The sequence below is a fragment of the Lynx rufus genome, unplaced genomic scaffold, assembly GCF_022079265.1.
Source record: "Lynx rufus isolate CCGP_SWC_20201006 ecotype Redwood Valley unplaced genomic scaffold, mLynRuf1.p SCAF_2, whole genome shotgun sequence".
NCBI lineage: Eukaryota > Metazoa > Chordata > Mammalia > Carnivora > Felidae > Lynx > Lynx rufus.
Window position 1 is genome coordinate 60,002,878 of NW_025814834.1, and position 72,089 is coordinate 60,074,966.

Below are 72,089 nucleotides of genomic sequence, written 5' to 3' on the forward strand. Positions count from 1 at the left end.
CAGGGGCGCCTGGGTGGCGCAGTCGGTTAAGCGTCCGACTTCAGCCAGGTCACGATCTCGCGGTCCGTGAGTTCGAGCCCCGCGTCAGGCTCTGGGCTGATGGCTCGGAGCCTGGAGCCTGTTTCCGATTCTGTGTCTCCCTCTCTCTCTGCCCCTCCCCCGTTCATGCTCTGTCTCTCTCTGTCCCAAAAATAAATAAACGTTGAAAAAAAAAAATTAAAAAAAAAAAAATGCTATGCAAAGGTTACTGGGAAAGACCAGTCAAGTCAGGCTTGGTGAAGGACTTTTGGATGTCCGAGATCCCTTTTTCAGGCAAGCGCACACTTGGGAAGAGTCCACTGTGAGCACTTATCAGTCCCCACCTTACTTAGGCAGTGACCTTGAAGTAGGGAACACCTAAGTTTTAAGGCTCCAGTATAGGCAGAGGAAGAGGCTCCAGGAGACACGAGGATGCCAGGAAGAGAGGTGTGAGGGGGAAAGAGACACACAACCACAACCACATCACTAATTTCCCTGCAGGTCTCTCTGAAGGAGCCCAGATGCCATGGCCCCACAAATCCTCTTTTGGGCCACCTGGGGTGTTGGTGCCATCTGTGGCTACATTGATCTGACTGAAACCCTCATAATTAGCCATAAACTAGTAAAACAGAAAGCTAGGGGAAAGACCACATCAGTGGAAGTTGCCTTTGGAGATGAATTCAGACCACCCAGAAAGGCACTTACTTCTGTGAAGTTTAACAAATCCTAGTGCACAACATTATCAATAACAAATAGATGTAAACTCCAAATCAGACCCTCTAATTCTGAAACCAACAACTGAAACAGACAGCAGACATGACAGACAGTTATGAGCACGTGCTGCACAACAGACACCATTGGCTTAAAAACAGATTTTACTACTCTGAGGTGCAGAGAACTGTCATCAGAAGGATTCTCCAGATTCTGTTGTGATTCGCTATTATTTGGTGAACTGCATTTACGGCAGCTCCCTGGGCAAGGAAAAGAGTGTTAGGATGTAGCCCCTGCTCTCATGAAGCTTACTTCCTAGTTAGGGATTCATAGGAAACCAGAGCAACAAGGCAGGATATAATGAGTGCTCAATTGTGTGACCCCAACCGTAACAGTTTGGCATTTGGCAGGTATCAGTGAAAGCTGGAAATATCAGAAAAATCTCCAGAGAGGTGCCAGAATTTGGGCCAGAGCTCAGAAGGGAAGACTTTTCACTTAATGGGAATAAGCACCTGGCACATAGAAGGTGCTTAACCAGTATTTGCTGGATTTGTTCAACGCTGTTGAACAAGCACATGCAGACGGGCATGAGCAAGGTGGATGTCCAGTAATGTCATACTGCAAAACTTCACTTCCCTTCTTCCTTCTGATGCACCTGGATCAATATCCCCCAGGGAAGGTATTCAAGGTCATATGATACCATTTCCACTCCCAAGTAAAGGAGAGGCAAGGGTTTAGGGAATGAGCAGAAAGGTCCTTTTAGCACAGAGGACCCAAACATTCCAATCACCGCCTCTTACAGCTCCTTAGAAATAAACCTTCAGGTGTACGCTTTCCAACTTGAACCACTTCATTAATGTCGGTCCCTAACTCCCACGGGCAGGTGCTCTGGTTCATGCTGCTGTTCAGAGAACCCAAAAATCCTTGCACTTCCTGGAATCCCTGTTAAAATTCTGGATAAATGTCCTGGAAAATTAAAATCCACTCATAACATGAGTGAAAACAAAACAAGACCCTTGCAGTCTTATACAGGTGAAACAAAAAGAATGATGCATACAGCAATTCCACAGGTTCAACAACGTGGACAGATAAAGACACAGAAGTAGCGATAGCACTGGCATGGTTCAGAAGCCAAATACAAAGAAAGAGGAATATTGCCTTTTCTTGTCATATGATTTTGTCTGTAGACAAAAGTCTACAACTTGCTTTCAGCATAAATGTGCGATCCATTTCCATGTTCAGAAGCACAAGTTTTAGGAACTCTGAATGCATTGGAATATCTGGCATTCCCCTTCCAGCAGAGAGCCACATAGATTTGTAGAACTGGAGGAACTGTCACTCTACAGAAGAGAAAACTGAGGACCAGAGAGGCTAGGTGACTTGTCAAAAATCATAGCAATAGAAGCGCCCGGGTGGTGCAGTTGGTTAAATGTCTGACTTCGGCTCAGGTCATGATCTCACAGCCTGTGAGTTCGAGCCCCACGTTGGGCTCTGTGCTGACAGCTCAGAGCCTGGAGCCTGCTTCAGATTCTGTGTGTGTGTGTGTGTGTGTGTGTGTGTGTGTGTGTGTGTCTCCCTCTCTGCCCCTCCCCTGCTCGTGCTCTTTCTCTCTCCCTCAAAAATAAACAAAAAAAAGTTTTTAATTAAAAAAAATTATAGCAACAGTTAGACTCAGCCAATCTGCAGAATGTACATGTTTTTTCACCCCTAGAATTTTGCTTCTAATCTATACTCAGCATTTCTCAAAGTGTGCTCCACAGAACACAAGTGCCTAGAGTATAGGCACTCTCTGGAGAGAAAAAGATATTTCATGGTCAGATGAATCATGGAAAGGCTGGATTAAAGAAAATTAAGTGGGTTTTTTCATTTATTCATTTGAACTGTAGAAGTCCTAGGACTTCTAAAAGTTTCTGTGGGGGAGGGGGAACGGCTGTTCTGAACCAGGCAGCTTCTCAGATATTTCATGGGCTGGAATGGTTTTTAATAATCTGTGTCTGAGTTTTGTAAGGCTTTCTTCCTCTCTCTGCAGAACCTTCTGCACCAAGCACAGAAGACATAAGAGGTAGAATCTCTTGGCCCTGATACAGTTACAGCTTAAGGGTTTTGTTTCTCCTTCCTAAAAACCCAAAGTGAGAGCGGAGGAAACCCAGCAGTGACCCAGAGCTGATTGATGGCATGGAGAAATCTGGTTCACTCCAACCACAGGCAGCTTATACAAGCTGGGGTGACCCCCCTCCTGTTAAATGGATCATCTAAGTATCAGATCCAACCGAAGTCCCTGGCAGAGAGAGAGTTGTGCCTGGGGGCGGAGGAAGGGAAAAATGCAGAAAGAAGGGGCTTTTTCTCAGCTGTCTTTGGAAGACTCTGGTCAGCAGCTCCTAAAATGCCTCTCTCACCCTGCCAAGGAGTCAGCTCTGTTTCTATAAAGGTGTTAACTATTTTCCTCCTCCAGAGACCATGGGAAGGGAGATCTGTTTCTGGTTCAGTGACATTGCCTGTGGGTCTTGTTCCTGACTTCTATGACCGGAGTCACAGGAATGGTGAACAAACAGTATGTGGAAAGGTCTAGACCTGGTAAGTAGCTTTCGTGACCACTGACAGGTTTCCAGAGTTAGAGCTCCCCCTGCTGGCATCCAAAGCACTTGGTAAACCCTGCCCGGAATTCTTTTATTCCTGCAAGAGTGTGTGAAACCCTGATTAAGCTTTCAGTCAACCACTTTATTCTCATATTGTGGCTTTTTCCAAGGACTTGAGCTGACAGAAATGTTCAGCCTTTGTGATTCTTACTTTCTCTTGGCTATGTCTCCTTCACTGAAAGACAGTCCAGTTTGTCCAGTTCATATAGCACTGGACTCCTCTAGGCTGGGATTTAGGTTTGGGACATTTCCCAAATTTAAAACCTGGATGTCCTCGTAGGACAGGTTTCTCATTAATAAAGTTACATTTCTCAAATATCAGATGCTTTTTCTTCTCCATCCAGATGGATAAAAGAAGAAAGAAAGAAAGAAAGAAAGAAAGAAAGAAAGAAAGAAAGAAAGAAAGAAAGAAAGAAAGAACCCTGTTTTTCTATCACGGGAAAAAGACATGTCTTAAAAACAGTTTCCTTTAATTGGGATCCAGTAGATGCAGGGTAGAAAAATACCTCAAGAAAGTTTCCCTTTGGAGTAAGGTCTATAACACAAATGTTGGGAATCTGGTCTCACCCTGCTCTGATTGCTAAGCCTTTCCTTGCTATAGGACCCTGTGGCTTCTGCCGAGTTGAATGAACAATAAACCTTCCCTCATTTCTAACTTCATCTTCAGAGACCAGACTCTCCAGAATCCCTGGTGGTTGCATAATTTCATGACCCTCGATTTGGGGAATTCCTGCTAGATAAAGCTTTAACAGACACCATCTTATTTTAAATTGAGAAAGAACGCTGTGAATCTTTTTATTTTCTAAAAGGGAACATGAAGGGAAAGAAGGAAGGAATAGAACCAAGACAGTCTGAAATGGATATCTGGCTTTATGGAGCAAGATAGAAGCAAGGTTTTCTGCAGGTTTATTTTTTCGATCAGACAATGACTCATCATGATCCACTGGCACAGAATTTGGAGGCTCCTTAAGACCTCAGAATCAGAGAGTATGTTTGCTATGTTTCCTTTTCTCTAAAAAGTAGAATGTGTGCCCATTTGGGAGCTCATGGAAAATAAGAAATGGAAAGGCACCAAATGCAAAAACTTAAATAAAGGCATACCTCCTTCAACCCAATGAATAATTATTCAGATTTACAAAAATGAATAATAAGGGAGCAAATCTTCATTTTACAGAAGGATGCACCATGGGATTCCTTTACATTCCAAGTTCCCCTGATGCATAAAACATATGATTAGATTTAGAAAAACTTGATTTACACTTTTTTTTTTTTTTTAAGGAAAACATCTTTGCAGAAAGATTAGGTATGATTAGATGCAAGAGCTCTTCTCTCTGGAGGGAAAACAAATGAGCTTAGCTAACAGGAGACGGTAGAGTTAATAACCAAAAACTCTTCATGACATTTGGGAGAGTTGATTTCAGTTTTGTAAGAGTTCTTAGAAGATTTCTTAGGCAACTCCAAATGAATGCTTACAGGGATGGAAACAGAACTCCTCTAATAGATTGCCTCACACACTGGGTGGAGGTCAACCTTTCCTGAACTTGTGAGTTCTAGAAAAGTGCAAACACGGCAGCTGGGAAATGGTGGAACATGGCCCCATGTGAGGCAAAGGGAATCTGCATATTATCCCTGACAACTAACACACTCCCTTCTCCTTCTGAACTGTTTGTTGTCCCTCCATTGCTCTGAGGCAAACACTGTCAGATGAGAGACAGACAGACAGACCTGTGTGGCATTGAGACAGCATGGCTGAGGCTAAAGGAAGAAATCTGTTATTCCAAATTAATCCGTTTGTTCCAGGGAGGTCTAAGAAGACCTCAGAGCTTCCAGAACAGAGCTGGTTTTTCTAGTTGTAATTTCCAGTATTTCCACAGATACGTCTTCCCACAAAGTCCTGCCACAGAAGGGGCAAACAATACAGTCAAAGAGACGATACGTAAGCTGATCTCTCATCTAGCTGCCTGAATGGTCACAATCCACTTCATTTTTAAATTTAGATTCAAATGGTAATTTGAATATGTAATTTGGTAATGGTAATCATTCTAATCATAAAGGAAAAAAACAAAACCTCAGTTTACACACTATCTTTTCTAATAAAGAAACACTACCCTGATCCATTCTGAAATGTCTAAAAATCTCTGTCACATTATGGCCCAATCCCTGATCTAGTTGTAGCTTTTTGATTTGAAAAGCAGCTATGAAAATCTCTACCCAGGTTCTGTTCTCACCCTTTTTTTCTCCCCACAGCAGCACTCACTCCTCTCTTTCTTACACTTAAAGTCACAATAACGTTAAAAACCAATGCAGATGTCCACTTCTGTTAGCTTCCATCCCTCTTCACGCTACAGTATTTGTTTATGATTTTGCACCCGTTTTGGTGATGCAGCACATTCAGAGCTCATGAATATTTGATACTGAATTAAACCGTTTGACATTCTGTTCCATAAAGAACACCATTTAGTTCAGAGCAAACCATTTGAATGAGAACTCATTATTATGATACCACGATTTTATTTTATTTTATTGGAGTGTTTTGATTGTCAAATAGACAATACATGTCTTTCTTATTCTCTGTTTTAATTTTTTTTTGTCTCAAAGATGAAACCCTGCCTTTTACTTTGCAAACTACATTGATTGTTTTCATTTAAATAAGGGAAAGTATTTTTCTAAAATATTAAATTGTTTAATTTGGGACAAATGGAATAATAATGTTTTGCAATGAGATAGCGCTTCAAAAATGAGAGAAAATGTGTCCCCTCTGAAAAAAAGGGGGCCATGTTTGTATTTAATAACAAGTCAGCTAAAAGACGGTTCAGAGAACTAGCAGCAGCCCAAGTGGGAATGTGTGTCAATGAAAAGTCCATAATTGTGTTCTGTGCATGTCGTTTTAATGATATAGACTCACTTAGGCTTGCACAGACACATTATAAATGTTGGATCATTATCAACATGATTGCTCCAACAGAATCACTGGCTTATGCATCTATCTGATCAGGGCAGTGTTGAACATAACTGGGGTTTCACTGGGCAAACTGGATAAGGCAGTGGTTTCTCGCCCTCCCCACCCTATTGTGTGGTGGCTTCTTCAAGGGATTTCCAGAGCTCATGTGTAGGAATGAAAGAGTGCCCCATGAGGGCATGACCCTGTGTGTCCTGTACCCTAAGGTAGAGACTGACCTCCCGACAGGGATGTTTGGTAGCCTGATCGACAGCCTCATCACTGGTGAGGGGACATCACTGGCAGTTGCTAAATACACAGAGATGCTCAGAGAGAAAGACTTGCAAACACACAGGGATAGGAAATAGTTCACAAAAGTGATAAAGCATGTGTGTTCTTCAGTACGGTCATCGATTTCATTTAACATAGCTATTTTCTTGTTTGATTTTTCTTTTCCCTTTAATTTGACAAAAGCAAAGCAGGAATTGGCTTTACAGCTTAAAAAAAAATAGCCAATAAAACAAATCAAACTACATAAACCACTCTTTGAAATCATAAAGATTTTTCCTTTATTTTCAATAACGTATAAGACTTGGGCATGTAAGAAATTTTGTTTAAGTTAGAGAACCAGTTCTCAATATGCCATTATCAGTTGTAACTTGCTTAAATATTTTCATTTCTTCCTTTTCCTTCCTATAAGAAGTTTTTTCTTCCAAGAGTCAAATTGCTTTATAAAAGTCCGGGGTGATATTCTGCGTGCTTAGTACTTGCTGATTCATATTCTAATACTGAACATGGCTTTTTTTTTTTTTTTTTTTTTTGCCATCCAAATGCTTCATTTGGTGCATAATTTAAATGAAATCATATTCATACATAACTAGGACAAACAGACCCCTGTATTCTAATTCACTATATAAAACACCAAAAATATTTAGAATTTCTCCATTTTCTCTTACATTTGATGATTCTCCTGCATAACATTATTTAAAAACTACCAGAAGCACATGGTTTATATCTGACATTACTCCCAGAATAACAGATAGCTCTCTGTAACTTACCAGAATATAAACCAATGCTGGACAAATTTTTCTCTCTCCAATAATCTATTATACTTCAACAGGTACTGCATATATGTTTGTGATGATTAACGTTATACAGTAATCTCCTGTGTGCATCTAAATTGATCAAATATAATACCCAGATCATTACAATTTACATTTTTGTTATTAGTTGCCCCTTATTTACCAAAAGGTAGCTTTTATATTTTAAAGTTAATAGCCACAAAAGCTGTAGTCATTGAGTTGGTTAAAAGGAAGTGCTATGTCTGCAGTCCTGGATTGTATTTGTTTTTTGGCTGGTCGGTTGGTCGGTTTTGCTAATTTGAGGACCCAGTGTCCTCAAGCTGTAAAATGAGCACGTCAAATCCAATTACATGATTTCTAGGTTTCTTACAATTCTGTTTTAATCTGAGGGCTGGTTTATAAAACAAAGTTTGGTTTACTATCATAAAATAATTTAGGCTAATTCCTCTGTGTGGCCTCATCAGCCACCTGGTGTCACTGTCCGATCACCTGGTGGGTGTTCCTAATCTGAGGAAATTTGGGGAAGACTCTGGGAGTTGATGTTATTGTTGTTTGAGTTTAGTTTTTGCCAATTTTGTTTTGTTTTATTTTTCACTCAAGTAATTTGATTTCTCTTTGGCCTTCTTATTGTCCTCTCTCTCTCTCTCTCTCCGCCCTCTTCCTCCCCCCTCCAGTATCCCTGATTCCTCTTTGAAGCTTGTTTGTTTGCCTCCTTTCTTCTCCCCATCCTTGCAAGAGTTTCCTTCTTGGACTTTCTGCTTATTCACCATTTCCTTCAATTACTTGTTTTTAAATCACTTTAAATTTAGACCCTCATGAAAACTTGCCGGTTTGCCTCAGTACTCTAGGGATTAGAGGGTCTCACAACCTGTAATGGAATCAGGAGGCTACCCGGGGTAGAAAAGGTAGAGTTGGGTTTTATTTGCAGAATGTGGTTTTTCATGGTCATGAAGACAAAGATCAAGAGAAGACAAGAAGGTATAATTGTGATGTGGCTTCTCTAGGGGCTCAGACAGGTCCAAGAAGGCTTCAGTATATAAAGACTGGCCCCAGGGAAAAGGAGTCCATTTCTCTCCCAGAGGTCACCTAAATGTGGAAAGACCTAGATCTGTGTTTGGCCTCCTCTGTGAGCAGGGTGAGGGCTTCCCAGGGACTTTGAAGTCACCAAATTAGTGGCTGGCACAACCTGATCATGTCATTCCCACTGACCAGCAAAAACACACTAATGGAGCTTGACTTATTGTTCACTGTAGCCCTCCCAGCACCATGAGTAAAAGGCTCACCACAACCTCCCATCCAGTCGTCTTTAACAGAACAGCTTTAAGTGAAATGTAAGCTTTAAGTGAAATGTGGCTTACACACACCAAGATTAATCACACCAAGATTAAACCAATTTAAGTCTCAGGAGAAAGTATGGCATTTAAGAAATATAGTGAAGTAGGTCATCGAATAGGATGTAATAGTAGAGGCCAGCACCCACAGAGCAGGAAGAAACAGTTTCTCAGAAATCAGAAAACCACTTTCCCCCATTGCTATCATTGGCATTTGATGCTGACCATATTTTCTACCAAGAAATTGTGAGCATAAAGTTATTCCCCACCTAGTCGGTGCTTACATTACTGACATTACACAAAGGTCACAAGACTCTTCTCCACTCTGAGAGTTGCATATATAAGAACTGTCTTGATTCACTAGGTAGTCTCCACCTTAAACTCCAAAAGCCAAAGTTAGTTTGTGCATATGGGAAGGAGTGGCAGAGATCCTTGGATCTCTGGGGCAGAGAATGAGACACAGCTCAGTCAGAAGCCTATCTTGAGATCCATGCTAAATAAAGCACTCCAGAGCCCTCAGCTCCTCTGAATCAGCCAAGTTCAGCAAGCATTTCTTGGGGACCCACTTCAAGCCTAGACCCCAAGGACACTGAGTGGAAACAGCCTGACCCACGGCTGAGCTCCTGCAGCAGGTGGTTGAGATCCAGAACCACCTCTGCCCAGGCTGGAGGAGCCCTACCACCTGCTAGACATGGTCTAATTTGCCATGGGCAAGAGAACCTCCAGCAGCACTGTGGGAGCTGGGAATGCAGGCTCAGCAAGGAGAAAAACAGCTGCTCCAGGTGCTATGTGGACTTGAGCCATCTGTCAAAGCATTCTCACCTCCAAACGCAACCTCCGCACATCAACTCCCACATGTTCTGGAAGCGAGCCTTCCAAGATGACCTGAAAATGCTTGAGATTGGTGCCATCTCTATAATCTTCGAGGGGACAATTTCTTACATGGATACACTCAAGTTCATCCAGTTTGTTTCAGAATCACAATAAACACGCTCTTTGAATCCAATATACAAACTCCTGCTGCTGGGGCTGGGCCAGACCCAGACCCCAGTGGTTTTGCCCAATTCCTTCTTGCTCCATGGTACACAGTGTCTTCTTGCGCAAGCTATCAGTGGTCATACTAAAGCAATTGGGGGAAGAGATACGAAGAGGGGAAGGCACGTAGTATTTAAGATTTCTCTTGAAGCTGTGGGCAACACTGGTATGAGAACTTAGGCTATCATCTGAGATATCTGCAGGCTCTTTCACGGTTCAGATCAGCTCGGCTTCTTAAAATAAACAAGCCTCATCAATTGTGCGAGCTGAGGTTTCTTTGCACTTCGCGACTTAGCTACCTTATGTGTTTTTATGGCAACCTCCCTCCCACCCCACCCCACCATTTATCACGTCATCTTATCACAGTCTCTTTTGGAGACGCAAATAGCACACTAATGTTTCCTTTTGTTAGGGTGAGTTGTCAATCTCTTCAGAAATGGAACAACTACAGACAGCTCTTTCTTTTGATCATCTTTCTGACACTTGCCTGAGCCTGGCTGATCCATCACAGAGAGCCTGGCTCAGGGGAGAGGCACATGCCGACAGTCAATCAGTATGGATGTCACTTTGTGTCCATCAAGAAAATATGGGATGTGAACTATCGTGTATTTTGTTCTCATAAATAGCCTTCCTATTTCCTAAATCTTGTCTGTTTTTCATGGGCTGACAGTATAACTACAACACACAGAACTCTGCCATTTTAACATGCAAGTGTGAAGACTGACCTCTTTGTACCATTTTCCTCTAGCTTACTGACCACGAAGGAAGGGGAACACAAACACAGGATTCGAAATGCCATACCTTTGGCTTAAGAACACCTTGTTAGAATTAGAAATGCTTAGTTCAATTAGTTCAAGCTCCAAACTTTCTCTTGGAACCTTTTCTTCCCATCTGATGGGTGGGGGGAAAGGGAAAGGCAAGTGTGAGGAAGAAACTGGGGAGGCTGGGATGGAAGAAGGAAGGAGATTTTGTATTTACAATTTTGTACTGGGTAGGCGGGCCAAGAATTGGTTGTAGATTGCCTCATTCCTTTCTTTCTGGGAACAGAAATGGATAAAAACAAACAAACAACAACAACAAAAACCCAAAAACAAAAACAAAAAAATATAAACTGCCAATTGTGACTATCCCTGAGCCTGCCTATGACCTGTGGCTAGAACTGTAATTGGCCCTGTGAGACATTTAGAATCATTACCTAGGCTTTTAAATAGAAAAATCAGTAGAAAATCTAAACGCCCACTAATAGAAAATGATTAATTATAGGGGTTCATACTATGGAATTCTCTGATACCATTCAAGAACAAGGTAGATCTTGCTGCTCTGATACAGGAGTGGAATTTTTTTTGCCCCTTCTTCCCTTCTAGGTTCTTTGGTTGGTCCAGTACTTAAGTTGACATAAGACAGATTAATAGGAGAAAAGCTTAATTTTGTACATACAGGAGCCCCAAAGATGTGAGACTTACGGGCAAGTCAGGAAACTGAGGCTAATATATGCCGTCCTCAGCTAAGGAATGAGCCAGGGGCCTGGGGCTTCAAAGAGGGGAAGGCAATTCACAGGAAGATAACAAGAGCAGATGTTTGGTAGTTAGAAGCCTGCCCTGCCACGCAGATAGGTCTTTCAGATAAAAAGTTATCTCTGGTAATAGCTCTCTTTCTGCACCAGCCCTCCTATCTAAATTCTTTTAGGCAGTTATGGGAAGGGTAAAAGTTGTTCCTGAGTCTACTGGGTCTTGATGATGTTTAGCTGAATATAATCCACATGTCAAAGTGGCATATTTTGGGGTGACATATTCTATTCCCCTTCACTGCCACAGAACAGTATCCAACATAGTGTGGAATGAAAACTGCTTTTTGTGTCATGATATGAATAGTGCAATCTCCTATTTTATTTCTAATGCAGGATACAAACACTGGCTCTTAGTAATGATTAACCCTGAGTGAGGTAACAGGACCATGGGAGACCAAATTTTATTTTTTTACTTTTCAGCTGTTTGTTTGAATTGTTTAAAACAAGTATTTATTTGCTTGGCTGTTTCCTTTAAGCCAACAAGAAAATTTTACTTTCCTTCTTTCATTCATACATAATCTCCTGGGACAAGAAGGGTTTTAGGAGAGAAAATTCGTATGCTTTCGTTGCTTTGGAGAAGAGGGTCGGTCAGTGGATCTATCTATCTATATCTCTGGGCCAAAAGAAAAAAAAAAAATAGGATAAAAAAAAAATCCATGTTTAAAAAACTCCCAGGCAGACTTTGCTCTCCTTGGCTGAGAAAATTAAGATTTTCCTGTGCTCTGCCAATGCAAGTGAATTGAATTGGATTTGTTTAAATGGAAGAGAAACTGGTTCTTCTAGGCCTCCCACAAAGATCTAGGGATTCCGAGACAAAGAAATAATAATCCCTGTGGCTTCTACACTAAAAAGAATTCTGTAGAGTCAATATAAACAAACATCCTAATAAAAACCCTTTTACTTTAAACACATATCTCTGAGAATTATTTTTACTTGTCTTTTTGACTGAAAATAAAAGATGTCTTTAAAAAATAAAAAAAAACTTAAATGAACCCCTCATTTTAAAATTCAGCAAATGTGCCAAGCCACAGCACTGGAGTTTTGTATGAGAGACTCTAACTCCCAACAAAAAACAAGAAGTATTGTACCAAAAGCCTGGGGGCTGGGGTTGAGAAACAGGGCAGTGATATTCAAGGATTAAAGTAGGAAAAAAAAAAAAAAATGTACCGTGTGTATTCATGGAGGTGCTTTCCAGTCAAGTGGAAGGGGTGACATTACAACAACTTGACTGCACAGAGGACTTGAACCAGATACTTTTTTTTTGCTCCTGTGAATTGAAAGACCCAGAATGATCTGTGAAAAAACGAAATGCAACCTGATGAGAATTTGTAAATGAATTTTAAAGCCTCCTGACATGGATGGCGTGTGGACCCAAACATACTTCCCGTCTCCTGCTCCAAGACTGGCCTGGATTGGGACTGCGGAATAACAGCGAAACAGAACACGCGCGCGCGCACAAGCACACGCTGTCCTTTAGCCGCGCTATGAGGTGACTGCTTGCTAGGGAGAGAACAAAAGAGATGCACAACACAGAAATGTAGAAGTATTTCAGAATCGTCCTACTTAGTAACAGGAAAATAGGATTACAAAGCTTTTGGAATAAGTTTGCTCACAGATGTTGCCCGAATGGCAATTTTTAAATATAATCACAAGAGAATGGTGCCAAATGTCTAACCGTGGGGAAGTAGTTTACAAATGACGGCATACCTAAGAATGGGATGCAGCCTTTACAAATGATGTTTTATGTTTACTGACATAGAAAGACACCACAGAAAGCAATAATTATATAAATCATATATTTGCACATAATGCATATGGGAGAGTTCATTGATATTATATATGGTAATATTATATATTTTATCATATAAATACTACATAATTTAAAATTCACATTATACTAAGGTAAGATCTGATTGCAATATTCCATAAAGAACTTGATCCGTTTTTGTAACAATGTCTGATATACATAAAACAAGGTGCAAATGGTATAATCTAGAGAGAACCAAGTATAAAGATGTGATTTGTATATTATACATGTTGGAAGAGAGACCACGGGGATGGTATTAACTAGGAGAGGGCACCATAGGGTTTGTTATGGTACAAGATATGTTTCGATCTAGATGTTGGTGATGTGGTGCACTATTTTTAAAGATCTTTTAAATGTTCAGAGGTGCACTTAGGATTTGTGCACTTTTCTACGTATATTTTATATCTCAACGTTAAAAAAAAGAAAAGCGTAGGACCAAGATAGTAATGATAACATTTTCGGAAAATATGGCTGATTTTTACCTTTCACAGTCTCTTTCTCTATTAAATTTTTTTACAAGAACCACATGTTTCTTTTACAATCTGAAAAAGTAAGAAGAAAGCAGCTACTTTAGAAAACAAACACGGTCCTAAAGACCAGGATTGCGGCGATGTTTCAGAATCAAGACAGAACGTCCCACTGCCAGACCCGTTTCTCAACTTGTGGTAGATGCATATTATTTACCCACAGCATTTTTTCTAGACATTGTGAAAATTTTCCCCAATCCCAACTAAATCAACAGTTTTCACTTCGTGGCTAAAAGGTGTAAGTAACATGGAGACCTAATCCTCCTGCCTCATTAGGAAAATATCCAACCAAAAGAGGTCATAAACCAGAGCAGTGTCCAGCCCGGGAGGGAAGTGAATGAGAGAGGAGATGAAGGAAACCCTGTCTCGGATTCCTGCAGCTCTGGCCTACAAGTTGAAGGGCTCCGTTGAGGTGTGTTGCTGTGTACGTGCCAGGTTATGTTTATTTCATGTTCTGAATGATTCCTTTTTAACCTACCAAGTATTTATAGCCCATAGAAACTCAGAGATGAAAGTTTTTTCCAATGTGCAAAAGCCACAAATGACAAAATCTTGTTAGAGTGGCCGAAGCCAGGAGGGCTCTCAAGCCTGTGTGTGCGTCTGTCCGTCTGAAGCCCCGTTCATTACGACTGAGCTTTTCTGGGCTGGTCCTCAGCAGAGAATGGGTGACCCTAGGAATCCAGTGCGACCACTGTGTTATGAGCTGAAGGAGAGCCATTGAACACAACAAAAAGAATGCTTCAAGGACGCATTGCAACACAATCAGAACCATGCCACGGGCTCTGATGGCTAGGAGGTGACAGCAGGAGTGACACAATTAGGGACAGGAGTGGTTCAATTTAGGGGGAAAAAACCAACAGAAGTATGCTGTTTGTGGGACAAAGAGGCCGAGTTCTAAAGTACCCCCAATAAGCAGCTTCCACAAAAAGCTGACCATGTGCACGTGGCAGGCTCTGCAGACGGCTCTTTCAGCCACACTCGGACCTGGCACTCTAAAAAGAGTCAGGGGCAGCGGGCTTGCAGGCAAGGGAGAGTGGAGCCGCGTGAGAATACGCGTGTGCCCTCGCCTACCACAGACAGTCCGGGCCAAACAAAGCCGTGCCTGGCAGGACTGGTGAGTCTCCAGCCTGTTTCTGCTCTCCTCCTGCTTCTTCCCCATTCTCCCCTCCCCAGAACTCCCCGCTTTATGCATTCCGAAGTGATAAGCCGGCATAGAATCCCCACATCTCATTTGTTCAGCCATTTTGGTTACAAAGCTCAGTCAACCCATCAGTGAATGCTTTTCCTCTAGACAAAAATTCACAGCAAATAAGAGCTTTATAATCTTCTGGAAGTACAGGCTGGAAAAAGCTACGTCTCACCTAGAGGCATACTAATGAAGTGCATTTTACCCTCATTGGGTACCCTTTGTTTACCCTCAACAAAGACTAGTATCAAGAATAACGAGGGGGAGATACCAATAAAGGAAACAAGTGGAATAAAATACGCATTTAGCCAAATCGTTTTCCTGGAATACCAGGCCCAGGTTAGTCCTTTACAAATATGTTCACACCTCTCCCATGCAAAATTATCTCAACCATGCTTTAACATGCTGGATCGACGACGATGTTCTTTGGCACTTCATCTTAGCATGCCCCTCTTGAGTATGGGGAAATGGGGCCCAGGGTGTCAAAGAACCAAGTGTGCATACTCTGAACACTGGTATCTTTGACTTCTAGAAGGGTTCTGGGTACACATTTTTAACTTTTCTAGCAGTCCTTATGGGAAATGTTTCTTCTGCAAGTCTGAATGCAGTTTGCTGTAACATTAGTGAGAGGAAGCTACTCGCATCTTTTGGAAACGATAATCCCTCTAAATCCTATCAGTTTTAGGAAACATTCAACAGCAGTAGGCGCAAGAGTAGTCTGCCTTGGAAAAAAAGAACAGACTTCAAATTTACCACTTTGTAGGCACGCCAAGAACAGTGTATTGGATTCAGGGATTTTGAGTATGGTTGTGCAGTTTGTATCCTGAACAAATCTAGGAGGTACCACTCAAATAAACTATAAGGTACAAGCTAACGTACCACACGTGAAGACGTTGCTTACCACTAACAAAGCTGATGAATGTTTAGTTTAGGTTACTGTTATCCCGAATCAATGTTAAGCACTTACTCTTCTGTTCTCTTCTGCATCCGAATTCAGGTATACCTGTGGTATCATGCTTGCACACGCCTTTCCCTTTGTCTATCCAACCCCTGCCCACAAGGTCCATCTACCACAGAAGAGGTAGTTGGGTGCCTTCACCCTGCCACATAGCAGTACATAACAATACTGGTTGTTTCCATGCACTGAATTTCTACTCTGTGCCAGGGCCTGTGCTGAGGGCTTTACGGACTGTTATTAAGTCCTTTACAACTAAGAGAGGTCAAGTGATCCCCCCATCCAACTCGTGTCTGTCTGACCCCAGAGGCCAGTGCTTCTCTCCAGTCCCTCTGACCTTCCATCAGTCCCCACGGGCGCTAAGCACTCTCCATTCCAGGAATGAAGCTTCCTGTACCTCCGAAGCTCCTCCCCAACCTCTCCCATCCTAACCCCCCCCCCTCCTCCTCCTCCTCCGAGTTCCCAGCTTCACCATTACTTCCTCCAAATACATTAGGCGTCTCCAGTGCTTACCTCACTTGGACAGCAGGTGTTAGTTTATACTTGCACTCGGTCAACACCTGTACTCCTGCACTTCAAGCCTGCCAGGCAGGCCTGTGCCTATTACCCATACCAGTGGGTGCCTAATGCCTGGCACATGGTAGGGCTTATTAACACCTAATGGATAATGGATGAATGGATGCATGGATGGATGGATGAACAAATGGGTGAATAAATAGCCAAGGAGGGCAAGGCAGATACTAAAATAACACTCCTTCTGGGGCACCTGGGTGGCTCAAGTCGGTTGACCGTCCAACTTTGCTCAGGTCGTGATCTCATGGTTCATGGGTTCAAGCCCCACGTTGGACTCTGTGCTGACAGTGCACAGTCTGTCTGGGATTCTCTCTCTCTCTCCCCTGCTCTCTGCCCCTCTTTCTCTCAAAATAAATAAATGTAAAATAACACTCCTCTCCAAACTGCTTCTAGTATAGCTGCATGTGATTTTAATTGGGAAGAAAACTCACAATGGACATTCACTCCTTCCTTTGAAAACCACTGCTGAGTACCTATCAGGTGCTTCAATCAGCCTCCCCAAGGAGCACCCCCACTCCGTGTTGCCCTGGTCTCCCCAGCGCAGCCCTCGGCTTGTCACCACTACCACACCTGCCTCTCTTTAAAGACGGCTTCCTGACCTTCTCTGGATAATGAAATCCCGGCCTCACCTCCCACAAGCTAGCATCTTTCCTAGATTCTGGTAAAATACAAGGCTTTCACCGTTTTTAATGTTAATGTGACTCAGTCCCACCACTAAGTACAATATTACTCATTAGTTCCGTGTACAATGATCATATTATAGTGATATAATACACTGTGACAATCTTGATACTTTAGTCTGACAAGCCAACAAACCTGACAATCTCATTTTAAGGCATCTGCAATTTAAAGAAAAAAAATGTACACTCTAATGTCATTGCGTCCTCCCCATGAGAGGAGGGATTGAACCCGCTTGGAGTACGACATTCTGAAATGCTGTCAGAATCCTTAAAGTGAAACAAAATTCCTCTTGGTGCTCCAAGGGAGAAGACAATAGCAGCCACTACCTGAATAGATACCTGTCACTCCAGACGACAGCCTGCCTGCTATTCAGAGACGGATGCTTTTGAGGGGGACGCTGTGCGGAGGCCTCAGTGGGCGTTTCTGCTGGTTACCACACTCCAGCTGCTGGAGGCCGGAAGGCCCTCACCTGGTGTGGCTGGTCCCTCACCCGCAGGCTGCAGTTCTGCATCTAGGGAACAAAGGCTACTGTTGTGAATGGACACAGTAGTCTCGTTAGGCTAGTAGACTATAGTGCAAAGATATGTTGAACCATCCCTTGTGAAGATATAATGTTCCCGTTCAACTCTGTTAAAGTTTTTTTTTTTTTTTAACTGTGCCTGCCCTCAGATCAATTTTTTTTTTTTTTTGGCTTTTTTACATATAGGCTCTCAAATTAATTACTCATGTCCTTTCAAAACACACACACACACACACACACACACACACACACAATTTAGCTCCATGCTATAAATAGAAAAGCAAAAATTCTAGCTAGCTCTGAGCCTTCAGAAGAGGAAGAAGCCCCCAGGAGCTTGTAAAATCCATCAACTGTGGTTGCATTAGAGCAGGCGCCACGCTTAGCGGCTGTTTTTGAAAACGCTGAGCAGGACCTGGACCTTGGCGGTCAGAGTCAAGCCCTCAGACTTGAAGGGCGGCGTGTGTCTGGAATCATTCCCCAGCCTTAATAAGAAGCTCCGGCCTTCCCAGGCATCAGATTAGTGCTCCTCTGTGACCCCAGCACGCTGGCAACTCCAAGTTGCTGAGAGGATGCTCACCTTTGGGGAAAAGAACGCTCTAATCTTGATCCCGTTCGAAGCTGCAAGAACCCCTCCCCCCCCCCTTCCAGTTGTGTGTCCTTGGTCTTTTTTTCTTGTTTGCTTTTGTGGTCTGGGTACACTGATCCTTTCTTGCCTGGGTGAGAGAGCAGCGCCGGGCCTGTGGGGGCTCCCTCCCTCACATCATCATCTGGGTAGCAGGCTTTTTCAACCCCCAGTCCTTCTTCACAGGTAGGAAGCACATCACAACTCATTAGTAATTTACTGCTACAGTAATTTTTATAATTACTGCCAGGAGGCCTCATTAAATTTGATCTAATGAATAAATATTGTATTTTTCAACGTGATTACCAGAACAGCTTAAGCTGAGTGCCATAAACAATTATTTTCCTCACTACTCAGGATGTCGGTGACTATTGATTTTTATTTCATAAAGAATTTACTGTAGTAATACCAATAAAAATGACTTCAGGAATAGGCAGCATCCCCCGTGTCGATTTGCAAGCAACATACAGCCCCAGAAAACAGCTGAAGGGAAAGGCTGGGAGTCAGGAGGAAAGAAAAATCTGTCCGGAATAGAGGTCTGCTGAATGTCTGTAGCCGAGACAAGGCTAGGTAGGGACTGGCTGGGGCTGCTCTGACTTCCGATTGTGAGCGGAGATCAAACTCGCGATTCCTGGCGTGTGGGTAATGAGCTCCCACGCTGAACGATAACGCCAGCGGTTGATTTTTGCATTTTATAAAATAGAGTCAATAAATTCTGCTCAGTGACAAATTTCCAAAGTAAATCATGAAGACCAGGCTTTAAGAGAGGAGACTCATTACTAAACCCTGGTTATTCATTTGCGTTTCATTTCCATTATCAATTATCTTGTGCTTTCTTGCCTTCCCTTTTTTTTTGGTTTCTAATGTCCTGTAATAAAATTTCACATCTTAACTAGTGGGCTGGATACTTCCTCACATCTTCTGTTTTTTATTCCACTTACTGCCCCATCTTCCTCATACTTAAGCTACTATGAAACATGAAAGGATCTTCTGTGATTTTTATTTCTCCTCCTCTAACCAAAGCAGCAATTTTGCTGCCCCAAGTGACCCTCAGTTTTGCTGGCTGGCTCACTTACTGCTCTCATCAGACCTCTTCTCCACTCTGGAGAGGTCATCCTCAACCCTGGTTGCACATTAGAATCCCGGAGGAACTTTTAAAACAGGCCTGCCCCAAAGATTGTGATTTAATTGGTCTGGGGTAGGGCCTAGCTGTAACTCTTCTTTTTGGAACTCACCGGATTATACCAATGGGTGGCCAGGGTCTAAAACCACTGCCCTGGGAGGCAGATAAATGAGACAGACACAAGCCAGAGAGCTCCAGGCCCAAGACCACCAGAATGCCCTGTGGGTGGTTTTTATGGGCTGAATTCTGTGCTTCCCAAATCCATATGTTAAAGTTTTAAACTCTGGGGGCGCCTGGGTGGCGCAGTCGGTTAAGCGTCCGACTTCAGCCAGGTCACGATCTCGCGGTCCGTGAGTTTGAGCCCCGCGTCGGGCTCTGGGCTGATGGCTCAGAGCCTGGAGCCTGTTTCCGATTCTGTGTCTCCCTCTCTCTCTGTCCCTCCCCCGTTCATGCTCTGTCTCTCTCTGTCCCAAAAATAAATAAACGTTGAAAAAAAAAAAATTAAAAAAAAAAAAAGTTTTAAACTCCGGTACCTTAGAAATGTGACCGTATTTGGAAATAGGGCCTTTCAAGAGGTAATCAAGGTAAAATGAGGTCATGTGAGTGAGTTGTAATCCAATATAACTGGTGTCCTGATAAGAGGAGGAGATAGGACACAGACAAGCACAAAGGGAAGATCAAGTGAAGGTACAGGGAGGAGACGGCTATCTGCAAGTCAAGAAGACAGGCTTTAGAAGAAACCAACCCTGCCCACATCTTGATCTCAGACTTCTAGTCTCCAGAATCGTGAGGAAATACACTTAAACCACCTAGTGTGTGGTAATTTGTTCTGGCAGCCATAGCAAACTAAAATAGTAGTCTGCACATTTATGGAGCCTACTGGCTAAGAGAGTTGATTCTGGAGATAGACAGAGCCAGGTGCAAACCCCAGGGCTGTCACTTACCAGATTTATGTGCCTTGATTTTCTGGTTACCTATTTCTGTGTGTCAAATTACTTCAAAACTCAGTGGCATAAAGCACCCTTGTCACACTCATAGATTCTGTGGGTCAGGAATTTGGACAGGGCATAATGGGGGCAATTTGTTTTTTGTTCTACAATGTTTGGGGTCTCAGCTGGGAGACTGGGAAGATGAGAATGACCCCACAGCTGGAGTCTAGCATCATCTCAAGACCTGTTTTCTCACATGTCTGGTGGCTGATGCCAGCTGTTGGCTGGGACCACGTTGCCACGGTTAGCCAGAAAACCTACATGTGCCTCTTCGTGGAACCTCACAACATGGTGATTGGATTCCACGGTTGAGAATCCTCTCTGGGAGACAGAAGCTATTCCACTGTTGTAAACCCAGCCTCGTAAGTCATGAAGCAGCAGTATTTCCAGAGTGTTCTATTCATCAGCTCAATTACAAAGGCTTGCTCAGGTTCAAAAAGAGAGAAAGTAGATTCCAAGGCAAGAGAAAATGGCAGTGTTTGGGAAAAGCAGGTGGGACAAGAAATATTGTTGTGGCCATTTTTCGGAAAACATGATCTGCCACCCTCAGACTAGTTTCTTTGCTTCCTTGAATCTCTCTTTCCTCATCTTTAAACTAGCATAATGTAGATGGACTCATCTGGTTGTTATAAGGATTAAAACGGCAACTTTAGAGCAGGGTGCCTGACACATAAAAGTGCTTAGGAACTTCTAGTTGCTCGTAAGATCTAGGGCCAGTGTCCCTTAATATCTGGTCAGGCCTTAAAGGTTGATGAGGAAGTAGGGAAAAGAGGTCAGGAAGTCAATGGATAATGTTTAAAGTTGATAAAGAAATATCTGGAGAGAAACATTATTTGAGATATGGCGGTTATCCCTCAAAAATTACAAAGTTGGAATTAAAAGTGGTTGCCTCCTGGAGAGTAGGAGTGGGTTCTGGAAAAGTGAGGAAATGCATTATTGCTTTTTCTTTTCTTTAAGTTTATTTATTTATTTTGAGAGAGAAAGAGAATGTGTGAGTGGAGGAGGTGCGGGGGCGGGGAGAGACAGACAACAGACAGACAGAGAGAGAGAGAGAGAGAGAGAGAGAGAGAGAGAGAGAGAGAGAGAGAGAATCTGAAGCAGGCTGCACGCTGTCAGTACAGAGCCCGACACAGGGCTCCAATTCATGAATTGTGAGCTCATGACCTGAGCTGAAGTCAAGAGACAGATGCTTAACTGACTGAGCCACCCAGGTGCCCCCAATTATTGCTTTTCATTTTGAATCCTTCAGAACTATTTCATTGTTTTAACCAAATGCATGCATTGCTTTAAGAAAAAGGACCTGTGAAAAAGACACACCAAAAATGCTGTCCCAAATAAATATCAAAAAAATCACTATTACTTCTTGTTTTTATAGTGTATTTAAATTAACGTTTCCTAACAGTGAGGCATTATTACACAATTTGATGTTAAAAAAAAAAAAAGGAAGGCTAAAAATTATATGCAGAGTATAATCTTAGCAATGTTAACAATACTCAATGTTCAGCATTCAATCCATGAGTAACCCAAATATTAACTGTAGTTATCTGTGAGTGGTAAAATTATGGGTGATTTTAATCATGAAACTCCAATTTTATATAATAGTTAAGCAAAAGATATTTTTATAACCATCCAAATATACTGAAAAAAAAAAATAAGAATGCAGTTGAAAATAAGAATATAAAGGGTACCTGGGTGGCTCCATCGGGTGTCTGACTTCGGCTCAGGTCACGATCTCATGGTCGTGAGTTCGAGCCCCGCGTCGGGCTCTGTGCTGTCAGTTCGGAGCCTGGAGCCTGCTTCGGATTCTGTGTCTCCCTCTCTCTCTGCCACTCCCCCACTCACGCTCTGTCTCTATCAAAAAATGAATAAACATTAAAAAAAATTAAAAAAAAAAGAAGAATATAAGCTTATTTCTCAGATCTCTCTCTTTTCTCCTCCCCAACATTTCAGTCGTCATTTTCAAATAAAGTATTACCTATGGTTAATTTAAAAGCGTTAATTTCTTGTTAACAAAGCAGTGTTGAAATGCTCAGATCAAGATGAGTGAGACTAAGGAGGGTGGCAATATCCTTTAGCATTTAGAAAGACTGAAGGTCAGAGAGTGACTATTAAACCAAAAGAAGCAGCAAAAATTCTCAAGGATGCACTCACTGGTGGGAAAACAGTTCCCTTAATAATAATAGTAACTTCAACATACAAAAATGAGTTGTATTTTTATATACAAGCAATAAATGATCTAAAAATGAAATTGAGAAAGTAATTTCAGCTATAATAGCATCACAAAGAATAAAATCCTTGGGAATAAATTCCAGGGAGATGCAGGACTCGTACACTGGAAACTACAAAATACTATTGAAAGAAACTATAGAAAAACCTAATAAATGGAAAGATATCCTCTGTTCATGGACCGGAAGACTTCATATTGTTAATATGGCAATACTCCCTAAATTGAACTACAGATTGAATATAATTCTTATCAAAATTCCAACTTCTATTTTTGAAGAAACAGATAAGCTGATCTTAAAATTAATATAAAAGTTGCAAAGCATCTTGAATAATCAAAACATCTTGAGGGGCATCTGGGTGGCTCAGTCGGTTGAGCATCTGACTTCAGCTCAGGTCATGATCTCACGGTTCATGAACTTGAGCCCCGTTCAGGCTCTGTGCTGACAGCTCGGAGCCTGGAGCCTGCTTTGGATTCTGTGTGTGTCTCTCTCTCTGCCCCTCCCTTGCTTGCACTTGGTCTCTATCTCTTTCAAAAATAAACATTAAAAAAATAAAAAAATACAAATCTTGAAAAAGAAGACAGGTGTAGGGCTCACAGTTCCCAATTTAACAACCTACATAAAACTACAGATCAATGGGATAAGATTGAGAGTCCAGAAATAAATCCATATATCTATGGCTTACTGATTTTCAATAAGGGTACCAAGCATTCAATGGGGAAAAAAAAAAAAGTCTTTTCACAAATGGTGCTAGGACAACAGGTAAGTTGAACCCTTGCCTCACACCATATACAAAATGAACTCAAAAGACCTAAATGTAGAAGAAAAAATAGGCACATATCTTCATGGTGTTGGATGTGGCAATGGATTCTTAGATACAATACCAAAAGCACAAACAACAAAAGAAAAACTAGATAAATTGGATTCTATTACAATGAAAACTGTGCATAAAAGAGCATAATCAAACTGAAAAAGACAGTCTGGCAGTTACTCAAACAATTAAAAATAGTTCTTATATGACCCAACAATTCCACTATTAGGTATATACCCAAGAGAATTGAAATCAGGTGTTCAAACAAAATGTTGTGAACAAATGTTCATAACATGGGGCACCTGGGTGGCTCAGCTGGTTAAGTATCCAACTTCGGCTCAGGTCACAATCTCACAGTTCATGGGTTTGATCCCCTCATAGGGCTCTCTGCCATCAGCACAGAGCCTGCTTCAGATCCTCTGTCCCTTCCCTCTCTGCCTCTCCCCAGCTTGAGCTCTGTCTTTCAAAATAAATAAACTTAACACACACACACACACACAAATGTTCATAACAGCATTGCTCACAATAGCCAAAAGGTGAAAACAGCCAAAATATCCATCAACTGATGAATGAATAGATTGTGATACGTCTATACAATGTAATATTACTTGGTCATAAAAAGGAATTAAGTACCGATGCCTACTACAAGGATGAATGTTGCAAACATAATGCTAAGTGAAAGAAGCCAGTTGCAAAAAGCCACATATTGTATGTTCCCAGATATCTAGAACAGGCAAATCCATAAAGACAGAAAGCAGATGGGTTGCCATGGGCTGAAGAGGAGAGGGAAAAGGGGGAGTGACTACTTAATGAGTACCCAGCTTCCTATGGGAATGATGAAAATGTTCTGGAGTTACACAGTGGCAGTGGTTGCACGACATTGTGAATGTACTGGAAGCTACCAAATTGCACATTTTTTTGAATGGTGAATTTTATGTTAAGTAAATTTTACTTCAGTTTTCTTAAGAACAAAAGTAACAAGAATTTAAACAGTAGGCAAAGACCCAGCAAGCTGGATACTGAATTGTTTCAAACCCAGTTCTCTGATAAAGCAAACTAAGTTGCAGTAGAACCTCTCCCTTACCCAGGGCAGCTCTCCAATTTTTAAGAGTCCCACATCTCGCCTTGCTGAACTCAATTAATAGAGTTCTTGGTGTCTGCCCTAATCATCATGCAGACAGATAAAATTTAGTTAATATCCTTCTCTCCCTCCCCAACACTGAAAAATAAGATAAATAGAATCTATCTCCATAATTTTACTTAGTCATTTAGTTCAGTAGCATCTGTTTATCATGATTTACAAGAATTTGGATGGCAATGAGAATTGCAGGAAACATTTGCATAAAGGAATTTTATTTACATATTTTTCCTCCTCAAGCACTAGGATACTCAAAATGGTCACGTCTTGGAGATTCAGGCAAGCTCCTGCGGTGATTATTACCTTTTTAAAAGCCATACTGTATGGTCTTCAAGAAGTATCCAGAAACATTTACAGCTATTCAATTTAGAAGACAAATTTGAGGATAAGTCTATTAAAGAACATGTAATCAAATAAAAATAAGGCAAAATACTAGTTCCTGCTGAAATGGTTCGCCTACTAAGTATGCAAGAAGACTTCCCTAGCATAAGCTCACAGAACAGTTTGTCCTTGGGTGTTTGAATAGGACAGAAAACTACTCTCCACCATATTTTTGTCTCTAAAACTTTAAAGCTTAGTTCAGTGTTCGTATATGTAAGTATATTTCAGAATTCTTTGTACAATATTCTATGTATAATAAAATCAGTTATGTTTCCTCCTCATATATATATATATGCATGTACGTGTATATATATATATACATGCATATATATATACACATACATATATATATAGTTAAATAAAAGAGGCAAGATAGAAAAAAGTATGTAGTGAGTAATATCCTGCCATTTATCTGAGATGGCAAGAGGAGGGTACAAATATTTATACATATTTGCTTACATTTTTGAAAATCAAAGTATAAGTGACAAATTTTTTTAAATGTTTACCTATATGTAGAGAGAGGATCTGGGTGAGAGAACAGAAATATCACCTAGATTCTCTAAAAACACCTTATTTTTGTAAGCTTGACTTTGAAAATATGTAACTGTTTAACATTATAAAACTGAATTAAATCCTAATTTTTTAAAAAGCAGTCTTTAAAATAAAAATAAAACAAAACAAATACACCTCACAATGCATCGAGTTGGTGACTTAACCACATAAAGAGGAACTGTTCGAAATGATTTCAAAAACAGTAATGTGTACCAAAAGACTCACTCTAAGGACCAAACCAAAAAAATATTAAACTGTTTTCAGTAATAGTATTTATATTTTAGTAATAATATTGGTACTATTCTGAAATCATATATATGTGTGTATATAGTGATATTACTAATACAACAAATATAAAAATAATAAAGCATATAGTTGCTTATATAGAAGCACGTTTATATAATTGTGTACATATGCATACATATACAGATAAATAGTAGATATACGTGAAAGAAATGTGTTTTGAAAACAAAACACTTTGGAGAAATGGCTGATTCTAGGTTAGGGGCAGAAAACGTGTAAGGTAAGCCTGGAACATTTTGTTTTATTAGAAAACAAAAGAAACTATCAAAAACCATTGGGGTCATATTAGAAGGATTCAGGGGTCTATGTGAAGAGGCTCCCTCCCACTGGGTCAAAATTGGGCATCAATAATAAGAAGTGCAATGGACTGAACACATGAAATATCTGAAAAATTTAGGAGGTCATATGATACTTAAACAAAAACAAACAAACAACAAACAACAATAAAAATCCCAAAAAAACCTTGTTAGGCACCACTGGAGGAAACTAAAAACCTAATTTTTGATTCTAATAATGGGTATAAAAAAAAATCAAGTCCTTTATATACCTTTTCTGTACAAACGCTACCTGGGATAATTAAATCCCCCACAAGGGAATGTTTCCAGTTGATTAATGAAGAAGGAAAGAGAGAATTTACAGGAAATGTTCATCAGTTGCCATGAACAATATAAAAAGGGATACAACAGGATAGTAAGAGTCCTCTGATGTCAGTACACAACATTAGCTATAAAGTATTGTTGCAGCTGAATCAGATCAACTTTCTGGATCTAACAGAGAAGACAGAGGAACATGTTAAAGGACACCCTGGGTTCAATTAGTAAAATGTGGAAATTAGTAAACTGGAAAATTCTACAGGAAAACTGTTTCTTTTTTTTAACAAATAAACTGCAAGGGGGGGAAGGGAAAGGAAACCTATTAATTAAAAGAGACTTTAAAGAAATAAATAAGAGTTAAGACTCCTGAATTCAAATGAAAACAACTATATAAAAAGAGTGAGGGGGTATTTGATATATTTGATATTTAGAAACCCTTGCTAATTTTATGCAGGTATGTCATTTTTATTATTTTTTCTTAAAAAGAGTCATTACCTTTTAAAAATATTGAAGCCTTTATGAATGACATATAATGTCTGGTGTTTTCTTTTTTTTTTTTTTAGAGAGAGAGAGAGCAGACAAGTGGGGGGGAGGGAGAGACAGAGAGAGCAAGAGAGAGAGCCAGCAGGCTTTATGTTCAGTGAGGAGCCCAAAAGCGGAGCTCAATCCCAGGACCCTGGGATCATGATCTGAGCCGAAATCAAGAAGAGTCAGACAATCAACCGAGACACCCAGGCACCCTTTTCTGTTTTACTTTTTAATTTTCTTTTCATTTACCTAATTTCTACATCCAAATGTGGGGTTCAAACTCACAACCCTGAGATCAAGAGTCTCTTGCTCTTCCAACTGAGCCAGCCAGTCACCCCAATGTCTCGTATCTTCTTGAAAATAATTCAGTGGGTTGGGGGGGAGTAAAGAAATACAGATGAAGCAGGATGCACTATCAGTTTATCATTGGTGAAGTTAGTGATGGAAGTGGGGAGAGGCTCTCTTTTCTCTTAAAAAAAAAAAAAGTTCTATGCACTCAATTTTTGCCACCGAAAGTTCTCCCCTCAACACATGGTAACACTCGGAATATCTTTGTAGGGGTGTCTGTTTGTCTCAGTTGGTAGAACATGTGACTCTTGATCTTAGGGTTATAAATCTGAGCCCTGAAGTTGGGTGTAGAGATTACTTAAAAAGAAAAATATCTTTTTGTAGCTCAATTTGTAGCTTATTTGTAGCTCAATAATACAAATATTTTATCCAGTAGAAGTATTTCTTCAAAGTTAGTATGATGAAGTAAATTATATTTCCCACAGAAAAATACATAATTAGAAATGCATAAATTCAAATGAATTGACTATGGCAGTTTCACGGCAAGCTAAGTATTATATCATAAAGAAAGGTTATGCCTCATAGGAGTTAATGCTTTCAATGTTGGGATCTACTCATTATTTCTCCTTCACCATAATTTTAGTTCTTTCTACCCAAATCTAAGGAAATATCCTGCCTGGGACACTCAATGAATCCTTTGATAAACATTTACTGAGTACCTACTACATGATAAGGGTATTTGGATCAAAGATGGTCTTGCTCTCAAGAACTTCACCGTCCTGTAAAGGGAAAAACTAAAATAAACATGTAACTATGAGTGGCAGGTATTATCTGTTATGATCAAGGTATATAACCATGTTTATCAGAAGTCTTCACAAGGGTGTTTAGTCTAATATCTCCTTTTTCAGGCTAGGGGAACAAGCATGGGCTCTTCAGTCTTCTGAAGTTACTTAACCTTGTCGAGTCTCCTAAACTCTAAAATACCTGCTATGAAAAGCTAACACAGATACTGCATTGAGCACTGTGCGTTGCGCCTAGGAGGTGCATAACTATAGTTTTATTCCTTTGGCAAACATTTCTTCCTTTGGCAAATATTTGTAATGTTGCACTGACGCAATCATGCATTACCAGCAGGTACTTTCATCTGACAATGAACACTTTCAATAAACTTCCTTAATTCAAGGCACAGGATTATATAAAACTATGTTTCTTCTTTGGCCAGCTATGTACAGGTTGAGTTTCCCTATGGTCAACCATGCCTCTTATTTCGGTGTCTAGTGAAATAGCTTACCTCCTCTCCTCCCACCTGTGGGCTGCACCCACGTTTATTTCCAACCCTTGGCAGCTTAGGTCTCCAGAACAGCCACACACTCTCCCAAATTCCTAATCTACTATCTTCCTTCATCTCTGTAATTAAAGGATTACTTTACTTTCTACCTCTATTTTAACCCAAGATTTAGCCTTAACAATACTAACTACAGCATTACTCATAATAGCAAAAGATTAACAATCCAGACACCCCAAGATTGGAAACCGTTTAAGTAAAACATGGACCATCCATATAAACACTGTATAGCCATTTAAAATGTTTTGACATTGGGGTGTCCAGGTGGCTCAGTTGGTTAAGCATCCAACTTTGGCTAGGGTCATGATCTCACTGTTCAGGAGTTTGAGCCCCATATCAGGATCTGTGCTGACAATGCAGAGTCTGCTTTGGATTTTCTCTCTCCTTCTCTCTGCCCCTCCCCTGCTTGAACATGCTCTCTCTCTCTCTTTTTTTTTTAATGTTTTTTTTTTTTTTTCAACGTTTATTTATTTTTGGGACAGAGAGAGACAGAGCATGAACGGGGGAGGGGCAGAGAGAGAGGGAGACACAGAATCGGAAACAGGCTCCAGGCTCTGAGCCATCAGCCCAGAGCCCGACGCGGGGCTCGAACTCACGGACCGTGAGATCATGACCTGAGCCGAAGTCGGACGCTCAACCGACTGAGCCACCCAGGCACCCCATCTCTCTCTCTTTCAAAATAAGTAAATTAATGTAAAAATATATAAAATACTTGATATTCATGGGACACCTAGGTGGCTCAGTGGGTTGGATGTCTGACTCTTGATCTTGGGGTCAAGTTCAAGCCTAGGTGGCTTAGTTGGCTGAGTTGGTTGAGCATCCAGCTTTGGCTCAGGTATTGATCTCACGGTTCCTGGGTTCAAGCCCCATGTGGGGCTTTGCGCTGACAACGTGGAGCCTGCTTTGGATTCTCTGTCTCCCTCTCTCTCTACCCCTTCCCCACTCGTGCTCTCTCTCTCCCAAAAATAAATATTAAAAAAAGTTTTGACATTCTTAATGCTAAAAAAGTTGTACATATAGTAATAAATACTACCATATAAAACAAAATGCAAGGGAGATTGACAACAACCAAAATGTTAGTGACTTTTAGCCTTAAATGGTGTTTCCTTTGCTTCTTGCTCTTTCAAACAAGTCTTTCATCACTTGGATATTATAATGGATGGAGGCCTCTACCTGGAACATGCCAATTTCTCCGCAACCCAAAGTTGATTTCTTACACATCTCCAAGCAGATTCCCCAGCTTCCTTCTGCCACTCCAGGCTTTAGTCCATCCTCCACTGTCTCAGCAACATCTCCTTGGGAAGTTCTTGGCCCCTCTTATCTTCAGCCTTCCTCAACCTTGTAGTTATTTAAAAAGGCATCTTCCACACACAGGGCTTTAATGCCCTGTGGTTAAAAGCCTCAGGGGTTGACAGCATCCTTGCGGTATGATCCAGTATTTGAGTTTCCCCACTATCCGTGACCACAGGAAGCCCTCAGCTCCCTCCCGGCCCTCTTCTCTCCCTATTCAACAGGGTTTCTGCAAAAGTCACCTCAGCCAAGCTTGCCTCAGCACCCAATATACCTTGTTCTCATGGACAGAATCTGATGAGCACCTTCTGCTTTTCTAAGGCAGGCAAGCTCAGCTTAGTTTTAAAAGAAAAACAAAAAAGGAGACACAGGCCTCTTCCCTGGAACAATGGTCTAGCTCTGCCATTTCAGCTATGTGGCATTAGGCATTTTTCTCAACTTCTCTGGATTTACTTCCTCACCCTTAAGATACTACCCCACAAATGTGTCACTAACATTAAGGTAAAATAACATTTGTTCACCTTTTATTCCCTTTAGGACTTGCTATCACTCTTCACTCAGAACCTAATATTTCCCAGGCACACTTCAAAGCACTTAACTTTCTTACTCCATTCCCCTGGTATGCAAATAACCCAATTTTCTACCTGACCTTGAGCCATCAGGAGCTCCCTCTCATTTTTAAAAGCAAAATAAAACACAACTATGCCCCGCGGCAGCACCCCCTAACTGCTTTTGCCCCTCTTCGTTATTAAACTACTGAGTCTATTACAGTCTCTTTTTCATTCCTCAACCCCTCAGTTGATGTAGATAAAGGTGGAGAGCCTATGGAACCTCAGGAACCCAGGCTGGAGAGACCAACGTAAAGACAATTCCTGGAGCATAAATGCCATAAACTACTCGTTACTCTTCACACCTAATTGTCAAAACTTCAGTTCTCTCACCTTCGCTGAAGAGCCAACAAGATGGCGGAAGTAAAGCAGAAGCAGCAGCGCACCTTTTGCAAGTGCACCTACCACCGCGTGGGCCTTGACCACCGGCTGGACTTGTCCCTCCAGCAGCTCACGCACTGGCTTAGTGCGCAGCTGCGGGGGTAGTAACGCGAGCCTGCTGCTGGCGAGGTAATGGCTGCTGAGGCGCCTGCGCAAGGCCCGGGTTTGGGGGAGGGGGGGCGCCCAGGGAGGGGCCCCAGGAGGTTAAGGCTCACTAGGGGAGCAGGATCGCCCTGCCAGAGAAGATTGGCCACTACCTGGGCGAGTTCTCCAACACCTGCAAGCCAGTGAAGCTGGGCCAGTCCGGCATCGGGCCACCCACTACCTCCACTTCATTCCTCTTTAGTTGCTTGGCCAATAAAGGCACAGACTTCTCTTAAAACACACATCTTGGGGCACCTGGGTGGCTCAGTCTGTTGAGTGCCTTTCAGCTGAGAACATGATCTCGCAGTTCATGAGTTCCAGCCCCACATGTGCTGTCAGCCTGTCAGCGCAGAGGCCGCTTTGGATCTTCGATCCTCCTCTCTGCCCCTCCCCCACTCGTTCTCCCCAAATAAAGCCACTGATCTGTATCTTTTCTGTAAGATGGAAGTCATTACAAAACCCATGGGCCCATCAGTGCTATAAAATGCCTCTTCCTGTGTTCATTCCTACTCAGAATTCCATTTTTAGGTTTTTCTTTGTTCCTCCACTAGACCGTAAATCGTTTAAGTCTCGGAATCAGCTGTTACTAGTCACTATTCTTGAGTGAAAAACAATAGTTCCATTTCATATTAAAACATGGTAACAACAAAAATATCCCAGACAGCGACCAATTTTACAAACTCCCCTGAATTTAACCTTCCTAATCACATACCTAAAAGGGGGAGATAGGTTACAATTTGGGTTAAGAGTCCCAAGTTTATAAAAATACCCATTTCTTTTGGATCTATCTAGAATACCAGTTGTATAACTTCCCATAGCTTGATCATTTTCTCCCCAAATGAGTACATAGGGGTATACAGGATTTCCAAGAGAAGTCTAGAGATTAAGTCAGCAAACCTATAGTTAAGTGGCAGACTGTAAACATTTTAGGCTTTGTAAACCACTGTGTCACATGCTTTTTTTACAACCCTCTAAAAAAGTGAAGAACATACTTAGTGCAACTGCCACATGAATATAGGCTACAGTAGGATCCGGCCCACAGGCTGTAATTTGTCAACTCTGGTCTAAACTGGATTATGAGAGCTTTCAGACTGTGCCTTGTCTTTGGCTTCTCTCAGTTCTAGAGCAGGCCTCAAGATATAGCATGGCCTAAATACTCGAATGGTTCCATGGAACATGTGACTCTTGATCTCAGAGTTGTGAGTCTGAACCCCACACTGGGCGTGGAGCCTAAAGTATAAAAATTAAAAAATAAATACTGGCACCTGGGTGGCTCCGTCTGCTAAGTGTCTGAGTTGGGCTCAGGGCATCTCATGATTCATGAGTTAGAGCCCCAAATTAGGCTCTCTCTCCCCCTCCCCCACTTGCTCGCTTTCTCTCTCAAAATAAATTTAAAAAACTTTTTTTCTAACTTAAAAAATATTCAAATGGCTGATAAAATCAAGCCAGGTATTTTGAAATTGCTGTTTGTTCTTGGGTTGGCAAATGGTGAAAGGAAAACAAAGTTGTAAAATTTCATGAGCATGTATTATTTTCTATCTATAGTTGTCTCAGCTGATTTTCTGATCACAGCAACTGGTTATATCACCAAGCTAGGTCCTGTTCAAAAGAGCTGGCCCTTAACCTTCAGAAACTTAAGCCAAAAGGCAGACTCTATAAAAGGTAGAAATGGTCTTTTGTTGAAATATGAGAAGACAATTAGGATTCAGTGCAGTTAAGATTATTAAAGAATAAAAAAGAAAACAGACAAGCTAGAATATAACATTTTATTATTAAAATAAAAAACTTTGTATAAAAGCATTACAGATCAAAAGCTCTATTTACATTTATTGATTCAATGTCCAATTAGGCATCAAACACTGAATGGCCATAGCAATAGGCTACACATGCAAAGAAAATGGACAAAGACACTTTGATTCCACCTCTACAAAACGATCTAATGCAAAAAGGGGTCGGGTAGGGGGTAGGGGCGACACATGAATTCTGCCCAGAAATTAAAAGGACAGAGATGTCAAGTTAACAAACTGTTGAAAGTCACCCAACTCCAAAAAGGCACTTCTCATTGTTATAAAAGTGCTTAAAACCTGAACATGAACTCTGTGCCTAGTTTATAACTTCAAGAAAGTAAAAACTGCAAAGACTAGTCGTAGACTAGTACTAATATCAATTTTCCATGCAAAATGATCAGGAATTTGAAACATCTTACGTAGGAACGGAAATAAACTTGGCAAACTACAATTGCACGATACATGGAATAATCTCACGAGAGGCATCCAAAATAATAATACTCCATTTCCCAACAATTACCCAATTTTTCCACATGGTTTTAAGACTTGTGTGCCTTGATTCTGTTAGAAAAGGTTAACTAGTATGAACAATAAATCATAAATTGTGCTCACTGCTTTCCCGTAAACAAGTTAGAGGGCTGTTCTCTGGAATTCAATAGATGTAGTTAGTTAATGTTACTACTGTTTCTAAGTGCTTGGTTTTATGGGCAGATTCCAGGGCGATTTCAACGCCAATTAAATCAAACATGCTTTCATAAAATTGCTATTCAAAAAGAATTCAGAAACAAAATGGTGGGAGGGAACCACTGGAAATAGAGGGGGATGGAATGGGGTGAGGGGTGGGGGAAAAAGCAAAGAAACAGCAGGAGGGCACAGTATAGCTAGAGATATACCTCTGTGATGCTCAGAAACGCGTTTGTTAGTGAGAGGAACTTGATTTGCGTTTCCTACAGAACAGACTGATCATCAAAATTCGTAACTCAGGTTCCAATCACATGACAAAATTGAAAACCTGAACTTGGAAGATTTGCACAGTGGAAGACGGGTAGTGGATCTTCTAAATGCTATGCTTGCATTTCGAATTCCTGTTTCAGACTGAAAGAGAGAAGGGAACATGTCAGGATATGGTTTTCGACCTAAGAATTTTCTTTCGAAAGTTTAATTCACTGTTTTAAAAATGTTTTCATTGAGGGGTGCCTGGGTGGCTCAGTCGGTTTAAGTGTCTGACTCTTGATTTTGGCTCAGGTCATGATCTCAAGGTTTCTAAGTTCGAGCCCTGCATCAGGTTCTCCACTGACTGTGTGGAGCCTGCTTGGGATTTTCTTCCCCTCTCTCTGCTCCTCCCCGACTCACATTCTCTACCTCTCTCAAAATAAGTAAACTTCAAGAAAAACTATTTAAAAATGTCTTTACTGAGTTGTAAAATAGTCAAGTGCATACATCTGAAATGTACAACTTGAATTTTTACACACTCACACGTACATGTCCCCACCACCCAGATGAAGATATAAAATGTCTCTAACATTCAAAAAGACTCCCAATGTGCCTGTTTCCAGTCAAAACATGCTGTTCCCACCACCTGGAGATAACCGCTATTCTGACTTCTATCACCTTCTTACTAAGATACATAAATGAATGTTAAGATTTGGGTGTGGAGGAGAGAAAAGCCAGCCAATTACCTTTTCAAGTAAGCATGCACGTTCCCAAAGCCATGGTATTTGGCTAAATACACAAGGACCCCAGTCGCACACCGCCCATCTCGCTGCCGACAGAAACTGCAGTTGCAGATTCGGCGGCAAGGCGGACAATACCAGTTCTGAAGGAGAATTGTGAAAAGGCACAAGTTAAATCAAACCTTCCCTTCCTCCTCTTACTTATCCATTTCTCTTTAATCTAAGGTAGGTATCATCAATTGCATTTAAATCTTTTTTTTTTTTATGAATAGAAAAACCTTTCATAGGTTTTTTAATAGGATTAATTTCCATTAGTCATTTCCTACATTCAAAGGATTATTTTCTTAGGAAATGCAGCAGAGGAAGTTACACACCAATAGCAGGGGTAAACAGAATCAGCATCCCCTGAACGGCCTGGTCCCACAAACTCTGGAAAGGGGCTCACACTTAACCTAGCACCAACACTATGAATTCATCGGCCTCCCCTGAAATATGTATGCCCCACAACAATAAGGGCTCAGTCCTCTCATGGATGCCCTCCTTTGGGCCCTTTCAACTCGTGGCTGACCTTCAAGCCCACAGCACCACCCCTTCGAGGCACCTACTGGATCCAGCAGAGCATCCTTGACTTCTTCACCATAACGGTTTCGAAGGCAGGGGCCACAGAACTGGCCACGAACACCCCAGCACTCCGGGTTTCTGCAGTTTGTTTTGGTATCGATAGTTTTCTGGCGGCACTGGTGGCAAGTAGATCCCTACAAAGAGGCAAATAAGGGAAAAAAAGAACAAAATACTGCTTTTTGTATAGAGAAATAGCATAAAGAATGTCCTTCTTTGTGGATGGAGTCTGACAATTCGTCTTTGAATCCTATTTCAAATCTACATACATGGGTATATGCTAAGGACATGAAAAGTATTTCAGGCATACTGATTTCATTCAATTGGCACATGCTATAGTTAATATGATCAACACTAGTTTTCTCTACTAAAACATCTTATGCAAACACACAAAAAAACAAAACCCCACCCAAATCCTTTTTTATCTTTAGTATACCACCATACACCCGGCACCTGTGTATATAGTAGATACATGTTGAATCAATTTCTAAATTGAGAAAAGATCAACTGCTACCAAAGGCTTACTAAGCAAATACTACTATTGCTTAGTACTACTAAGTACTTAGTACTACTAATATAGACCAAGAGGTCTATATTCCAAAGATGCTAAAAACTCTTTTCTTCTATGAAAAGAAAGAAAAAAAAAACAACAACAACACAGGCACATATCCCACATGGTGAGACCTTTAACATTTGCAAAACTCTAAGGATAGAAGCTATCCTTTCTCCCACATTCACGTTCACAGATAACAATTTAGAGGCTTGTACCAATGAACGGTTATAGATCTTCTCTCGAGAGTTGTTACAGATGTTCTCCAGCTCTTCCTCTGTAATTTCTTCCACAGGGCGAATTATATGTGGGAGGGTCATGGATCCGGCACGACGATTTCTGGGCACGTCATCTTCCTGGCATGACAAAAATCACGGGATAGCATTCTTACTGGTGCTCCCCAGTTCTGAATCTCAGATACAGGATTTGTAATTTCTCCACAAAGAATTCAACCTAGAAATCTGTTTTAGAGCTTATGGAGAAGATGCAAGTTGTTAAGTTTACTAAGGATATTGGGGACAACATCATGGAAATGATTCCGACGTTAAGAAAAGGTGAAGAAACCTTTGACCTGCTCATCTAATAACAAAGCCCATCTATTTGATAGCATATGTGGCATTAACAATTTTGAACGGTTTGAGAAGCATGTTTACCACGGGTCATCTGGCGTTGAGGCTGCGTGTGTCCCTGTGCTGTGTATCGGACGCTGGGCCTGTGGAAGACGATAAACGGAAGGGCGAGCACAAATGTGGAGAACTCACATTCATGTAGTTGTCCATGGTCTTCCTCTTTCTCACCAACATGAACTTATCTTCCTCCTCTTCCTCCTCCTCTTCTGGGGGCAGAGCACTAAGGGACCCAAGGATCCGGGACCTTGACCTGGTGAGAGGACGAGCTCTCCGTTCAGGGTTTCTTCTGGAAGCAACACCTGGGAATGTACGCCTCCGGGTTGTCTTTGACTGCTAAGCAAAACACGTATGATGGAACCCATTTATTCCAGAATGAAGGTTCTGTGGCACCTTCTCTTTAAGTATGTTTTTGTAGAAGTAAAAGGAGAGCTCCATTTCCTAATTCTTTGTTCTTTCTAGAATTCATGAGAAAATGAGCCCCCAAATGATAGAGCTATTGTAATTCTGCTTTTTTTTCTTAAAATTTTAAATGTTTCTTTATTTTTGAGAGAGAGAAAAAGAGAGAGAGAGCGTACGCATGTGCGCAGGGGAGGGGCAGAGAGAGAGAAGACACAGAATCTGAAGCAGGCTCCAAGCTCCGAGCTATAGGCACAGAGCCCAATGTGGGGCCTGAACTCACACTGTGAGATCATGACCCGAGCCGAGGTCTGACACTCAACCGGCTGAGCCACCCAGGCGCGCCGTAATTCTGCTTTTCTAATACCAAGCTGTTTCCTCTCAAACTGAGAGATCATCTACTTATTCTTCCACTTAATAAAGATGAATAGTTCTTGTTTTCCCAAAAACCAAAAACAACACCATTACCACCACCACCTTTTCTACAACATCTCGAGCTCTGAAACACTCTCACTATTTCTATATTGCGCCAGAGAAAAATGTATGTATGTGGTTTTCCTTCTTTTTCTTGCTTGCTTCTTCCCTTTTTCCTCAGGAAGAGGTGGGGAAAGGAAGTCTTTCCTTTTGTACCACAGCATGCACCCCAAATTCCCCTTAGTTGCACCAGCTTAGTTCCTCAGAAAAGAATCACATATAGTAGACCATCACTTGGTTAAGAAATTGCTTTTTCTGGGGTGTCTGGGTGGCTCAGTCAGTTGAGCGTTTGACTTGGCTCAGGTCATGATCTCATGGGTTGGGAGTTCCAGCCCCGGGTCGGGCTTGCTGCTGTCAGCACAGAGCCTGCTTTGGATCCTCTGTCCTTTCTCTGCCCCTCCCCTGCATGCACTCTCTGTCCAAACTAAACAAACATTTGAACAAAATTGTTTTTTCCTTCTTTTTTCTCATTCTCAGTTATTAAAAACCTATTATTGGGGCGCCTGGGTGGCGCAGCCGGTTAAGCGTCCGACTTCAGCCAGGTCACGATCTCGCGGTCCGTGAGTTCGAGCCCCGCGTCAGGCTCTGGGCTGATGGCTCAGAGCCTGGAGCCTGTTTCCGATTCTGTGTCTCCCTCTCTCTCTGCCCCCTCCCCCATTCATGCTCTGTCTCTCTCTGTCCCAAAAATAAATAAACGTTGAAAAAAATAAATAAATAAAAACCTATTATTATGCACCTATTATGTAGAAGGAATATACTAATGCTAAGAAAAAAAAATTTTTTTTCAGTATTTACTCCCTGTGCTTGAGGGGCTTAGCTGAGTTGGGAAGGAGAGAAAGAACCAATCCAAAGGGTTAGTTTAAGCACTGCAGAAGCATGGCTTGGGGAGGCCCCACCTGCCCTGGGATGCACAGAAGAGGTCCCAGAGATCGGTTAGAAGGTTTTCTCTACTTCCTCTTTGTCTGTAGGACTACACAAAATAAGGAAATTGGACTTTAAAATAACAAATCTACATTAGACCTGTCCATAATACTATTATACAAATAAAGATCACACTTACCGAACTGGGGCCTGGTAGGGAACGCCTTCCAGGGAATGAGCCAGGGAAACTTTCTAATTCTGACATTAGTTTTGCAAGCTAAAAAGGGAAGAAATTCAACAGAAATTATTAGTTTAGGTTACTTGCCAAAAATGAAATTACAGTAGCACATCTCGAGTTTGATTTAACTTATACATTTACTGAGACTTTAATGATTAAAGAAGTTTTTTAAGGAAATTTTTTAGGAATTTAGGAAAAAGAAGCACGTCTTAAAGCATATTTTATGAAGACTTCAGAGCTACACTGAAAATAATTCTTAGGACAGATATAAGCAACAAGCGGCTTAGAGAAAGGCCAGGAAGAGTTTTAGCACAAAGTCAGATACCTACCATTGCTTTGTTTTGCTTTATATTTAAAGCTCTTTTCTCCAAAAAATTCATGCCATTTTCATCTTCTGAATCAGAACTGGAATCGGTCACAGAATTCTCAGAGGGTTCTGGGGGTGCTGCTCTCTTGTTGGCAGCTCCCCTGGTGTTCTGAGTTGGAAACTTCATGGCCACGCGGAGGGGTCCGGACCTTCTGCACTGGCTTCGGGTCCTGCAGCCAGTGTGGTCTGACTGCAGTCTCTAGTTAATTGGGTGGGAACAATAGAATCGTTAATGACTTGCTGATTGTCCCACAGGCTGCACCAGTATGACTACCAAATTCCTTTTGGACAAGAGACAATGGCATCAAATAAATTTTAACTGAATACTTTAACTGTCAATTGTAATTGATAGCTCTGGGTAACAAAATCAGGAATTACAACAATCTGAGTGTTAACTCACATAGCCTATCTGAGACACATCATTATCATAGCCCTTAGGCCAGTGGTTTTGAGTCATTTTTTTGAAATGTGAAATTCCTAGCTCCTTTTTTAATTTCTTTAAAAAAAAAATAGACCTTTGGTTTATTACAAGAATTCCTACAATTGTGCTCTCCCATAAACATGGTTTCAATGGTTATGGCATTAAGCTATATTAAAGGGGTCTTTGTTCTCTAATCTACTTTTTAAAAAATTCACAGTAAATATATGTGACATAAAAATATACCATTTTAACCTTTTCGTTTTTATTTTTAAGTAGGCCTCACACCCAGCGTGGAACCCAACATGGGCCTTAAACTCCTGACCCTGATATCAAGACCTGAGCTGAGATCAAAAGTTGAACCATTAACTGACTAAGCCGTGCAGGTGCCCCACCATTTTAACCATTTTGAAGTGTATAGTTCAGTGGCATTAAATACATTCACACTGTTGTGTAACCATCACCACAATCCATCTCCAAAACTTTTTCATCTTCCCAAACTGAAACCGTACCCATGAAATACTAACTCCCCATTCCACCCCTGGCTTCTGGCAACCACCATTCTACTTTCTGTCGCTACGAATTTGACTACTCTAGATAGCTCTCTAATCATCTTATTGAAAATTTAAAAATTAGAGGAAGAGAAAAAAAGGAGATTCCAAAAGTAAGTTTCCACCATTAAAGATGTATTAAAATTATCCATTAGGGAAAAACAAGTCAGAATCAAGAGATACTGCTTCATTACCTACTAGTAGAACTGAATCAGTAACAAGAATGTATGAGAAGGATATAGAGAAACTGGAACCCGCCCACACTACAGGTAGGAATGTAAAATGGTGCAGCTACTTAGGAAAACAGCTTGTCAGTTCATTAAAAGGCCAGAGTTACTATATAATCCAATCATATATATACTCCAAGAATATATGTCCACACAAAAACTTGATCATGAATGTTCAAAGAAGTACTATTCACAATAGCCAAAAGGTACAATCAATCCAAAAATCCATCAACTGATGAATAGGATAAATACAATGTAGCATTTTCAGAAAATATCATTCAGCAGTAAAAAAGTTATCAAGTACTAGCACATACCACAACATGGAAGAACCTTGAAAACATTTCGTGAAGTGAAAGAAGCCAGTCACAAAAGACTGCACTCATTTATACGCTGTCCAAAATATAAAAACCTCTAACAGTAGAAGATAGATTGGTGGTTGCCGATTGAGGATATTGGGAAAGGATGTTCATGGGAACAGGGTTTTGCGGGAGGTGATGAAAACATTCTAAATCGACTGTGGTGATGGTTGAAAAAAAATGAGAAAGGAAAAAATATCACTCATAAAACTCCCAGAAATGGAAGAGCCATTTTTTTTTTTTAAACATTCAAACATTTCTGAAATCCAAACAGCTTTTAGTATTCTTCATGTACTTTTAGTATGCATGATTAGGAGAAAATGACAAACTTTTATGAGTTCTTAAGACTTTTAATTGATTGGCATGTTATTAATCGAAACAAACAGCAACCACAAAGAATAGAAACATTGTCCAGAAATGACTCAGGCTGTAGACAATGTTTGGGTCACATCCAGTATTTGCAGACCAGTAATAACTCCCGATATGCACTGATTTGGACCACCGTCACTTCTTAGGGGAAATGTTACATTACCACAAAGTTAGATAGTGATAAACACTCCATGGCCAGGTGTCCTTTTAAGTCAGGATCAGTGTGGTCCCCGGGAGTGGCCCCACATCAGACCACCATGAGCTGAAGAGCACGCACCTGACTATAAATCAACACACTGCTTCCTTTGTTGAGACAGTCTTGTTCACAAGAGTCTGCAGAACTAAACAGTATGCTCAGGGAGAGTGGGACTGATGTGCAGCAGCAGCAGTGGCCTGAGCAGAATGACAGAGGTTATGGGCAAGGCAGCGTGCACAAGAAAAGCCAGCCAAGGAGCCAAAGTCAAAGCATGAAGGGTCCTAATTGTCATCATCTGCACTCGAACTCCTGCACGTGAGTTATTACAGGTTTTCTGGATGCAGATGTATGTAAGATCCACCATGGGAACCAACATTTACCAAAGGCCTGCCCCATGCCAGGCCGGTACTGGGCTGGGCACTTGAACTTCAATGTGAATGTGGCTGATCTGGAGGACATGTGTGCTTCTGATCATCAGGGTAGATTTTTGTGGCAACAGAAATCTGGAGGTCGGTCAATTTTATCTTACCAGTTTCCAAGATTTTCAGAGCCTACAAAATATTCAAGCTTTACAAGTAGGACTACATCAGTAAAAACTGCTGTAAGACATGAAGAAAAGAACTCAAAATTTTAAAAAGGTCAACAAAATTTCCTGGCATGACTAAAATGAAAATTACAAGAAAAAAAACTTTTTTAAAACAAGCGTGTCATGCCTGTAAATGTACCTTACTTCTTGATATTGGTTCTCAAACTCACCATTCCATCTTGTATCTCACTCTCTGAGAAACCGCAAAATGATTCATCGTCAGAGTCGGCATGAAAAATACTGGCCAGTTCTTTAGTGACATCTGGCCTTGGTTTCTGTAAAAATCCACAATGGTCTAACACATCTTGCACCTCACTTTCTGAAAAGCCGCAGAAAGATTCATTATCAGAGTCCTCATAAAAAACATTTGCCAGTTCTTCACTGATATCTGACCTGAATTTAGGTTTCTGTAAAATAAATAAATAAATGTGGTTGTGCATTTTCCCCCTTTTTCAAGAACCAATTTTCCATAAACCGTGCAGAGAGCAAATCACATTTACAAGTGCACTACAAGAGAACAGCTTTTGTTACAAAGAAAAATGGTTCAGAGGTTTACAAATGATTTCTGAGTTGTTATGGCAAATCATCAAGCATGTTAGGTTAGGCGACATTTCAAAAGGATAGAATAAGTAGCTAATCTACCTCCAACAATTACTACCTAGAACCACAGCAAAAAATGAAATGAAATTACAATGCATACTGTATTTTCCTAGCGGCTGTGTAGAAATGCAGGCAAAAAGCAAGCAGTTTTAATCACGCACAAAGCATTTGGGGGCATTTTGAGCACTGCAGACTCAATTCTGTTTATTCTCAGGCAGCACTTACCGTGTTTGCAAAATTATCAGAAGCAAAGCTGTCACAACTGTCATCAGAGGATGACGAGGTTTCCATGGAAATCAACTTCACGTATCTAAATTTCTTTAAGTTCTTCTTTACTCCGTGACCCTTTTGCTGCAAAGGAAAATGGCAATACTATTAAGTGGGACACTTACTACACTAACTAAAGACATCATTTTTGAGTTTAGTAGGTTGAAACAGCGCAGAGTCGACATTACCATTTCTTATGCCCTATACAGAAAAAGGAGGATTTGCAAATGCTACAAAAATATTTTCAAAACCTGGTAAAACCATAAAAGGAAGGGGATCCCTTTGAAGGGATATTGTTAAGGACATTTATCAAAATAATGAAACATCTATAGGGCTACCTCACTGTGCACCTTTCTTCCCACCAAGCTGAGAGTTATACTGAGTTCCCAAGGGGTTTCACGCTGACCTCCTAAAATCTGCCTGTTAATAAAAAACATTAGATTGCACTTCTAAAAGGAAATTTTCAAAAGTACAAAATGGTAGAGTTCCTCGGCCAAAATCAACCTAATGAGGTCTTTTTATATAAGCTTTGGGCTCTGTACTGTGATGCTAATTTCCCAAACTACAAAAACTGGGCAGCACCTCTATTTCAAGATGGCAGGCTTTCAAACAGTCCCTGTTCCAACCAGGAAGGGTATAGTGATTTCAGCACAAGTCCTTATAAATCAAGTACATCAACTCAGTGAACAAACATACAAGGAGCCAAGTTAAAGGTCAAACAGCACTCCAAACCCAGGTAGAATGCCTGATTCCACTTCAGCGCTCCACTAGCCTGGCCTGATATTCAGTTCTCCTGTCTCCTTGCTGTACAAGTCTTAAATTTTTAGAAGTCCTTCTGTTAAGTCACAAATTACTTGTAGATTACTTGTTAAACACCGAACAACCTGGCATTGCTCACAAAAAAATGAAATTGGTGTCTATCTCCTGTTAAAACAGCAGTTTCTGCCATTTCTTAATATGTAATGAGATTCCTTAAGTGTTGTATTAGATCCTGTATTTTAATTTTCTTAAATATGGCCACGCAACAAAAGTGATTCCTCACAATGAAAACTTTGGAAGGCAAGCTCTGCTATGGGTCCCACAAAATAATGCCAAGATGTGCGGTGTCAGGTGAAATGAACATTCTTTTTTCTTTTTTTTAAGTTTTATTTATTTATTTGGGAGGGGAGGGGCAGAGACAGAGTCCCAAGCAGCGCAGAGCCCATAGAGGGGAGGGGAGCTTGGAGGCTCCAACTCATTAACCATAAGATCATGACCTGAGCAGAAACCAAGAATCCGAATGAGCCACCCAGGCGCCCCATGGAAAGAACACTCTTGACCTTCTTTGTACACCTAACATTCTGCATTTCATTTCAATCTCTTGCAAATAAAATGACGTCTTTTGTCCTTTTAGAAAGGGAAGAAAATGTGATAATACATAGAACTACTACCCATTAGAAGGGTTCTCAGAAACACCCTATTTTCCAGGTGAGGAAATTCAAGACTCCAGGGAGGTGAAATAGAGCGCCCAAGCTGACACAGTTGGCAGGAGAACCCAATTCTGCAATCTCCTAAAACAGCAGCGCACCTTGCACTGCTGCAGCAATTATCACCATTTACTCATCAATCTACCTGCAAGCAGTCAAAGGCCCAAGACAGCCTCAAGGCAGGCAGTCTACTGGAAGCCGACAGGGAAACATATGCTGGGCTTTAACAAGTCAGCACATGCAAAGACTAAGTTAACAGGTGGAGGAAAAGACATAGAAAAAGGCAAATGGTTATGGCTAAGTTGAGCTTTTCCGGCAGGCCGGTAACTATACCATTTAGTAGGTGTTTTTATTTTTCTGCCAGGCACTAAGCATGTTTTCACATTAATTCCTTGTAACAAAGGTGCTGTCATTCTTCCCATTTAACAGACGGGAAAGCTGAGGCACGAGACGTGAAGTGGGTTACTCAAGTCACAGGATGGCCCACATTTGAACCCAGGTACGTCAGATTCCAAGCCCAATTTGCCCAAGGCTTTCTTCTACCTGAAAGCTACGCCCGGTTACACCCGGCGGAGCTGTCTTTGAAACCACGCCCCCAACACGTCCACTCCCCCCCCCCACGAGAACCCCAGCTTCCCCACTTGTGTTAATCTTTATTTATTTTCAGCATGTCACTTTCTTCCTTTTCACCCAGCCCCCATCTTCTAACCTCTCCTGGGGCAGACCCTACGTTCCGGTTTCCGTTAGAGCAAAAAGTAACGTTCCATTCAGGGCAACGTCCTGCAGCTGCGAGTAAGGTTGATGAATGGAAAACGAGCAAATGGTGGGCGAACAGTTTGGACCACCAGATCCTTTAAGTGCTCTTAACCACCGCCCTGAACTAGAGACGCCTCCCCCCACGTGTGCAACGCAAATTCTAAAGAGACCGTTTTTGCAACACCTTTAAACTTCAAACCCACCGACCCTCGGCAGTTAGAAGCGGATGCCGGTGTGGCAGCCGCAAAATCCCGTGGGTACCGCGTCCAAGGTCCCCCTCCCCCCCGCCCCACTGCGCACGAGTCAAGCCACAGCGAGCCACCCGCCCGCCCATGGCTGCACGCTGGAAAGGGCTGGGCGGCTGCAGGGCAAACCGCAGGGAGCGGGGAGGGTGGCGCTCCTCTCCGTCTGGGCTCAGGCCGGCAGACACAATGGGGAACCCGCCAGCCCCGGCTACTGTCTGGCCCCGGGCGCACGTGCACTTAGAGCGCACGTGGCCTCAGGTTCTCCGGCGCGGCCAACCCTGCAAACTGCTCACATCTCCGAACAGCCTGCGCACGAGACGGGGCCGGCCCCGCGCGCCTAATTACCCAAAATGCACAAAACCTGGGGTTTGCCTAAACGGATGCCGCCCAAGACGGCCACCAGTTAACTCCGTCCGCGGTAGTTGGAGGGAGTCGTTCCGCGCCCAGCACCCACCGCACCCGCCCCTCGGGTTAGTCCGCCTAGCGCTCACCCGCACGCGGCGAGCGTCCATGCCGGTGGCGGGTGCCCAGGCCGGCACTCAGAGCTGGGAGAGCGAAGCACCGCGCGAGCAGCGGTCCCAGTGAGCCGAAGGAGTAGGAGATGCGGCAGGCGGGCGGGGCGCGTAGACCCGGGCCCAGAGGGGCGGGGCTCCGGCCGGGTTTCCCGCGTTGGGGCGCAGGTCCTGCAAGCTGTGGTAACCGCGTGTCCAGGAGCGAGACGTACTCGGCGCCGGGGGGAAAAAGCCACCCCCCAAATATTATGACCTCGAGCAACAACCTAGGAATCTCCAAAAGCCACCGTAGAAAAACGACGCTTTTAGGGCTCCAGGACCACTCTCTTTACGTCGCTGCACGGTCCTGAGCGAATGGCGCGAAAGAGGTTCGTATTGCCTCGGGGTTACCAGGCTGATTTGCATGAATTCCGGGCTGAGAGAGGAAAAGTGCAGATACGGGGTAATGGAGAGCAGCGCGGGAGTCTTGGGGATCTTGGCATTTAGCACTTTAATTGCGACGTGCGGTTTACATCATTAGATATAAAAATCAAAGAATTAAGCACGAACTACAATCTTTATTAGCCCAGTCGCTGTCCTGAGTAAGGCACCTCGTATTTGGTAACCACATCGTTATCTGAAGCGATTAAATGGGGTAACTCCTGACGTTTCATTCCAGAAAGCACCCGAAGCTGTGTTGCAGTTTTACATAAGCCTTGTGATTTTGAAATTAGAAAAAAAGGGGTTGCTATTAGTTAAGACTTACCTGCGGGATTCTAAAGCCTTTAGAATTTATCTGTCGGGATAGAACCTAAAGGCTATTAATGTGGTTTGGCGATCATATCTTTTGTCAGAATTTATAATTACCGAAATTGGAATGAATGTGAGATGTTTTTCATTTGCCTTTTTAATCAAACCTGACATTCCGACGCAGTAAGGTGTGACTTTTTAAGCATATTTTGTAGAGAGCAGAAATAAAGTAGCTTTCAGAAGAAAAAGTAAAATAATTTGGGTTGCTTTAAAAAACCCTAATTATAATCTCTCATTTAAAACAAGTGCTTGAAATGAAAACATTCGAATTTTCGCCCTTAAAAAACTTTTCTCTGGGGGAAGAATTCCTTTGCAGTAAGAGAGCATGCGTGAATCCACCGCGTTCCTCTCTGGATGTATTGAATACAAAAACTTGGGAGCAAGTAATGCTAGAGAACAATGGATTGGAAGAATTGGGAGGGTCTTGGTCGGAGTCTAAGAGCCTTTCTAAAACTAACGCCTTGGCCATGGTCATTCTGTGACAGTGCAAGGGACAAAGAACTCATGGTCTCGAAGGTAGGCGCCAGGGGAGGCGGTTTGTCTGGGGAAATTCTTGGCAGTGTTGGGGATGGGGGGGGGGGTCAATAAGTGTTGAGTAAATAACCATATAAATGGTGAAAGAACTAAAATTGTGGTTAGTGCTGTGTCCTTGGGGATACAGTTTTGTGACACTACAATTTAAGTATGTGAGAATTTGGAATTGTGAAATGCATAAAGTAAGGGAAGATTAAGCCACTTGAACTCTGAAAAGTTCTGATAGGAAAATTCTTAGATCTCTTGGGGCACTAGAAAGTAATTTAGTTTACACAATTTTTTTTTTTTAAGTTTAAGCTGTCAGTCTTTTTAGTAAGTAGGAAGATGTAAGTTAAAACAAAGCGATAGTTCCACTCAGACTGGCGAAAATGGAAAATCCTGATAAGACTAGGTATTGGTAAGGATATGAGGAAATTGCTGCAATGATGTTAGTAGTGTAATTTTATTTTACTTTGGAGGGCAGTTCAGAAATCTTTAGTAAAACCCAGCAAAACCACTTCCAGTTGTAAACAGAGTTTTTCACACTGCAGGTGAATTGGGAAATCAATTTACTGGATTACACCTAGCACATTATCTCTTTTTGAAATTGGGTAAAAAAAAATTAGGAGTAGTAAGTGTGAGTATTGTTTTCTGCAACTTTGTGTCACTTTGGGTGTGTGCTTTGTATAAATGTGTATTTCATATTGTGCTTCACCATCAACAAAATTTTTAAGATCGTGTCCTGGAGAATGTTGAGTCTTGTACTGGTGCTGTCTCATTCGTTCAGGTTAAGTATCGACGATGCCTGTTACACTAGACACTATTCTGAGAACTGGGGACACAAAGGCCAGGGACTTTACATTGTAGTGGAGGAACAGAAGTAAACAAGATAATTTCAGGTGTGATAACTTCTGAGAAGAAAAAAGCAGGATAAGGAGAAACGAAATGAAAGAGGTATTCAGATAAGAAAAACAGGAAAGGCTTCTCTGAGGAGTTATCTGATCAGGAGCCTGAATAAAGCAAGAGACCAAGCCATACACAAATGAGGGAAGTGCTGACTTCAGGCAGAATGAACAGCTGATTCAAAGGCTCTGTAAGACAGCTAGCAGCAGAAGCCAAATATTCCTTTTTTTAAAAATGTTTATTTGTTATTTTTTTAATTGGGGAGAGCACAAGTGGGGGAAGGGTGGAGGGGGCGGAACAGACGATCTGAAGCAGGCTCTATGCTAACAGGCTGATGGCAGCCAGTTGATGTGGGGCTTGAGCTCACAAACCATGAGTGGTGACCTGAGCCACCCAGGTGCCCCAGAAGCCAAGTATTCTTGACTAGAGAGCTAGGGAAGGAAAGGGAGAGGGGCCAGATCATGTGGGGTCTTCCTGACCTTGGGAAGAGCTTTGGATTTCATCGTAGGTACAATGGGAAGGATTTTGATGAAGGACAGACCCAATCTGACCCCATGAGCTGTGTGAACTATGGATTGAAAGGGAGCAGAATTGAAAGCTCAAGTCACTTAGGAGCCCCTGGAGGAGAAAATGATGGCTTGGACTAGAGTAGTTTTGGAGTGGGGAGAAGTGCTCAGATTTAAGATATGTTATTTTGAAGATAGAGCTAATGGCACTGGAGGGATGGATAGTTCCTTCATACTAGCATTGTGTATCATAGTAAAAATATTGCAAATAAACTAAATGCCCCTCAGAAGGGAAATGGATGTATAAACAGTGGCATAGTCATACAATGGCATTTGAACAGTAGTTCAAATGAATGACCTAGCTTACTTACCTCAATACAGATAAATCTTAATGTTGAATGAAAAAGCAAATTGCAAACATTTCTGCAAATTGTACCCCTTATGCAAATTTTAGAAACATAATTTAAGTTGTGAAAGTATAAAAACATGCACAAACAAAATATGATAGAGGTAAACTCAAGGAGGGAAGAAAAAAGAGGAGATGCAGGCTTCCGCCTGCTCTATCATTCATTGATTCTTTCTTTAAAACTAAACAGTGCGAAGCAAATATGGCAAAGTGTTAAATGTGAGTGGTGGGTATATGAGTGTCTTTTATGTTTTTACTTTCTGTGGGTTTTTATATTCTTTTGGATCTGAAACTTTTTATAATAAATTTTTTTTAAATTTTGAAACATTTGTCCTGTCAATCAAGATAAATATTTGTAGTGTTAAATATTCAGTCCCTTTACAGGGTCCTATAAATGGGAATGCAAGTTCATCTTGCAATTTTAGGTACCTCATAAAGGTCTTAAGTCACTATGTTAACCATATACTGGTAAATATGTTCATTTTAAGTGAAAGACACAAAATGAGTAAGAATGGAAATTCAGTGCAGAGATTGATGAGGGCCCAGGCCACAGCAACAGGTAACAGGGAATGACATTTCATAAGCACATACCTGACATCTACAGACAGTATCTGGTATGAGGGCTGTAAATACAATAGGTACCTAGAAAATACTTATTACCAACTAAAATGATTATAGATGGAATTTTAAATCTAAAACATTCTAAAATACCAGTCTCTTGTTGAAGAGCTTTATCTTTAAGGATTGGTGTGTGTTGTCCTATAGCTTTTATTCACCATGCACAAAGAATTCCATTTCCTATTACTAAGTTTGAAATTTGATCCTGAGGTTCTGAGCACTCAGCACTTATATAATGAAGTGAGCTAAAGTCAAACTTGAACTCAAGATGATTGATTTTAGGACAAAGAATGCAAGAATTAATGAGATGTATCATTTTTATTTTTTTTTTTGTTTTTCTTAATGTTTATTTATTTTTGAAAGAGAGAGTGAGCAAGCAGGGGAGGGGCAGAGAGAGGGAGACACAGAATGCAAGCAGGCTCTAGGCTCTGAGCTGTCAGCACAGAGCTCCACCCCTGGGCTCGAACTCATGAACCATGAGATCGTGACATGAACCAAAGTCAGACACTTAACTGACTGAGCTCCCCAGGTGCCCTGAGATGTATCATTTTTAGATGCGATTTCAAAGCAAAGCTGATGTCCCAGTAGACATGCTGTTCTCGGTCCCGTATGCCCTTCCTTCTCTCAGGAAATGTAATGTGAACCCAAGTTGTTCAGTAAACTAGAGACTTTCCAATAGACTGCACACACCCAAGAGACAAAGGGCTGGAAAGGGGTTTCACTGTGTTTGAGAATACAGACAGGTTGCAGTCTGTCACAAATCTCTGTTCTAAATAACCCCCTAATTATAGGTTTACCTCCCCAGTCAGTGTCTGCTTTCAGGATGTACAAAGGCAAGAAACCTAAAAGGCCTAAAGTTACCCTTCTGTTGCCAGAAGCCACTCTGGGGGAGGGCCTAGCCCATTACCAACCTGGTTCAGTTTAGTCCACAAATCTTACCACTCCAAACTCTGTTGGTATGTTGCTTTTGATTACATGTCAGCACTGTTAAGCAGATCGTTTTGCAGACAACTGATCCCTGATTAGAGAAAGGAACATAGAAACATGAATGCAAAGCTGGTCATCTGTAGCAAGAGGAAATATTTGTTTCTTCATGGATAGGCATTGTTCATTTTGAAATATTTCACTGTGTAGGGGCACCTGGGTGACTCAGTAGGTTAAGCATCTGACTTTGACTCAGGTCATGATCTCATGGGTTCGAGCCCCGTGTTGGGCTCTGTGCTGACAGCTTGGAGCCTGGAGCGTACTTCAGGTACTCTGTCTCCCTCTCTCTCTCTCTGCCCCTCTGCTGCTTGTGCTCTGTCTCAGTCTCTCTCTCAAAAATTAACATTAAAAAAAAATATTTCACTGGGTAAAGTGTTAAAGCATCAGTAAACACTGGATGAGATAGTCATGTTTTAATTACTCAATCAGTTCCAACATTATGGAAGCTGAACTATAACCTAACTGCCTACATTTTACCAGCCACAACACCCCTCAAAGTTGTTCTTCTATAACTTTTTAAATTTGCTCCTGGCAAAATTTTTGTATAGGGGTGCAAAGATCTCTTGAAGATGGTGATTTCATTTCCCTTGGGTATATACCCAGAAGTGGAATTAGTGGGTCATATGGTATTTTCTATTTGTAGCTTTTTTTTTTTAAAGGAACCAGCATACTGTTTTCCATAATAGCTGCACCAATTTGTATATCGAGGTGTTTCCTTTTTTCCACATCCATGCCAAAACTTATCTCTTATCTTTCTGATGTAATGGTAACTTTAGAAAACACCATGAAGGGAGGAAAAAAGACCAGAAAACTATATGGCAGAATGTTAGCAGAGATCTCTTCCGGGATGAGGGAGCTAGTGGAGATTTTTCTTTTGTCTCTTTTCTATTTCTTGTTCTTTCCAAATTGTCTAGAATGAGCTCAAGTGACTTTGAAAACTGCAGGAAGAGAATAGAAGAGTAGCTCCCTGTTCTTAAAATCACAGAAACAAATCATGCAAAGGAAGAGGGGCTGAGGCAGTTAGGGTTATCTGGGTGAGGGGAGAATGGAGTCTGGGAAAGTGAGAGCCTGTTTGTGGGGCAGCAGCTATGATGCGCTCCTCAGTTATCCTGGGAGCTCTGACTGCACCTGCTCCACCTTCTGGAATATGCTAGCAAAGTCCTGCTGGGCAGCTTCTAACCCACAGACACCTAGCAAAGACTTTTGTTTTTACTCAAGAACTTTTTGCTTGTTTTTAATTTGATCATTTCCCCTTCTGGAAACAACTGGGGTGCAAAAAAATCTCTGTTTTTCAGGTGTGGGAACTTTGTTCATCGCATAGGCAACTTCTTCTAAACTATCGTAGTTGTGAACTTTCCAGGTCATAGAATTCTTCAGATCTGTTCCTTTTAGGCAGCTCTTTGTGGAAAGAGAACTGTTACAGAGAGAGGAAGTTTATTAGCTAAAAAGAGACTTAGGGATTCTCTGTAAATTGGCTAATTTCTGGAGTGGACAAAATTCAACATGGTGAGGGAACCAGGGAAGAGTCTCATCTTCACATTGACGTATAGAATTAAAACCAGTCTACCAGCAGTCCTTAAAAAGTTAAAAATAGATGCCAGATGATCCATCATTTCTGCTGGTCAGCAGACAGAATTTCAGCTTTTTATCTTTTTTGGAGTCCTCAAAGGTAATCTTGTCATGGCTCATCTCAATCTAATTGTTTTTCAAAACGGCTTTCCTCCGTCTTCAAATATAAAGCATACAAACTGCTATGGGCTGATACTTTCTCTACCAGTCAGTCTGGAATTTCATGTATTCCAACCCACAGAATTCATTATGCAAAAGAAACACTGACAGAAACCTGAAAGCTTATTATTCTGCTTTACCTTTTCTTAGGCTTTCAGAAAAACAGCTGGTACCACACCCAGGACACCTGTAGTGGATTGAATGGTGGTCCCTCAAAATACATGTCCTTGTTCTAATACCCAGACTGTAAAATGTTACCTTATTTAGAAAAAGGGTCTTTGCAGGGGCGCCTGGGTGGCTCAGTCGAGTAAGTGACTTTGGCTCAGGTCATGATCTCACGGTTAGTGGGTTTGAGCCCTGGCTCAGGCTCTGTGCTGACAGCTCGGAGTCTGGAGCCTGCTTCAGATTCAGTGTCTCCTTCTGTTTCTGCCCCTCCCCTGCTTGTACTCTGTCTCTCTCTGTCTCAAAAATAAACATTAGGAAAAAAAAAAAGAAAAAGGATCTTTGCAGATGTAGTTAAGGATCTTGACCATCCTGGATTACCCAAGTAGGTCCTAAACCCAATGATAAGTGTCCTTATAAGAAAGAGAAGTCAGAGACATAAAGAAGGTCATTTGAAGATGGAGATGGAGATTGGAGTGAGCAGCCACAAGCCAAGGAATGAGGACAGCCTCCAGAAGCTGGAAGAGGCAAGTAACAGAATCTCTCCTTAAGTTTCTGGAGGAGCACAGCCCTGCCCATACCTTGATTTCAGACTTCTGGTCTGCAGAACTATGGGAGATAGTTGTTTTAAGCCACCAAGTTTGTGAGATATATATATTTATGTTTATTTGGGGAGAAAGAGGTGGCGGCGGGGGGTGGGGGGTAAGTGGCAGAGAAAGAAGAGAGAGAATCTCAAGCAGGCTCCGTGCTGGATCTCATGAACCATGAGATCATGACCTGAGCCAAAATCAAGAGTGACCCTCAACTGACTGAGCCACCCGGGCGCCCTTGTTGTAATTAAAAAAAAAAAACAACAAAAAAAACAAGTTTATTTCTTTTGAGAGAGAGCACGTGCAAGCAGGGGAGGGGCAGAGAGGGAGGGAGGGAGAATTCCAACCAGGCTCTGCACTGTTAGCACAGAACCAGACATGGGACTCAATTCCATGGACCATGAGATCATGACCTGAGTGGAAATCAATAATCGGACACTTAACTGACTGAGCCACCCTGGCACACCCTGTCCCCCGTGGTAATTTTTTATGGCAGCCACAGGAAATTAATATGACCCCATTGGCTTCCAGTCTCTAATCTGAAAAAGATGAGTCCAAACAGGACCAGTTTGACCAGGCTTTCATGCTGGAGATAGCATTGCCATCACAACTCTGGGGACAAACTAGATTAGATCTTTAAAACTCTCACTCTAAAAGACAACTAGAATAACCAGGCTTTCCCAGTTTTCAGCTATTGTTCATGACTGATGGAGCCAGTGCTATGGACTGAATGTTTGTATGCCTGCCCCATTCGTATGTGGATGTCTAATCTCTCTTGAGATGGTATTTATTTATTTATTTATTTATTTAAAAAAAATTTTTTTTGAGACAGAGAGAGACAGAGCATGAACGGGGGAGGGGCAGAGAGAGAGGGAGACAGAATCGGAAGTAGGCTCCAGGCTCTGAGCCATCAGCCCAGAGCCCGACTCGGGGCTCGAACTCACGGACCGCGAGATCGTGACCCGGGCTGAAGTCAGACGCTTAACCGACTGAGCCACCCAGGCGCCCCTTGAGATGGTATTTAGAGGTGAGTCTTTTGGAGGTAATCAGGTCATGATGACAGAGCCATCATGAGTGGGATTAGTGCCCTTAGAGAAAGAGACATGAAAGAAAGTTTGCTTCCTTTCTCCCTGCTCTCCACTCTGTGAGGTTATAAGGAAGACAGCTATCTGCAAACCAGGAAAAGGGCCCTTACCAGACACTGGATCTGCTGGCACCTTGATCATGCACTTCCCATCCTCCAGAACTCTGAGAAACGAATGTTTGTTGTTTAAGCCACGCAGCCTGTGTTACGTTGTTTGTTAACAGTAGTCTGAACAACCAGTTTCTACAGTTTCTAATTTTTCCAAGTTTTAAATACTTCTCCTTAATACTCTCCTAAGCAGCCCAGCTTTCTTTACTGCCCATTTGGTCTCTTCTCACTCATGACACCGACTTAGAGCAAGCTTTGGTCTACCTTGGACTCAGCATCATTTTGCCTTCAGTCTTACCATTAGCCCACATTATCTCTTGGTACTAGCGAAATTAAACCAAGAGAAAAAAAATGATTGGCTTAAGTTCATCTTGTGTATGTGTATATGGGGCCACTTAAGGTAACATGATCAGTGGCCTCTATGTCAAGTGTCCAACCTGTGCTATCTGGGAGCAGGGTTACATTATCACGTGGTATCAAATGTGATGCGTAAGCAGCTAGGTCTGGGTATTCAGATGCTGCCTGGCACAGTATGATAGCGAAGAGTGTGGGCTCTGCCACCCACCACATGCTTTATGATCTTGGGTAAGGTAATCTCAATCTCAGTGTTATTATCTGATCTATAAAATGGAGATAATAATCCAAGTCTACCTCACAGGGTTGGCATGAGGATTAAATAACTATATATCTGGCATATAGTCAGTGTTCAATACATTTTAGCTATTATTAGGTTGTAAGTTTGCCATTTAATATTTTATTTGATGTTTTTTCTCCTGTTTATTTCTCTTTTATTTTTTCTGCTTTCCTGTGGGTTACTTGAACATTTAAAAAAATTCCATCTTGATTTATTTAAGATATTTTTTAGTGGGTCTCTTTGTATATCGTTAATAATGTTTGCCATAGGTATTACATTATCATACTTATCACAGGCTGCAAGGGTTTCCATTACAAGTTCAAACTGTTAGTAGTGAGCCTGGTAAACCCATGACTTTTCCCATTTTGTGGTTCCAAAGATGCCTTCAAGTAACATGATTCATATCTCACTTTACTAATCACAAGCTCACATTCCTATTTTCCTTTAAAAAAAAAAAGTTCCTAAAATCATATCCAGCTACTGTATCTACAGATGATCTCATGGGGCAATATTAAAGGTACTTCTCAGTCGCATTCATAGCCTTCTTGCACCTTCCATCCCATTTCCAGTTCTGCTACAATCCCTTCTTGCTGTTTTTACAACCTATGAATGAGTAAGTGGTAGCTTTAACCATCATCAACATTGCTGATATAGTATTTAAATACTTATAATATTAAACATGTTAAAGTATATGAAAGTATTTAAATATTTATATTTTATGTATGTAAGTATCTATTAAATGCAGACATTTAAAATATAAGCTTCTAAGAATTAAAGTAATTATAGGGATGAGCTCAGTTTCATATGAACCTTGCTGCAGGAAGGCCAGATCCTGTTTTCCTACCTTATGTTAGTAAGTGTGTACATATATGTGTGTATATGCATATGTTAATATAGCACAGGGCACATGGTGGCTGTCTAGACAAAGTACACTAATGTGAGGTCTTCATCTTTTTTTTTTTTTTGCATTGCCTTTTTTGTTTGTTTGTTTGTTTTAAGATTTTATTTTTAAGGAATCTCTATATCTAATGTGGAGCTCGAACTCACAACCCAGAGATCAAGAGTTACTTTCTGTGCCGACTGAGCCAGGTACTGCAAAGATTTTTTTTTTTTTAAGTAATCTCTACACACAACATGGGGCTCAGACTTACAACTGCAAGATCAAGAGTTGCATGCTCTACCAACTGAGCCAACTAGGTGCCCCTTTTTTGCATTCTTATATCAAAACAACTTTACTGCGAAAAATGACTTTTTTGTCTTTGCCACAAATAAGTGGATTTGAAATCCTATCAAACCAACAGGCAACAGTCCACCCTGTACTTTCATATCACTCACAGACTAATTATTTTTTTAATTTTAATTCCAGTATCTTTAACATAAAGCATTACATTAGTTTCAAGTGTACAATACGGTGATTCAACAGTTCTATATATTATTAGTGCTCATCATGATAAGTGTACTTCTAACCCCTTCACCTATTTCACCCATCCCACCATCTCCATGCCTCTGGTAACCATCTCTTTATTTTCTGTAGCTAAGATTCTGTTTTTTGGCTTGTCTCTCTTTTTTTCTCATTGATTTATTTCTCTAAATTCCACATAAGAGTGAAGTCATATGGTATTTCTCTTTCTCTCCCTGACTTATTTCACGTAACTTTGTACTCTTCAGTTATATCTGTGTTGGTACAGATGGCAAGATTTCATTCTTTTTAAAATTTTTTTAAATGTTTATTCTTTTTGAGAGACAGAGAGCACGAGTGGGGGAGGGGCAGAGAGAGAGAGAGAGAGAGAGAGAGAGAGAGAGAGAGACAGTATCTGAAGTAGGCTCCAGGCTCTGAGCTGTCAGTACAGAGCCCGATGTGGGGCTTGAACCCACTAACCATGAGATCATGACCTGAGCCGAAGTCGGATGCTTAACTGACCGAGCCATCCAGGTGCACCAAGATTTCATTCTTTCTTATGGCTGAATAATATATACACCACATCTTTTTTTTTTTTTTTTTTTTTACCACATCTTTATCCACTCACCTATCGAAGGACACTTAGTCTACTTGCATAATTTAGCTATTTTATATAATGCTATAAACACAACAGTGCAAATATCCCTTTGAATTACTGTTTTTGAATTCTTTGGGTAAATATCCAGTAGTGTGATTACTGGCTCATATGATGTTTCTATTTTTAATTAAGGGGGGGGGGGACCTCTGTACTGTTTTCCACAGTGGTTGTACCAGTTTGCATTCCCACCAGCAGTGCACAAGCGTTCCTCTTTCTCCACATCCTCATCAGCACTTGTTGTTTCTTGTGTTTTGGATGTTAGCCATTCTTACAGGTGTGAGGTGATATCTCACTGTGGTTTTGATTTGCATTTCCCTAATGATGAGTGATGGTGGGCATCTTTTCATGTACATCTTGGCCATCTGTATGTCTTCTTTAGAGATATATCTGCTCGTATCTTTTGCCCATTTTTTAATTGGATTATTGGGTTTTGGCTGTTGAGTCGTATGAGTTCTTTATATATTTCGGATGCCAGCCCTTTATCAGATATGTCATTTGCAAATATCTTCTCCCACTCAGTAGGTTTTCTTTTAGCTTTGTGGTTTCCTTCATTGTGCAGAAGTTTTTTATTTTAATGTAGTCCCAATAGTTTATTTTTGCTTTTGTTTCCCCTGCCTCAGGAGACCTATCTAGAAAGGTTGCTATGGCTGACATCTGAGAAGTTACTGCCTGTCTTCTCCTGTAGGATTCTTATAGTTTCAGGTCTCACATTTAGGTCTCTAATTCATTTTGGGTTTATTTTTGTATATGGTGTAAGAAAGTGGTCCAGGTTCATTCTTTTGCATGGAGCTGTCCAGTTTTCCCAGCACCATTTGTTGAAGACACTGTCTTTTTCCCATTGCATATTCCTGCCTCCTTTGTTGAAGATAAATTGACCATACAATCTTAGGTTTATTTCTAGGCTTTCTATTCCATTAATCTATGTGTCTTTTTTGGTGCCAGTACCATAGTGTTTTGATTACTACAGCTTTGCAGTATATCTCGAAATCTGGAACTGTGATACCTCCAGCTCTGTTTTTCTTTTTTGGTTTGGCTATTTGTGCTTTTGTGGTTCTGTACAAATTTTAGGATTGTTTGTTCTAGTTCTGTGAAAAATGCTGTTGGTATTTTGATAGGGATTGCATTAAATCTGTAGATTGCTTTTGATGGTATGGACATTCCAACAACCTTTGTCCTTGCCATCCATGAGCATGGAATGTCATTCCATTTGTTTGTGCCATCTTCAGTTTCTTTCGTCAGTGTTTTATAGTTTTCAGAGGACAGGCCATTCACTTCCTTGGTTGAGTTTATTCCTAGGTGTTTTATTATTTTTGGTGCAATGGTAAATGGGACTGCTTTCTTAATTTCTCTTTCTGCTTCATTATAAGGGTATAGAAGTATAATAGATTTCTGTACATTGATTATGTATCCTGTGACCTTACTGAATCCATTCATCAGTTCTAGTAGCTTTTTGGTGGAGTCTTTCAGGTTTTCTGTATATAGTATCCTGTCATCTGCACATAGTGAAAGTTTAATTTCTTTCTTACTGATTTGGATGTCTTTTATTCCTTTTTCTTGTCTGATCGCTGTGGCTAAGACTTCTAGTACTTTGTTGAATAAATTGTTGAGAGTGGATGTCCTTGTCTTGTTCCTGACTTTAGGGGAAAAGCTCTCAGTTTCTCCCCACTGTCTGTGATGTTAGCTGTGGGTTTTTCATATATGGCTTTTATTATGATAAGGTATGTTGTCTCTGAGCCTACTTTGTTGCGAGTTTTTGTCATGGATGGATGTTGTACTTTGTCAGATGCTTTTTCTGCGTCTATTGACATAACCATATGGTTTTTATCCTTCGTCTTATTGATATGATGTATCATGGTGATTGAATTCAAATACTGACCCACCCTTGCAACCTGAAAATAAATCCCACTGGATCATGGCAAATTATTTTTTTAATGTCTTGTTTGATTTGCTTTGCTTTGCTAATATTTTGTTTAGGATTTTTGCATCTATGTTCATCAGAGATATTGGCCTAAAATTCTTTTTTTGTAGTGTCTTTATCTGGTTTTGGTACCAGGGTAATGTTGGCCTCATATAGAATGAATTTGGAAGCCTTCCTTCCTCTTCTATTTTTTTGCAGTAGTTTGAAAAGAATAGGTATTAACTTTTCTTTAAATGTTTCGTAGAATTCATCTGTGAAGCCATCTGTTTCTGGACTTGTGTTTGTTAGGAGGTTTTTGATTACTGATTCAGATTCATTGCTGGTAATCAGTCTGTTCAAATTTTCTGTTTCTTCAGTTTTGGGAGGATATATGTTTCTAGGAACTTATTCATTTCTTGTAGGTTGTCCAGTTTGTTGGGATATAATTTTTCATAATTTTCTCTTGCAATCATTTGTATGTCTGTAACATTAGTTATTTCTCCTCTTTAATTTCTGATTTTGTTTGAATCTCTCTCTCTCTCTCTCTCTCATGAGTCTAGCTAGAAGCTTATCAATTTTCGTGATCCTTTCAGGGAAACAGTTCCTGGTTTCATTGATCTGTTGTATTATTTTTTTAGTTTCTGTGTTGTTTATTTCTGCTCTAATCTTATTTCGTTTCTTCTACTGGTTTGGGTTTTGTTTATTCTTTTCTAACTGCTTTAGGTGTAAGGCTAGGTTAATATTTTTTCTTGCTTTTTCAGGTAGGCCTGTATTGCTATAAACTTCCCTCTTAGGATTGCTTTTGCTGCATCCCCCAAATTTTGGACTGCTGTGCTTTCATTTTCATTTTTCTCTCTCTGTATATTTTTAAGCAACCTCTATACCCAACATGGGGTTTGAACTCATGACTCTGATATCAAGAGTCGCATGCTTTACCAACTGAGCCAGCCAGACACTCCATGTGTCGATATATTTTTCGATTTTCTCTTTGGTTTCTTGGTTTACCCATTCATTGTTCAGTAGCATGTTATTTAACCTCCAGTTGTTTGAGCTCTTTCCAGAGTTTTCCTTGTGGTTATTTCTAGTTTCATAGAGTTGTGGTCAGAAAAGATGCATTGTGGGGTACCTGGGTGGCTAAGTCTGTTAAGCCTCCCAACTCTTGATTTCAGCTCACGTGATCTCATGGATTTGTGAGTTCGAGTCCTGCATTGGGCGCTCTGCTGTCAACACAGAGCCCATTTTGGATCCTTTGTCCCCCACTCACTTGCTCTCTCAAAACTAAATAAATATTTTAAAAAGTTCATTGTATGGCTTTTATCTTTTTGAATTTGTTGAGACTTGTTTTCTGGCTTAATATGTGATCTCTTCTGGAAGAATATTCCATGTACACTTTCGGAAAAGAATGTGTATTTTGCTGTTTTAGTATAGAACCTTTTGAATATATCTGTTCGCTGTATCTGGTTCAGTGTGCCATTCAAAGCCACTGTTTCCTTGTTGATTTTCTATTTGGATGATATGTTCATTGATGTTAGAGTCACCTACTTATTGTATTACTATCAAATACTTCCTTTATGTTTACTATTAACTGCATTGTGTACTTGGTTGGTTCTGTGTTGGACGTATAAATATTTCCAATTGTTATATCTTCTTGTATTTTTCCCTGTATGATTATATTGTGTCCTTGTTTGTCTTATAGTCTTTGTTTTAAAATCTATTTTGTCTGATGTAAGTATTGCTACCCAGAATTTCTTCTCACATCCATTTGCACGATAAATGCTTCTCCATCCCTTCACTTTCAATTTGCATGTGTCTTTGGTCTGAAGTGAGTCTCTTGTAGAAAACATATAGATGAGAGTTACTTTTATCCATTCTGTCACGCTATTTCTTTTGATTGCAGCATTTAGTCCATTTGCATTCAAAATAATCATTGGTAAGAAACGTAATTACTGATGGGCATACACTTTGTGTCATTTTGTTGTTTTATGGTTGTTTTTGTATGTGAGGTCTTCTTAAAAATCTTATTCATTTTGAGAGAGAGAGAGAGAGAGAAGAGAGCATATATGCAAGTAGAGGAGGAACAGAGAGAAAGGGAGAGAGAATCCTAAGCAAGCTCTGTGTTGTCAGCACAGAGCCTGATGCGGGGCTCAGTCTCATGACCATGAGATCATGACCTGAACCAAAATCAAGAGTTTGATGCTTAACTAACTGAGCCACCCAGGTGCTCCATATGTGAAGTCTTCCTTAAACTTTGTTATCCCTGTAATAATTATATAATTCCAACTGGAGACCAATGTACTTTTATTTATGATATCTGTTCTTGGAATCATGGTTTTTAGTTTTAGTTTTAGTTTCCAGTTTTTCAAATGTATGTACAAACTTATATACTTATGAATGTAGTTCATTGTCTTATTTTTGACACTATGATAGTCTCTTTCTTTAATGATAGCACTCTAAATCTCTTTATCAATTCTGTCATTTTATAGTCTTCACTGCTTATATTCTTGCTTTCTATGCTCTCCTAAATATCTTTTATATCCAGTTTTATGCTTACCCCTCCAATTCCACCTAAACAATATTAACTTAGCCCCTCATTATTTCTTGTCTAGATGGCTAGAATAGGTTCCTGTTTTTCCAACATCCAACTTCTTTGCCCCCCTTCTTGTAAATTCTTCATCCTACTGCCAGAGTGATTTTTCTGAAATGCATTTTTGTTATATTGTTCTTTTGCTCAAAACCCCATTGTCTTCAGGATACAATCCAAACTTAAGCCTTTCATTAAATCCTAGCCCATAAGGCTCCTATGATATTCTTGGTTGCCATTAAATCACCCCTGTTGCACCTATCAGTGCTCTTTTCTACTCCATTGCCTGGTGGTCCTAATCAGCAAAGTACCTTGCTATTGCAACTCACATTGCCCCATCATCTCTTCAATCACTAATGCAGATGTTTGGTGATGCATGTGGTTGCAGATGTTGATCTTTTTGAAACAACAAAAGCCTTCTTCCAGTTTTTACAGTTCTTTCATTAAATTCCGAAGGGAGTAGGCCATTCTGAGTTACAACCCAGGAGAGATGAGTTTTACCAGAACCATCTATAGACCATTAGAGTGGAATTTGTATGCCATTCCAAAATATTTGTTTGTACCAAAACTCCGTAAGTGTTCCAGGAGATACCTGACTTAGCCTGCATGTTCTGTTAGAGTCATTTCCTTTTACACTAGGTAACACTCACCAAGGAATGGGGATGCCATTTCTCCCATTGCTGGGTTTCTGTATACCTAGGCCAGGTTGACAATTCTGGATGTTTTCTTTTTAATTTCTTTTTGATGGCCCATGAAATGAGTGTATGTTTGTGGGTATAAAGATTATGTGCCATTGTTAGTAAAATTTATTTTTATTTAAAAATTATAATTTTTAAACACTGTTATAGCAAAAGGGAGCTGTGAATTATGATGACTTTGTGAACTATTTATAACTCATATTTACAACAGTAATTTCTTCTCCTCTGGAAATCTAGGAGAGAGTGGGGTGGAAATATGGTTCTCCTCCTTGCTCTAACCATTAAATAATAGTTCCTTACCCCAGCCACCTCTATTCTACTTTCTGTCTCTATGAATTTGCCTATTCTAGCTACTTCATACATGTGGAATCCTACAGTATTTGTCCTTTGTGTCTGGCTTATATATCACTTAATAGAATACTTACATACTACGTGAATGAAATTTGAATCAAAATTTCATTATTTTTAAGGCCGAATAAACTGTTTTTCACCCAATGTGGAATAGATCATTTGAATATCCTATAACTGTTAATGAAATGGAATGTGTAATTTTAAAATTCTCAGAAAAGACATATCCAGGCCCAAAAGAGATTCTAGCAAACATTTAAAGAGTTAAGATAAGGGGCATCTGCATGGCATTCGACTTTGGCTCAGGTCACGATCTCATGGTTTGTGAGTTCAAGCCCCAGGTTGGGCTCTGTGCTGACAGCTCAGAGCCTGGAGCCTGTTTCAGATTCTGTGTCTCCCTCTCTCTCTGCCCCTTCCCTGCTCACGCTCTGTCTCTCTGTCTCAAAAATAAGTAAACATTAAAAAAATTAAAAAATAAAGAATTAAGATAAGCTTAATTGAGATAATTTGGGAGAAAATATTTACAAACTGCATAACTGAGAAAGAATTAGTATCTAAAATATACAAGGAACTTTCAACACTCAACAATAAAATAATCCAACTTAATGTACACAAAACACACGAAGAGACATTCCACAGAAAACCAGTATATATATGATAATTAAGCACATGAAATGATGTTTGATATCATTAGTTATTAGGGAAATGCAAATTAAAACCACATTATCACTATACACCTACCAGAATGGTTAAAATAAAAAACAGTGATCCCACCAAATGATGGTGAAGAGGGAGAGAAACTGGATCACTCATATGTTGCTAGAGGGGATATAAAGGGACCCAGCCAGTCTGGAAAACAATTTGGCAGTCTCTTAAACAAAATATGCAAATATCATATGTTCCAGCATTTGCACTCCTGGGCATTTATTCCAAAGAAACGAAAACTTATGTTCACATAAAAACCTACATAAATTTCCATAGCAACTTTATTCATAATAGTTAGTGAAAAACTGGGAAAAAAATCCCAAAAGATTACCTGCTGAATGATTCCATTTTTATACATTTTTTTAAAGCAATATCTACCCCCAACGTGGGGCTCAAACTCATGACCCCAAGATCAAGAGTTGCACGCTCTGCCAAATGAGCCAGCCAGGTCTCTGATTTATATACATTCTTGAAGTGACAAAACCATAGAAATGGAGAACAGATTAGTGTTTGCCAGGGATTAAGGAGAGGATGAGGGCAAAAGAGAAGTAAGCATGGCTATAAAAAGGCAACATGAGGAATCTTTGTGGTGATAGAAATGTTCTGATTCTTGATTTTATCCTGGTTGTTATATTGTACTATAGTTTTTAAGAAGTTACCATTGTGGGGGATGCTGGATAATGGGTACATGGGGTCTCTTATTTTTTATAACTGTGTTTGAATCTACAGTTATCTCAAAAGTCAGAAATTTGATTTAAAAATAAAGCTGTTAGGGGCACCTGGGTGGATCAGTTGGTTAAGTGTTCAACTCTTGATTTCGGCTCAGGTCATGATCTCACAGTTGTGAGATCAAGCCCTGTGGCATGCTCTGTGCACAGAGTGCTTGGGATTCTCTCTGTCCTGACTCTCTGCCTCTCCCCACCGGTCACTCATTATCTCGCTCTCTCTCAAAATAAAGAAACTTAAAGCTGATAAGCATAAAGTATACTGAACAATTATCTATCTATAAAGTAAAAGTCTAAAGGTACTGTCCCTAAGGCAGTCCAATTAATTTTTTTTGAGAGACAGATATCTTAAGAAAAGTAACTATTAAGTTTTACTCCAATAATGGTGTAGAAGCTCCTATAGCACCAACACTCTTGGATAAAATATAAAAATGAGTTGCCTGAAGACACAAGAGAGAGTGACCAAAAGCAGTCAGGAACTAAAGAGTTGGAAGAAGGGACCACCTTAGTGTGAATTTCCCATTTTTATGACTTTTCACCCGAAGGTAGTCCGTAGTTGGCACCAGACAAGTAGGCTAAAAAGCCAATAGAAAACTGCAGTGTTACTGGCTTGAGGAACCAGAGTTTAAAGTGGCCACAGCAGCTGGAAACTGAGTGAGAATCTCAGAAAGAAGGGAATCATAAAGGGATAATCTCAAAATCTGCACATAAATTCTGCCCAAATCTTTCCATGTGTGATTTGGAAACCCAAACCATACATGTGTGAGACAGATCCAAGAAGTATGTCCATGGCTAAAAGAACTAAACAGATTTCCGTTGCTGCCTGCTGCAGAGGAGTTTGAATTTGAAGTTTGAAGCAGGCCTAGTTAACTTTCTGTTAAACAATCAGGACTCTTTGAAAGAATAGAATAGAATCCAGAGTTTCTACAGTGATTATTAATAATGTCTTGAGTAAAATCCAAAATTAGATATAGGGAAATATCTAATTTCCCTATAATCTATAATCTATATCTATAATCTAAATCTATAATCTAAAATCCCTAGATATAGGGAAAAGAAGAAAGAAAACATAAGTATTCAGTGCACACTGACTTCAAGATTTCCCAGATTTTGAAGTTAGCAAAGATTGTAAAACAGCTATTCTAACTATGCTCGGAGACATAAAGGAAGATATCTTGTAATCAATAAATAAGAGATATCAACAGAGAAATCAAAAATATTTAAAAAAGGAACCCAGATGGAAATTCTAGAGCTGGAAAATAACCTGAATAAAGTGTCTAATGGATGGACTTAACAGAAGATTAGCGATGATGTAAGAATAAGTGCACATGAAGATAGATGATTAGGAATTATTCAGTTTGAAGAACAGGGGAAAAAAATGGAGAGAATAAAGGAAAAGATTGGAACAGGGACTTAGTGATGTACAGGACAATGTAAAAAATCCTAATATATGAGTTAATTGGAGTCCTAGAAGGAAAGCAGAGAGAGAGAATGATACAGAAAAACATTTGAAGGAATAATAATAGCTGAGACTTTCCCAAATTTACAGATTCAAGAAGCTCAACGAATCCCAATAGGATGAATACAAAGAAAGCCACATCTGTGATATCTTTAGTAAATTTTCTGAAGACCAATGATAAAGAGAAAAATCTTAAAAACAGTTTTTACAAATACATACATGAGAATACAATACAAATGACCACTGGCTTCTCATCAAAAGTATTTAAGTATTCTAAAATCTGTGTCTTAGAGTAATTCAACTTTAGCATACTACCAGCAAGAAAAAATGGTAGGACACATGTTCATGATGCTAGGCCCTTAACAGAATTGTTGGAAATTTTTTCTTTAGTCCCATCATCCAAAATAGATGAAAGAACCAGCTACTACATAGTGGACTGATGAAAACCTACTTTCTTAAGAAAACAAAACTGTGCCTTCATTATATAAATAAATATTAGCACCAAGTTGTCATACTAACCCCTGAAAAGCCAAAGTAGAAAGTACTGGTAGCAGAGTTTAGAAAGAGGATAGCTGATTAAATTGGATTATCATCCTGACAGCCTCTTCTAATCTCTAGTCAATGCCATCTCCCTAGGGGTTTATTTTCTTTATATTCTTTGGATAACAAAAGTGTTACTTTTCAGGTGATATTGACCTGATCCAGGACTAGAATCATATGACTTAAAAGAAAATTTTATAACTCTCCTCAGGATCAAGATCAATGTAGAAAAAAAAGAAAGGCAACAATAGATATTTCTGAAATTGAAGTTTCATCAGAGACATTCAAACAAATGAACTTATAAAGATATTTTAAAGCTACCTTGACAATGGTTGGAAATAGAAAGCAAAAATCAAATAAAAAACACATAAGTCAGAAGTGGAATTGAACATGTTATACTGATTCTTACAAAATTTAACAACCTATAAGGATAAAAAAATCTCAGGGAACCAAAGATAGAGCCTCTTGAATGGCTGTATTCTCAACAACCTTTTACAGTAAAGCTATAAAACCTGATTTTAACAATGGCACTGGACTGAAGGTCTTAAGCCTTTGAATTCTCTAATCTCTGTTTCCGGTCCTGACTTTTCTTCCTAACTGTAACTGTCATTCACCACTGTCTCATGGTCAGAGGAAGTGTGTTAGTGAACAGTATTTTCCTTACTTCAGTCATTCCAGCACTGTTGTCTTCACGTTTTGCCATAACTGTGTAACCCTGATACTGTTAGTTTTTATTTTCTGTACATCGACTCACATTTTCGCTTGTATAAAACTTGAAATCATAGCTACAATTGGAAAAACAGTATAATTATCCATCAGTAAAATGATAGATAACATACAAAACATGATTATTAAATTCTAATTAGATGTTATTGTCCTCTAAAACCTGAGACATGTTCTATTTTGGATAAAACCAAAGGCTATCTCCTTTATATAAATAAGGATTTTTAAAGGATTAACAGAGAAATTTTAAAGGGTTAACAGGGAGATGGCGCCTGGGTGGCTCAGTGGGTTAAGTGTCCAGCTCTTTTTTTTGTTTGTTTGTTTATTTTTTGAGAGAGAGAACACACTCGAGGGGGATGGGCAGAGAAAAAGAAGATTACAACGTGGGCTCTGAGCTGATAGCAGAGAGCCTAACGTGGGGCTCGATCTCATGAACTGTGAGATCATGACCTAAGCCAAAGTTGGATGCTTAACCAACTGAGCAACTCAGGCGTCCCTCCCTTCAACTCTTGTTTTGAACCCTGCTGCAGGCTCCATGCTGACAGCACAGAGTCTGCTTGGGATTCTCCCTCTCCCTCTCTCTTCCTCTGTCTCTCCCTCCCCCACTCGCTTTCTCTGTCTCTCAAAATAAACTTAAAAAAATAAAAAGTAAAGTAGTTTAAAAAAACAAAGGGAGAGACCTGAGAGTTCTGGTGTTGATAATGGCAGAATAGCTAGTATGAAAATAACTTTCCCAGAGATCACAAGTATAAACTCTGGACAAAGCATAACCAAACAATATTTGAAGACTCTAGAGAGGGCCTCAAAGCAGGCAGAAACTGAAGGGGGACCTTCAAGACCTAAAAGAAGGGCACTACATACAGTAGAGGAAATCTACATTTATACAGATATTCCCATGTCTGTGCAGCACAGGGCTACTAGAATTCAAACAGAGATCTACAGTCTTAACTGGCTTGAGGTGTCAGATCTAAAAAGCTAATAGAGGAACTAAGACATTGAGTACTAAAAAAACACATTGATTTACCAAACAGAAGAATGGAAAGGAGAAATAGAAAAATAAAAAATAGTTCAGACAGATAGAAAACAAACAGCAAAATAGAACTGAATTAAACATATCAATAATTACATCAAATGTGAATGAACCTAACACACCAATTAAGAGGCTGGGATTGCCAGGCTGAATTTTGAAAAGAATATCTAACTGTGTGCTATCTAAAAGAGACTCACTTGGGGGGCCTGGGTGGCTCAGTCAGTTAAGTGTCCAACTCTTGATTTTGGCCCAGGTCATGATCTCATGGTTTGTGTGCTTGAGCCCCCATTTGGGCTCTGTGCTGATCGATCCCCCATTTGGAGCCTGCTTGGGATTCTCTCCCCCTCTGTGTGTCCCTCCCTGGGGTGCTTGTGCGTGTGCACGCTCTCCCTAAAATAAATAAACTTAAAAAAAGAAAAAAGGAAAGAGTAGGCCTGAAGTTTTAAAATAAACACTAAAAAAAGAAGACCTACTTGAAGAATGGCTATATTATTATGAGGCAAATGAGACTTCACAACAAGATGTTTTACCAGAAATAAGAATATTTTATAATGATAAAGGGATTATTTCACCAGGAAGACCTATCAACACTAAATGTATACAAACCTAATAACAAACTTAAAAAAAAAAAATTGACAAAACTTAGAGAAAACTAAAGAAATTCATAATCCTATAGGAGATTTAAACTTCCGTACCTCAAAAATGGACAGAATTGGGGTGCCTGGGTGGCTCAATAGGTTATGCACCCAACTTTTGATTTCAGCTCAGGTCACAATCTCACCGTTCATGAGATCAAGCTCTGCATCAGGCTCTGCACTAACAGCAGGGAGCCTGCTTGGGATTCTTTCTCTCCCTCTTTTCTCTCTGCACCTCTCCCATTCACATTCTTTCTCAAATTTCAAAAAATTGACAGAATTAGACCCAACACACACACACACACACCCCAGGATATGAAGAATTTGAAAAACACCATTAAGCAACTTAATTATTTAATTGACATAAAATATTTCATCCAGCAACTGTAGAGCAGCAGAATACATATTCTTTTCAAGTGCAAATGGAACATTCATCAAGATAGATCTTATTCTAGATCATGAAATAGTATCTAAATTTTTAAAGAAATCGCAATTATACGTAGTATGTTTGCTGACCACAAGAGAATTACATTAGACATTAACGTTATCTAGGAAGCCTCAAATATTCAGAAATTAAACAGCACACATCTAAGTATTATCCATGAGTCAAAGAAATCAGAAGGGAAAAATATTTTGAATTGAATTATAATGAAAGTAGAATACTAGAACAGCCAAAATGAAATGGGCAGTAGAAATCAGAACAGTGATTGCCTTTGGAATGTGAGGATTAACTGAAAGATGTCATGAGGGATGACATGCTCTTAAATTTAGCAAAGCTGTGACTTGATTAGGTTGTTTTGAGGAACAAATTATCTCAACCCATGAGCAATGGAGTCATTATGTCCTATAACTCCTGATACCATATCTCCAGCAAAGACTTTTCATCTGATCTCCACACTCCTATATGAAATTAGCTGTTTGATGTCATTTTGAATATAAAAAACATGAGAATGGATCCCTTGGTTCCCTCCTCAAAATCCATTCATCTCCAGATCTTTCCACCTCAGTAAATGCCATTATCATCTACCTAGTTGCTCTAGCTAGAATAGAATCCAAGCGTTATTCTTGATTCCTCTCTACCCCTTATTTCTCACATTGAATCTCACCAAACACTGTAGATTCTACTTCCACAAATCTATCCCCCCATCTATCCACCATTCTCCATCTCCACTGCCATCATTCTAGTCTAAACCACCATTATCTTTCTGGATAGTCCTGTGACTTCCTAAATTATATCTACACAGGAGCCACAGCTGTTTTTTGTTTTGTTTTTTGTTTTAGACTTGGATTATGTCATTTTTCTGTTTAAAAAGTCCTTCATTAGCTTTCTACTGCTCCAGATCTTACATGCTCTAGTCTCTGCCTCCTCCACCTTATCCTATACTAGTGACCGACTGCCTTGCTCTGTGTGATTCTCCCACAAGAACCTCAGACTCATAACCACCTCAAGGCTTTTGCACATGCTATTCTGTCTGTGAAATGATCTTTGTACTCTGATTCCTCCAAGTATCTTCAAATATCACCTTCCCAGGACTTCTTTTACATTCAGGGAGGCCTCCCCTAAGCCCTTTTTTTTAAAGTTTATTTTGAGAGAGAGCGAGAGTGAGCACGTGTGAGGAGGGGGCAGGTATGGGCAGGTAGAGGGGGAGAAAATCCCAAGCTCTGATAGCACAGAGCCCAGTCTCAGGTCTTAAACTCACAAACTGTGAGATCATGACCTGAGCCGAAATCAGGAGTTGGATGCTTAACCAACTGAGTCACACAGGTGCCCCAGCCCTATTCTATTCTATGATAGGACCCTATTTATTTTATTATCCCTATTTATTTTCCTTGCAGCTCCTCTCAAAATCTGAAGTTTTCGTGGTTATTTGATTATAGTCTGTTTCACCCTCTACTCCAAACACACACACACACACCCTGCCTAGAATGTAACTATAGGAGAGCAAAGACCCTGTCTTGTTCATGGCTCTCATCTTAGTACCATGGATGGTGAAGAGATTCAGAATATGTTACCCCAAATGTGCCATCTTGGTGTATTAAAGTTATTTGAGAATCAGCTGGTGCAAGGAGGACACTCTGAACCTCCTTTGGCCCCCTGAAAGCAGGAGATAAATCTCCCATGTGAAAGGTGCCCTCCCTGTACTAGGAGAGTAGAAGAATTCCTCGGGGAATTTAGGGCCAAGATGCTGTATAAACAAACCTTGTTATTTCTTCACCATTTTACTACCCCTAGCCTAAACCCCTTTGTCTTGTCAATTCTTTACAAATGTGGTCACTTTTTTCTGTCTCATATCTTTGTGGGGCTCCTGTAAGTATGGATGTAATTAACTTAGTTTTTTTCCCCCCGTTAATCTTTTTATGACCAGGTAGTCTCAACCAAGGAATTACAAAGGTAGAGGGAAATTTCCTCCCCCCTACACTGGCATATAGTAAATGTTCAATGAATCAAGATAATACCTGCAGATGCCAGGAAAGCCAGTGGAGAGTTTCTTGGCTATAGTACTTCCGACATTCCTAGTCTCCTTTTTGTTAAAATCTAGCAAGGCTTCTTTTCTCTTAGTGTGAATGAGGCTAGGCTTGTCACTTTGATTTCTCACCATTGTAAAAAGGAGGAATCAACCCCCACAGCCTAGGAAGAAAAATAAGTCTCTGGCCTAGGCCTTCCTAGGCTCCTAGAGGTAGAGGAATAGAGAAAATGATAGACAATGAAGGACCTATGTGGAGAGACTGAATCACCTCCCTGCCTCCTATCCCACCCCCACCCATCCACCTAGCATCGTCTTGGCCAGCTACTGTTCTTTATACACACACAACCATAGAGCTCCCCAATTTGCAATTCCTCAATGGCTCTCCTGACAAAAAAATCAGTAATTTCAATCCAGCCTTGTTACTTATTGGTCTTTATTTCTCTGGTCTCTCCAGTGACTCAGATGTTCCCTATTTCTTCTTAAAACCTCACCATCCACCATCTGTTCTATCACTTGGTGGTCTGTTTTGCTTTTCCCAGCACTGGCTATGGGATGGGTCATATTTCCCCAGGAACCCATGCAGGCCCACCTCTATAGGTAACCTTCCTGTTTCCTCAGCAGGTTTCACTAACTCCGTCCACCCTAAAAATGTTCTTGGGGGTTTTGGTCTAGGTGCTCTCCTGTGCTCTGTCTACACACACTCTGGTGGTCGATCATATACGGTATTCCTGCCTCTTTTATTGTTTCCCTACTCACCCCTTTTTGGGCCAGGTCTTTCGAGATATGGTGTCTTTTTCTTTATTTAAAAAAAGTTTTTTTTAAGTTTTATTTATTTTTGAAAGAGAAAGACAGTGTGAGTGGGGGAGGGGCAGAGAGGGAGGAAGACACAGGATCCAAAGCAGGCTCTGGGCTCTGAGTTGTCCATACAGAGCCCCACATGGGGCTTGAGCTCAGATTGTGAGATCATGACCTGAGCGGAAGTCAGAGGCGTAACTGACTTCAGGCCGTTGAGCATCGGACTTCGGCTCAGGTGGTGATATCACGGTTCAGGAGTTTGAGCCTCATATGAGGCTCTTTGCTGTCAGCATGGAGCCTACCTTGAATCCTTTGTCTCCCGTTCTGTTCTCTCCCCCTCCCCAACTTGCATGCACATGCTCTCTCTGTCTCAAAAGTAAATAAACATTAAAAAAAATTTTTTTGTAGAAAAAAATAAAAGGCTGATAATTCCAGAGGCTGAGTGAGGATGAATGAAACCCAAGAGCAGTATATTTGTTTATACCCTCTCTCCTTACTAGCTGGGCTGCCCTGGAATTTGCAAAGGCTCCAGTCTTTGTGATGTAATAGACTAGAGCCCAGCATGGAATACCTCCCCTTGGCCCCCTCCTCCCTTCACTTGGCCTAACTACCTTTAAGGGTAACTCCCTTTTTCCTAGAAAGTAGGCCAGAAATGGCAGCCAATGAGAAATAGCTTTACTTTGTCTTAAGTGGTTTATTTGAATTTTGAGGACTGACTTCCTAGGAAATACCTGTCTCAAAGAATTTGCCTCATAAAAGAATAGTCATTTAGTCATTTTCTATCTTTTTAAACTTAGGTGTTCCTCTCTTTCTTTCTTTCTTTCTTTCTTTCTTTCTTCCTTATGATACAGTACATAGGAGTACTATTTTTTTTTTTTAATTTATGTATTTTTAGAGATACAGAGACAGTTCGAGTGGGGAAAGGGCAAGGGGGGGGGGAGAGAGAATCCCAGGCAGGCTTCGCACTACCTGCATGGAGCCCGATGCTGGGCTTGAACTCAGGAAAATGTGAGATCATGACCTGAGCCAAAACCAAGATTCGGATGCTTAACTGACCCAGCCACCCAGGTGCCCCAACATGCTCCTTTTCTGAGCTCCTATCAAGACCATTTCATATCCTAGACTGTCCTTACCCCAGTCACTGAGATCCTTGAGAATAAGGACTTAGTATTCCCATTGTCTACAACAAGGATGGCAAGGGAGCTTCACTTTTTAGTACAAACTAATGGATTGGTAGTGATTGCCTGTAACATCCTGGGGAAGTAGGGGAGAACAGTAACCACTCAACTCTGGCTTGATATGAAAGAAAGAATTAATGGTCACAAAGTGCATCAACATTGTCCTTGTGAGCCTTGATCCTGGCTGAGAGATGT

General features: G+C 40.6%; 1 protein-coding gene across 2 annotated transcripts; it reads right to left on the minus strand.

Annotated features, from left to right (window-relative positions):
• Window positions 1-32,640: 32,640 nt before the first annotated feature.
• Window positions 32,641-45,095, minus strand: CDCA7 (cell division cycle associated 7). Of its 2 annotated transcripts, XM_047085642.1 has the most exons (10): window positions 45,010-45,095; window positions 42,010-42,135; window positions 41,355-41,591; window positions 38,444-38,680; window positions 38,076-38,153; window positions 36,278-36,478; window positions 35,735-35,872; window positions 34,954-35,103; window positions 34,355-34,491; window positions 32,641-33,770 (listed from the first exon to the last, which is right to left on the minus strand). In XM_047085642.1, the coding sequence occupies exons 1-10, from the start codon at window positions 45,028-45,030 to the stop codon at window positions 33,740-33,742; spliced, it is 1,356 nt and encodes a 451-aa protein (XP_046941598.1). In that variant the 5' UTR covers window positions 45,031-45,095; the 3' UTR covers window positions 32,641-33,739. The 2 variants fall into 2 exon arrangements, with proteins under 2 accessions (XP_046941598.1, XP_046941599.1); XM_047085643.1 differs by lacking the exon at window positions 41,355-41,591.
• Between the last annotated feature and the right edge of the window lie 26,994 nt (window positions 45,096-72,089).

Bases quoted from the DNA above. Each gene is read 5' to 3' on its own strand.
- CDCA7 (XM_047085642.1), bottom strand. From the start codon at position 45,030: ATGGACGCTCGCCGCGTGCGG. The intron at 35,873-36,277 runs GTGAGTTCTCCA...TTGTCATGCCAG, and splicing joins CCATGGACAACTACATGAAT to GAAGATGACGTGCCCAGAAA. The intron at 33,771-34,354 runs GTAATTGGCTGG...TCTCTCTTTCAG, and splicing joins GTGCATGCTTACTTGAAAAG to TCTGAAACAGGAATTCGAAA.